Source organism: Perca flavescens, chromosome 21, assembly GCF_004354835.1.
Source record: "Perca flavescens isolate YP-PL-M2 chromosome 21, PFLA_1.0, whole genome shotgun sequence".
Lineage (NCBI taxonomy): Eukaryota > Metazoa > Chordata > Actinopteri > Perciformes > Percidae > Perca > Perca flavescens.
The window spans coordinates 20947874-21008821 of NC_041351.1; the positions used below are offsets into that span (position 1 = coordinate 20947874).

A 60948-nucleotide genomic window follows, 5' to 3' on the forward strand; every position below is an offset into this window, starting at 1 on the left:
ATTAACCAGAGACGTCCCGGGCTACAAACCGTATCCAACACACCAAAGAAAAAAAATCTTCAAAGTGAGAATAATGATCCAAAAATTATCATATCCCAATATCATTCAAAATAATCGCAATTACGTGTTTTCCTCATATCATGCAGCCCTAGTTTAAAGCTTAAAGGGGCTGTTCTTGACAAACTGGAAACAAACAAAAAAAACAGCGGGCTAGGATTGCCTCCACGCGGCTCTCGCAGACCATTCCCCAATTCATGAATTACCAAACCTTTGTTTTTTCACGGCCACATGCACTAACATTGACGCGTCTATTAAAGCAATGAACAGAGAAGCTTGCGTTACAACACACACAGAGGGAGTGTGACTTCATTCTATGCTCAGGATGCCATTACTACACTATATTTTTTTACTTAGCAAAAATTGAATGTTGAGTACATCCTCTTTAATGTTTACCGTTTGTCTTTTTCTGCCACAATTTGTTGTCAGCGAGCCAAGCCCGAGACCTACTATCCAAGATGCTGGTAATAGACGCGTCAAAGCGGATCTCGGTGGACGAGGCTCTCCAGCACCCTTATATCAACGTGTGGTACGACCCGACTGAAGTGGAGGCAGTAAGTACTCACTAAGTAATGGTTCGTTTTTTTTTGTTTTTTTTAAGGTATAATACGAACACATATGTAAACCATAAATGGTAAAACATTCCTGCATTAAAATGACTAGACCTAAACCCAAACTAACCTGCAGAAATTTTTATTTCTAAACCCAGAGGCTGGTGGGTTTGGCCATAGCGATTTCAGGGTTGTTACATGTTAAACAGAAAGTATCTCTAGGCCTATCTCTGTAGGGATCCTTTTAACAATGTTGTCAGGCACTAAGAATAATAGTCTGAGCATGTCAGTGGCAAAACTTGCACTTTTAATGGATGGAGGTGTGCAATTGCCCAATAACGTTACATTGCAGCTTGTTTCGCGGTGTTGCTTAATACCGGACCATTTTCAAAGATTGTTGTTCCCATCAGTTGGCCTGGTTGACACCAGACCCTCCTCAGAGTGGGTCTGGGCAAGCTTCATTCACAGCCCATTTCCGAAGGGGCGTGACCAACGGACGCCGCTCGAATGCCTCTGGGCGCAATAGGATAGTCCTTCAACCAATCAGACCAACGACCCGGGTGACGTAGCAGCGACAGCGGCATCAACGGGTCATTATTGAATGTAAACAAAAAAAGCTAGCGTCATCACGGTTGTGATTGGTGCCTTGATTTGGAAAAATTGGAAATGGGCTTGAACGGGCTCTTGGCCAGACGGACTTGTGGAGCAAATCTCACATTTGCCGGAAGTTTGTCAGGGTTTTCCCAGGCTACCAATCAGTCACTTCAACACAAAAACACAGGAGAATAGGGTCCAGGTTAATAAAAAAACAGCAACACAAAACAAACTCTTTAAGTTCAAAGGTAAAGCTAAAATAAAACCTCCCATCTAAGGACCCTAAACCGTAAAACTCAATTTCCTCTTCTTTGAAAATGTGTGTTTGCTCTGCAGCAAAATGTGTTGTCTGTATGTGTTTGGATGACACACTCCTTGAAAAAACACACTGACTCAGCCAGTGCAAATTGGTTTTGCCTTTGATCAGGCGCATTGGGAGATGAAGTGAATTGTTGCTTCCCTCCCTCCCCTCTCCTGTCTGGCATAAAATGGCTCTACAGAACTGACAGCCTTGAACAATGCAAATTTGTATACAGATTTTGCTCTGACACTGCCTAAATGCATCAAATCTCCATTTGACACTGGGGAGGACGGGTTAACTCTGTCCCACGGCTGGCTTCGAGCTTGTTTATTCCAGCTCTGTGCGTGCTATAAATTTTGAAGTTTGTGGTATTTTCCTGGAAAAGGTTTGTGCACTGCAGAAGCAGAAAAAAGAAAATGTCTGCATTCAGTGCGTTTTAATGTGAGCAAGGTTTAATGCAGCAGTTTTCAATCTCCATCAATTAGCTGAGTCTGTAGGTTTTCAGTTTGAGCTGGAAGCCACTGCAGCGGAGTTTCCCCTCTCCCGTTTTCTCATTCACTCTCATTCACCTGCTGTGGTGTTTATGGTAGTCAGTAGGTGTGTAAATCACACGTTTTACCACGATATTATATCGATTCTTTGAACAACAATACAATATTTACCGATATCACAAAGTCTGCCACGATACGATTTGGATTTATTCAGGGGCCTGCGACCGATACGACACGATACATGAGCCCATTTAACACGGACAATTACATTTATATTTTTTCACAAAAAGCAACTAAAATATGATTTGCCAGTTTCATTACCAAGCTCTTCCAGACATTTTTATTAAAAACAAACTACTATTTTTGATAAAAGGAATAAACATAATGTGGGAATTTCAAAATAACGTTGACGAGATGTATCGAAATTTTCACTTTGTATCGATAATATTGGATCGAGGATTGAATCGATGTATCGATCCAGATCGATGTACCGTTACGCCCCAGTAGTCAGACATACTTTCAGACTTACTGTCATTGTAACTCGAAGGCTACACGCTCTGTGAATGGCAGTATCAGTAATTAATAGCCAGTGTGGGTCACTCATCAGTCAGTTTGAGTCTGAAAATAATAAAGTATGTGGAGTTGTCGCTGATGTTTAGAATGAGCATCCAGTTTAGTTTATTTTATCTTAAAAAATAAAATTTTAAAATAACGGATAAATAAGAACAGATTCAGCACAGTCTTCCAAAATTATTGTCCATCCATCCATCCATCCATCCACAAAATTATTGTGAATGATTCAAAAAAGGATTTCTGTCAAGTACAGAAAACATGTGTGTCTGTCTTTTCCCAGCCGCCACCCGCCATCACAGACAAGCAGCTGGATGAAAGAGAGCACACAGTGGAGGAGTGGAAAGGTAGGAAAGATCCCCTGTTTCTCAAAAGTACTTAGCTTTTTTGCAGTGTTGTCGCATAAGGTTGTTCTATTTTCGTGTGTCGCTGCCTGTGAGACATTTAGGGCCCTATCTTGCACCCGGTGCAGGGCAAAGCCCAACGCAAGTGTCTTTGCTAGTTTAAGACCGACGCGGTTGTCAATTTCCCGTCCAGCGCCCGCGTTGTTTAAATAGCAAATTAAAAGTTATCTCAGCAGTGCAGCAGCAGCAGTTCAGCAACGCACAAACATGCAAAAGATTACAAATAAAGATGTTACAATGTGAAATAGTATTATGATATGATCTGCTCGGGCGCTTTCACGCCCAAGCAGATCAGTTTCTTCTCCTGAAAATATCTCCTTCCTGCTTAGCAAATCCACTATCATAATAGCAATGCGCCAAGCTACAAACGCGCCTGGCTTTTAAAGGGAATGAGAGATGACACTCTCATAGGTTTATTGCATGTTACGCCCAAAACACACCTATGAATTAATGAAGTACAACCCTTTTGACCATGCGCCCCACGCACGGACCCCAGATATGCATGTTTTCCTCTGCATGTCTGAATTCTTAATTGTACTAATGTCTGATTTACAATCCTGAATTCTGCTCTGGAAATAAGTGATGAACATGTGGCATACGTGTCCTCCTGGATTCCTACTTTCACTACCTGAAATTAGATTAGATTATCTGCATTCAAGTCCTTTTTTTTGTGTAAAATTCAAATGTATAAAGTATCAATCTGTGTTGTGTTTTTTATTGAAATACGCTAGATTGTTTATCTGTGATGAAAGAGAAGTGTACATAGAAGAAAACGGGGAAACTGAAGAAGTGATTATACAACTTAAATCAATCAAAAGACATGTCAGAATTGTAGATTACACCCAAATTGCAGGTGGCATACACGGACAGGTGGCCAGACCGTTTTTTTTTTGATGATTTATATAATTATTAGGCCTAATAAATTATCTAAAATGTCATGTTCAGTAAGATACTTAACATCTTATAAACGGGCATAATATTGGACTAGTTGTCACTGGATTTCAGTGGAACATATAGCGGAGTATCATCAGCATAACACAAATGGATGTTTTGCTTACAAATAATGTCACTTAAATGTAACATGTAAACATAAAAATGACAGCAGACCTGTGATTGACCCCTGGGTAACACCACAGAAAAAGTGAGTGGAGGGGGAAGAGGGGGCGGGGGGGGCAAAGAATTTAAACATCCTCCTCCTCAGTGCTGCCAGAGTGATAATGACAGCAGGAGATTCACACATAGAGCATTTCCTCATCCCACACTCACACTGCTGCAGGAGGTTTTATTGCATCTTTCTCTCCTCAGAGATGTTGTTAAATTGGCCAAGTGTGTGTTTCATCACGTGAGAGAAAAACAGTATTGAAGTAAGGCCAGATCACACAGTTATGGGAAAATAAAAAAAATGAAGAACAAAATGGTGATTAGTAGTACAGAGAAAAAAAAAAAAAAAAAAAAAGAAAACTATAAGGTGGTATAAGTGCATACAGCCCTCTCTCTCTTTTTCTCTGAGCTCCTTACTGCAGTAAATGATTGTGTCTTGTTTGTTGCAGAGTTGATATACAAAGAAGTGTTGGACTGGGAAGAAAGGACAAAGAATGGTGTCATCAGGGGACAGCCAGCGTCCATAGGTAAGTGGCGTTTCTTGTATGTGTGAGAGATTGCATGTACAGTATGTGTGTAATGTAAATAAATCAACAGTGCACTGTTACATTTCTGCATTGGATGTTTTAATCATTCTGAAAAGGGGTTTTCCACTCTTCAGATCATCTTTGTACTTATCAATACTAATTTTGGTATTTTTTCTACGACTGGAATCATACATACAGTATGTGGGCTGCAGGAGAGTGAGAACATTAGCACACTTATTCCTCTAGTTAGACATTTATTACATGTTCTGTTATGACCCGGCTTAGGTTTGGCGTAAATTGGCAGGATTATTAAGCAGAATAAGAACTGCAGCAATTGGCATCTATCCAGCATGATGTGGCATCAGTACTGCTCTTTTTGAACGTTATACAACGTAAGAAAGCTTTTTTGCACACCTCTTTTGTCGGGCAGGTGCGTAGGATATGATCAAAAGTAGCAGATCAAAAAGTTTAGAGAAAATCCCACACACTGACCATTACGCAAGCAATAATTTATTTAGAAGAAAAATACAACGTTTCGGTCTCAGACCTTTTCTTCTAAATAAATTATTGCTTGCATAATGGTCAGTGTGCGGGATTTTCTCTAAACTGAATGTTATACAAACAAACGCAACAAACTGTCTCTGATCTCTGTAATTGCCAAACCAGCCCTCTAAGCCTACTGTTTTCATTTCATTACTTTCTTTTGTTATGTAAAAACAGTGTAGAGAACCTGTAACTAAATGTATTTGAATAGAACATGCAATTTTTTAGCAAAAATTTAATGTCTGGTATATTGCGAGGCAGCATGCGGTCCGTGCCGTTTTTTTTTAATTCTGGCCATATTTGATATAGCTTCTCCTGCATTCCTGTACTTTTCATAGTCCAAAGACATGCAAGCAGGTTGTACTAGAGACCCAAGTCTTGCTTGCCAGACCCATCTCCACAGCGCTGCAGAGTAAGGTCTAGCCACTCCACACATACACTCCTGGATAGGAGGAAAAAAAACATTCTGGGTTGTTTGCATTTCTTTACACCTTCGTCTTTGGCGGCGTTAAGCTCCTGTTGCAGCAACGGTGGCTCTGCAAAATGGTCTCAGGAATGAACTTGTTTTGGCGGAACATTTGCACCCCGCAATAGAACAATGCCACGTACAATATTAAATGAAGTTAACCGTTCACACAATACAGTAACGTGAGCTATTTAAATTATCTGCATGTATGGTTAACCCTTATTTGCTCTTACCAGTGTATCGCCGTGTGTATTTTGTCCGTAGCAAATCCCCACCAATCCGTCCCAAATTGTCCCAGGTAGAAGTAAATGCCGTAAACATATTCTTTGTGAATCTTTACAATCGTTCCCCGAAGGAACCGAGCAGGCCTGCCTTGTTAGGCGATCCAAATTTTCCTTCTAAACTTGCCATTGTCAGCGAATAGCTTGCTATCTCGACAGTTTTTGTGGTTTGCCAAAGGAAACGAGTTTTGCCAGGCGAGGGACATTGGATGTTCCTGCGATTATCCGATGAATGAATTGTCGACGAGCCAGACTATACAGACCCTAAACTCCCCCTAAGGAGCACCATCTCCTTATCATGACTTACTGAATTTACAGGGTTCATACGTTTTGAAAAAACCTGGAAAAGTTATGGAATTTAAAAAAATGTAAATTCCAGGCCTGGAAATGTTTTGGAAACCTAAAAAGACCCAGAAAGTTTTGGAAAAGTCATGGAATTTTTTTTTTAACACCGCATAATAATGTCATTAATAAATGTATTTTCACGTTGTCTTAACCTCCCAGATTCTATTCGGGGAGCGATATTATGAATCCCACTGGTGAACCACATAAATTGTCATCCATTTGATAGTTAAACCTCTGAGGGTAAACTTTAACACAGGTTTGTATTCTTATTGTATAATGTCGACATTTACAGGAACACATAGTCATGGAAATTTGCTGAAAAGTATTGGTTAAAATGCGTATCAACCCTGAATTTAACTCCAATCATACAAAGGTGCTTCAGCAGCCCGTGCTGCGTGTTCACTTTCCACGGCTGACCCCAGGCCTTCTCCTGTGTCCCACAGCACAGGTGCAACAGTGAGCGGCAGCCACCACCAGCACCGCACCTCCACGCCCTCCCCCTTCTCCGTCAGCGACGGCTCCTCAGTGTCCCCCGACCCGACCCTGACCGCCCCAGACAGCAGCCTGGAGACGGCCAGCACCGGCGCTGCTCTGGCAGCCACCGGCCCCCTGGGCTGCTGCAGATGACTATCATCTCCACCCCCTCCTGGTCCTGGGATGGGCCTCGCCCCCTGGTCGCATCCAAGACCACTTGCCCGACACTGGCTCCTAGCCCCACCCCCTGCATCCCCTCCCCCCCCCCCCCTCTCTCTCTCTCTCTCTCTCTCTCTCTCTCTCTCTCTCTCTCTCTCTCTCTCTCTCTGTGTGCTTGTCTTCAGTAGTGTAGCGGTTAGCCATCTAGCTGGACAGATATATTTTTCTTTTCTTTTTGTATTACAGTTTTTTTTTTTTTCTTTTTCTTTTTTAAATAAGGATTTATTTTTGTTTGAGTCCTAGCTGTAATTTATTGTGGCATTTCTTTTTTCCAGAAACCTAAGATGATGATATGAGAATTTTTATGATTTCACTACGTTCCGGTTTCGTATTAACCGACCGTGAGAACTGAAAGAAATATCTGTAAAATGTTTTAATGTGATCTATTTTTTTCTGTTGGAAGTCATTTGTTAATTTGTAAGCTACTGCTTTTACAACTTGCCATATACATGTAGACTGAGTTTGTACAGATTCTACGGTAGATGTAGTTTTATCTCCGATACAGGTTTGCAGTGAGCCATTGAAACATAATTGAATTGGCAGATGTATGGTCTCAGTACTCCCCTCATCCGTTTTATCTCACGTGTTTTGGATATCGTTTTGAGTGCATACGACATATCCGTTGATTTGAACTGAGATCGTTTAGATTTGACTTGTAAAAAAGTTTTTTCCGCTTGTGAGTCACTACTACTTCCTACATTGTCAAAGAAAAAATAATAATGAGAGCTTTATAATTTACTCATTCTTCTCTTTCTGTTCGGACACAATTTTCACTCGCCATATAATTCATTTCACCTTCTGCATTTAAGCTACGGGATTGATAATGACCCACTTAGGTCCCGCAAAGGTGGGGGCTTTTTTGAAAGACTTCTGTATTTTTAAGTGCTTTTAAAGTGTCTCTTCTTGTCTGCAACAGGCTGTGACATTATGGAACTGGAGTGGTGGTATTGCTTTGGAGGACTGGATGCACGTTCTCCACTGGCTCGCTTTGACTGTGAGGTATTGCTAACAGTTCAGAATGTTTTTTGTTTTTGTTTTTTGTCGCGCTTTGGGAGGATTATCGAGACGTACACGAGTTGTGTGAGGTTGTAAAATCGGTGACGGTGTTGAGTAGAATGTGCTTCGGTCAAGTAGGGAATTGTGGGAAATGAGAATGCATGTGAACGTGTCGAAATTGGGTGTCTTGGAGGGATAGTGATTCTGCAGCCTGATGGAAGAGTGTGCAAACATGTCCTACTACCAGATCCTGTTGCTATCAATGTGCTTTTGTGAATTTGGAAATGTTCTTCTAAAGGTTGGCCAAACACTTTGCATAACAGACTTGCCTACAATTGTGGAAGAGAAAAAAAAAAAACTGAAACCTATCGGCACAAACAACCCGAGTCAAAAGAAACAAATTATTTGTGACTGTATGCAATAATAGTGCTCTTTTTTTTGAGTGTTTCTTGATTCAGATTTGAAAGGAAAAGTGCCTGTTTGTCATTCATTCCTGAGTACGGGGGAGGAAGTGGATTCATTACGTGTAGGTTTTTATGGCGTCTGGTTAACAACGACGAACCGGTAATGTATGATGGTGTTGTAGTTCTCACAAATGTATTGTATATTTTTCTACTTGTTTTTGATTTTGACCCTTCAGAGGGGAGACTGTTGTGTCTTGCAGGGTAAGAAGGTGATGGTGTATATAAGTTGAGATGCTTAAGCACATGTTTGAGTCATTTCGGAAGAAAAGGCAGTTTTATCAAGGTCTTTCATCAAAGTAAAAAGAAGTGTTTCTTTGCAATGACAGCAACCGAAATATAGGTTAATATTGAACAGGAAGTTTTCAAAATATAACTACTGGATCAAACTTAACGAGGGAACTCTGCGACTGCATTATTGTCAGTGTTTTGTGATGGTTTAGGATACTGTTCACAGGTGGAGTTGCAGACGGACACGTATCTGAGAGGCAGAGCCAAACAACCATGGCGTTTCTGGCTAATTCATTTTTTTTTTTTAAGTTTAAAGTAAAACTTGTGGTACAAACTGAAAAAAATTATCCAACCATAGTTACTTTAAACCAGCCATATTAGCTGAAAGCTATCTAGGCAAGTTGTGTAATGGTTTGTTGACTTTTTAAGATCATGAATATCACGGTCATAAATGAATAAAACAAAATGTTCTCTTCAATTTAAACCTTTTGCTCCGCTTATTGAGGTTTCGTGCAGCCATTCTGCCTGCTTGACATGTTTGCATAGCTAAACTTCCTATCTGCAAAATGCAGAGTTAGGATGTATTGTACTGCCTTGGTAAATGAGCAGGTGTTGTGGATGTTGGCATAAACATCCCTGTATTAGGATCCTCTAACGTGCAACACAGAACTGTCTCTAGAACCTCTCTAGTCTTTGATAAGGACGTTTTGCAAAGCAAAGTTTCAGGAAAGGTTGTCTTTAGGCTGTTGCATAAAATGCTGTGTGCTCTGTGCTGTGCTCTACTTGAACAAGTCATCGGCTGCCAAATATATAAGGCTAAACACAGACATAACCCAGCTATGCACCAGCTATTCGTAAATGTGTATGTGTGTGTTTTGTGTTTTAACACCTAGCTAGTTTCAAACTAATGATTTAGTTAATTTGGTTGCACCATTTAAACCTAAGGAATGTCTTATCCAGTAAAAATGTATAAGCAAAAAGCAATGGGTAAATTGGTTGCTTGAAATCATCTGATCATAATCTGTCAATAATGTAAAGTGAAAGCTAATAAAAGCTACTATAGCTACTACAAGCTGTAACATAACTCCAAAAAATGAGTTTTATTAGGGCAAACAATTAATTAAACATAACTTTGTTCTATTTATTTATGCATACATAGAGAAGTATGTATTTCAGAATCAGTATTATCCATACATTTCAGTAGAAGTGAGAAGTGTCTCAACATGTTACAGCATAACGTTTTGTAATTTGATATATTTTTGGGTAATTTTGTGTAATTTGTTTAAAATTTCAAAATCTTCCTAGTTTACATTTTTATTAAACAGCATTTTATCAAGTGTATGGTCGGAATATTGAAACGGGTAACATATTAGCAAGCATTCGCCTTTTCACTGAGCTACACAATATTTAACATTTAATATATCAGCAAGCAAACATTAGCTTTGTCACTGAGTTACACAACAGTTGACATTGGAAATATTGTCAAGCTAATGCTAGCTTTGTCAGTTAGCGACACAATTGTTAACATTTAATTTATAAGCAAGCTAACGCTAGCTTTGTCCCTGAGCTACGCAACAGTTAGCATTTGATAAATTAGCAAGCTAATGTCAGCTTTGTCACTAAGCTATGCAACAGTTAAAATATGATAAATTAGCAAGCTAATGTTAGCTTTGTCACTAAGCTACACAACGGTTAACATTTATTATATATGCAAGCTAACATTAACACTATTTAATAACTAGTTTATGTGGTGCAGCCCATTTTAATTTTGTAAATCTCCACTCTGTAAACACATACGTTAAAACTACGCTACCGTAAGTTTGAACTTATGAACGGCTGGTGCAAGTAGCTCATGCTTTTTTCAGTCACCTGAAATGAATAGGAAAGGTTTTGGCTAAAGTTGTGGCAGCAACTGCAGAGGAAGATTAGTACAGTACAAGACTAAATTCAGTCTGCAGCACGTTATTGTAGATTCCCACAGCAACAAACGAAATCGTCCGGTAGTAAATATGCAGTAGGATTTTGACAAACAATGAGTAAAAACTAGGACTTAATCAGTGTCACATCTGTAAGAAGACAGCAATAGCAGGGAGAAAATCCGTGGCATATATCCATTTGTCATATTAGCCCATTTGTCATATTAGCTAAAAATAATCGGTCAGAAAAAACACTTTGTTGTCTAAAGTGCTCTTAATTTCCTTAGCCCAACGGGGCTTTAATTGGAGTATTTTCTCATGTTTTTTTTTTTCTTCTTAGGTTGTTTGCTTTTTTTTTTAAATAATTACCGCATCTCTCCAAACAATGTCATTCTGATTTAAGTCTGCTTTGATGAACTACCTCACGCTGAATTTCTGCCAGTTCTTGCATATACTTAGTCGCCTGCAGAATTAGCTATCGAAGACGTGTGAATAACAGATTCCATTATTTATTTATTTGAAAGTGTACTATTTGTCGGTTTCAACAGACTTCTAGTTTTGTACATTATGTATACTTCACCTAGAAGTAAGAGAATTGTTATATGTCATTTTTGTTCTTTTATTTGTATTTTTTTGGTTGTTTTTAAACTAAATGTGCAATACCTTCAGCAAACTGTGCTAGTAGTGTGTGATGGGCCTAGCCTTTGTTAGCTGTCTCCTGAAGGTAAAGAAAATGTTTGGTACTGTCAATCCATGTTTTCCTTTTTTTTATTTTTATGAATAAGATCAATTTTTATTTCTGTGACTTGTTTATAGTCATGATGTTACGTAATCAGCCTCACCCACCCGAACAAATCTGTCGGCCAAGGTTTTGACGCAGAGACGGGAAGTTCTTTGAGTCACAACACGGCCAACAAGTTTTAATTTGGAATGTGGTAAGGACAATAATGTTAATAAACACAAAAAAAAGATGAGTAATGAAATAAAATACCTACAATAAATCATTATATGTATGGTGCTGGTTTGTAATGTTTGCTAGTGAATCCAGCCATGCAAGTAGTTTTAAGAATTCCTTGATCTGCGCATCCCAAAAAAACCGCAAAGTGCACTACTAGAATACATGCACTGGGATCTGATGATGCCACCTCTTTAAAAAAACAAAACAAAAAAACATGTACTGCAAATAAAAGAAATACACTTTGAATCATAGTTGTATGTCTACTTCTTTCCTGTAATTGGTGTGTGCTGGTCCAGGCTCTGTGTACCAAAAGCTTCCTCAAATTCTGTTGTGATAGGAAATAGAAAAGTAATGGTGAATCCACCAAGAAACAAGTAGCAACTGCACAATGTAGCATCTATAACGCATCAGCCAAAGACACTGTCCCACACACTAACACTTTGTTAAACCTCAGCTTCTTTAATCAACGATTTTATTAGTTAGCACAATCTTTATTTTATGTTTTTACTAAAACTTGGTTAGCCCAAAATAACAGTGCTGCTGTTCTTATCGAGGCAGCCCCACCGAACTTCCGTTTTATTAGAGTGCGACTGGAGTGTATAAGCAAGGAGGTGGGGTCGCCATTTGGTTTGATGACTCACTCCGACTCAAGCAGATATCTTATGGAAATGTTTGCTTCTGTTGAATATGTGGCTAACGTAAAACCAATTCAAATACCATCGCACAATTTTTTGCAATCGACTACAAAAAAAACTAGCCTGGTCCTACCAGACTCTGGTACATTTCATTTGTACAGAGAGTCTGGCCTCTCTCCATTGACAAGTGTTAACTTCCTTGAAGGCGGGTACTCTGTTGAAGTTTAAAACTATTGGATCCGCCCAGAGCCACTCTGGATCTGCCATAACCAATCGCTAACGTTTGGTCGTGACGTCAGCTTAGCATCGCTAGCGTTCGCCTTAGCCTTAGCCAACTCCTTCACCACTAATGGAGCGAGCTGGAAAATCTAACTTTTCCTGAACCCCGTGGGGGGAGGAGGGGCCACAACATCATGGCCACCAACACAACTCAGCAAAGATTCGTCTTGCTCGGGCTTTAACTTCTGGATATTCGGCAGCGTTGCCACAACGGACCGAATGTCTTCGCTCGCATCTTTCTCCGCCGCCATTATGGAACTACAACTCAAACTAGCGCACGACCTCAACGTCGTCGTTCTCAGCCTCTCCCTCTGTTCGCTGATTAGACCGCCAAATATTTGACCGGAGAAAACCCGCAAATATACCGCAAACCCAGACGGACTACTGTACTGAAGGAAACTGAAAATTGATTGACATTTGAAATCCTCCTGCTGCTTGATATTCTGCCAACAGGCGTTTTCAAAAGTGTTCCAAATTGTTTTGGCCTCAGATCTTCTACAAATTGTAACCACATCTGTTCTCTCGGGTGTCTTCCCACGGGCCCTGGAAACCGCAGCCATCAAGCCACTCTTTGAAAAAGAACAATCTAGACGTGTCTAATGCGGAATTATAGGCCCATATCAAACGTCCATTTTGAAGTGAAATCATTTTGAAAAGCAGTTTTTCAACAGCTTAACAGTTTCTTGTCATTAATTCAGGTTTTCGACCACACCACAGCACTGAGACTGTGTCAGTTATTAGATGACATCCGCTTAAATACAGACCGGGGGCAAGATTTCAGTCTTACTGTAGTAGTACTTGGTCTCAGTGCTGCATTTGACACGCTGAAACATAACATATTACTAGACCGATGGGGAAACACGTTTGGGCTTTCTGACATAGCACTGACCCGGTTTGAAGGGAGTTGGTGTCTTTGGTCAAGCGAGCGCTACATTCGATGGACCTTTTGGGCTGGGACTATATGCTTTTGTCCCGATTCGATTCTTTCACAGTATTCGATTTGTATTGCTATTCTAGAAGTATTGGGATTCCATAGTATTGAGTTTTCTTTTCCTTCTTATACAAAAACAAAAGTTGAATAATACACTACTAAAGACAATATACCATAAGAAATTTCTAAAAACTAATTGTTTTCTAAGAAGAATGCACATCACATGTCAGTTTTGACATTTATTTAATTTGTACATAACATGGATTTTCTGCATTTTCTGCTTTCGCTGTGTTTTGTTGGAAACGGATATGATGTAGTCGCCATCAGCGGTACCGTATAAACATATTTAGGTGAATCATTGGTAAAAGAAAAATACATAAAAAGAAAAAAAACTACTTGTCGGTGCATGTAAAAATCGGTCTACAAATGCAGAATCAATAGCAAGATTAACTGTTTTCCAGGACGTTTAAGGTTCCTTTTCATTTGGATCTTTAAGCAAGATAATGCTGTCACTTTGTCATTTCTACTGCCAAAGTTCACAGGTATACCACCATTGTTTTTCTTCTTCGTCACCTTTATTCCCATACATGTCCATTCGTTACAATAGTGGAAATCCATAATAAATAAGCACCATAGATAATCAGCAGAGCAGTAGGAAACATTTTAGCCTTAGCCGTGAGTCATACATAAAGGGAAATAAATGTCCCTGTTAGAATCAAAAGAACCTGCAATAGATTTAGAGTAGACCATCATATTGTGAACTGGAGGACAATTACCTTGTAAACCTGTGCAATTAAAGAGGGTCATGTAATAACATTGGCTTTAAGTTTCTTTATAAAATATAAAAACAAAAAAAGAAAAATACAGTCACATTGTCTAAACAAGAGCACACTTTCACTTGTAATTATACTGTTGGACGGGCCCTTAAAAGAAATAGGCATCACTACCTACTACTTCTGGGCATTCTTCTGATTCGTGATAAGATGCTAAAAAACATTTTTAACAATGTAACCACATGCAATTCTCACAAAAGAGATATCTGCAACTCTTCATTTCGGAAACGCATACATAATTAAGTGTCCAATGGACCAGAGCCATAAAACACATCACAGCTACCTGATGGGATGTAGGTACAGTCATGTGAAAAAATTAGGAAACCCATGCTGAAGTTGACTAAAAAGAGGAATAAAAAAAATTAGCTTTTGGAAATTGATCTTAATGCCTTAATTAAAAAAATGAGGAAAAATCCAACCTTTAAGGACACCAATTTTTTTTGTGAATGAATAATGTATCGTAAATGAATACATGTTCTTCTTTAAAATACAGGGGGCATAAGTAAGTACACCCCTATGTTAAATTCCCATAGAGGCAGGCAGATTTTTCTTTTTAAAGGCCAGTTATTTCATGGATCCAGGATACTATGCATCCTGATAAAGTTCCCTTGGCCTTTGGAATTAAAATAGCCAAATATAGGTTGCATTTTTCCATGGGTGTCCTATTTTTTTCACATGACTGTACGTGTGGTGCATCCCATAATTCACCACATGTCCAGCATTGCCAAGTCAAAGTAAGACGATCGGAGTCAGGGATGTGGGTTGAAGAAGTGGATGAACTGAAAACCATCAGTGATTAGAACCCCCCCTCAGATAGGCGTTTACATATTTTTTTCTTCCACAGGGCTGGTTTCATCGATAACACATTACATTCACAACAAGGATACATTCTTGGTTCAAAACTTGCATTCAATTCACAATTCACTTTCACAAGAATTGGCACCTTCTAGGGAGATTAAGTTCTTCATCTTCAGCAGTTTGTTGCCATATTTAAACAAAAAAACAATGCAGCCACTCGGTGTACTATGGGCAAATATATGCACTACATCTCTGGACAAGCAAGCAATACTACAGTTTTTCCTACTTAAAAACACTTAAAGGCACAGCCAGGAAATTCCATTGTTTCTTTGAGGGCAGTGTTCAGCTTCATGTGCCAAAATCAACATGGCTTCCAGGCAGGCCATTCTGATCTTTTAGAGAGCGAACAGCTGAGGCGGTCCAGCTTTGGTATTTACTGTGTACTGTCAATGGCCTTCGCCTTACCCGAGCCATGTGTCCCGTGTCCTAGGCAGCATGTGCTAGGTTGAAAATGCTTGAATAACTCTTTTTTTATTGTCACTGTTGTATTTATCTGTCCATTAAAGGGTATATTGACATCTGTGAGGGTCGGGGTAAACCCGAAGACTGAGGCTTCGCCATCAAATGGACGTGGACACCGTGCAGATGGTGACAAGGTGTAGAGGCACTGGTACGGCCTGAGGATACAGAAGGTACAGAGGCAGCTATTGCAGAGGTTCCACCCATTTACTGCTTCAGTTTTGCCCCAAAAGCAATGGTTTGGAAAACCTAGTTTTCTAAACCTGCCTTTGATAAACATATTTGATTCTGTAGTAAAACATCCAGATATAAATGTCTGCAGCACAAATACAGGACAGGGGGATAAATGCAAGTGGAGGAAGTTCTGCTAAAGCTACTACTGTACAGTTTAACGGTCCGTTCACTCAGATTATAAAGAACTAATTTTCTCACTTACCCCTGGTGGTGTCTAGCCGGGTCAGCCCTATGGTCCCACAGCCCAATGGTCCCACATTTCTATGATATATATTTTTTTTTTCCACTGAAAATTAGGCCCTATGTTCCCACAGCCCTATGTTCCCACATTTCTAGGACATTTTCAAAATGAGGTCTTGTTCTCTACATTACCCTTCAACTTAGACCCTATCCTCCGACAACATTTTTTTAGGGTTAGGGGGATAAAATATGATACAAATTTATGGAAAAAGGAATATAGGGCCTAATTTTGAAAAAAATATCTTAAAAATGTGGGAACATAGGGCTGAGGGAACATAGGCACACTCCCGTCTACCCATGCTAGGTTTAGGTTTAATTTGGACAGGTTTTGAGACAGCCGAGATAAAATGGAAGTGATTCAAATGTTACTGGTGCTCACAGCATTAAAAAAAACTACTTTTTCAACTCTGGATATTTCACAGAACTCTTTTGTAACGTCAAAGCCTGTTTAAAAAAAAACAAAGCAATTTTTATAACTAGCTACCACTACAGGCAAGTGAGAAAATGTTATTTTTTTTATTTGGTTGAACTGACCCTGTCTTATCAAGGAATAGCTTGATATTTTAGGAAATACATTAGTTCCTGTTGTTGCTGAGAGCAAGATAAGGAGATTGGTGCCGCTCTCAAGTCTGTAGGATAAATATGAAGCTACAGCAAGCAGCTGGTTAGCCTAGCTTAATGTACAGTTGGAACGAAAAACTCTTTGTTTTTTGTTGTAAGAATTAAATAAACAACATACATGTTATTAGTTAGCTTTAGAAGTATTGGTTAGCAAATTTTTTTTTTAAAAGGGGTGTACTAGGCTAGGCTAACTCTTTTCCCCTGTTTTCTGTCTCTATGTTAGGCTAGGCTAACCAGCTGCCGGCTTTAGCCTAATATTAATCCTACAGACATGAGAGTGGTATCAAACCTCTCAGCAAGAAGGCAAATAAGTGTATTCCCTTAAAAAAATGTAGCACTATTCCTTAAAGACAAATATCAGATAAAGATAAATATCAGTTGGCTGTCTGTCTAACATGGTCTCTAATGAGTCATACAGTTCCAGCATGAAATCCATTCATAATGTCCTTGGAAAGTAGTGGTTGAAGAAGTCAGTGCTCTCCAGTAGGCCTATAAAATTGTCAGAGAAATGACATTACGTTCCACCATCACATTCAGGCACCTGAACCGTTAAAATACTGCCTTCAAAAGACAAACCCTGGACTCATCAAGGAGTGTAACCACAAGAGCGCCATCTTTTTTTTTTATCTTACCCTTCCATTTCAAGCATGCGTGAGAAACTCAAAAACGCTCGGTGCTCAATGGAGATGATTCTGACAAGGGCCGCACAGTCAGTCCAACTTCGATATATATTTTTGTGCCCCTTCAGAATTTCCTCTCTCCATAATCCAGTTCCCTTTGAGTTTGTCCTGAATGTACACAAACATGGCCGGTTCCTTTTATTTTCTTCTTTTCTTTTTCTTTTGAAGGAACGCCCTGATACGCTAAAGGAGGACATGAGCCCTTGAAAGACGCCCACCCCACCCCCCCCCACCCCCCCCGGAAATACAAGCCTTGACACGTTTTGGCCACAGACGGATGCCGTATCAAATGTCACTAGTCCTGGCACCCAGGGCCAGATCTCCCAGCGTGGAAAAGAAATCCTCCATCTCCTTCTCCAGAAGCCGGTTGCGGTTCTCGGCGTCCTCCCGCGCCCGCTCGGAGTTCCGTAGTTTGATCTCCAGCATGCGTTGCTTCTTCCTCTCCTGCTCCATCTCTTGTTCCAAACGCTCCATTTGCGCACACAGAGCAGCACTGGACTCCTCCAGTCTGAGGGGATCACAGACAGAAAACACAGGCCATTGACATTCACCTTTACTGTTTGGCTACATTATGAAATGCTTTGGCGGTATTAGGACAAAACTTAAAGCTGCACTAGGCATGATTTTTTTCTTCACGTAGAAATGCAACCATCGTAAGGTATAATTTAAGAAAAAAAAAAAAATCACCTCTATTGGTATCTAACCATTCAGGTAGTTTTGGTTATGTCGGCTCTGGTTTGGAGATATCTGAATGGGAATTCTTTTGGGAAGTTTACAGGATTTAAAGACTACATTAAAAAAAAAAAAAAAAAAAAGTGTCTTTGTATGATATTCATTGGAGCTGCTTTCTAACTTTAAAACAATCACTACAAAAACTGTTCACCTTGAGGTTTGAGAGAGAAGGATGACATGCAGAACAGGTCCCCAAACAGAATAGAACCAGGGAAATTGTGGTTACACGGTGCCGCTCTTAGACCACCACTTTATCTAGTTTTGTAGCTTTAAACATTTTTTTTTTACTGTTTAAAGCGTCTCTGTGGGGGATTTGAAAACATTCAGCATAGGTGACTACTGCTGGTAGATGAAAAAGACACTAATGATCAATTTACTTGCCATGATGCCGAAAAAAACTGTTGTATAATATAATGTCTTCTGTTGCTCTAGAAGACCTTTCGTTAAGTTGAAGAAAATAACCCTTGATGATGTCATCCGGGCTATCTTAGCTTTGGCTTCAGAACTACAATTGTACCCAAAGCTTTGTTACAAACTGTGTTTGTGATTTTTATTTTTTTAAAGATGTGGACATTTACCAGGCAGTGAGGGTCTAATAAAAAGATATACAGCTATTTGCTGTGTTGCACTATGGGAAATGTAGGATCCAGAAGTTTTGGAGCTTTCCTCCTAGGGGACTAGCACATGATAGGGTTAGAAATCTTTATTGCCTGTGAGTGTCAATGTGTTCCTGTTATAGGACTTCATAAGAGATCATGCTTGGTAACACATCCACGTTTAACGTATGTGACAAAAAAGCTAGCCGGTTGCTATTGTAGAGCAGAGTGGTTCCAAACTGGGGACCAATTTTACTCTTATATTTACCAGCACCAAAAGAAAATCTAAACACATATAACAATGTTAAAGGTCCCATGACATGGTGCTCTTTGGATGCTTTTATATAGGCCTTAGTGGTCCCCTAATACTGTATCTGAAGTCTCTTTTATATAGACCTTAGTGGTCCCCTAATACTGTATCTGAAGTCTCTTTTATATAGACCTTAGTGGTCCCCTAATACTGTATCTGAAGTCTCTCTTATATAGACCTTAGTGGTCCCCTAATACTGTATCTGAAGTCTCTCTTATATAGACATTAGTGGTCCCCTAATACTGTATCTGAAGTCTCTTTCCCGAAATTCAGCCTTGGTGCAGAACTACAGCCACTAGAGCCAGTCCCACAATGAGCTTTCCTTAGTATGTGCCATTTCTGTGTCTATAGCTATTGAGGAGGAGAGAGGGGGGGCAAGGTGGAGAGTGGGGGTGTGGCCTTGACCAACTGCCACTTTGCTCATTTGAAACCCATGATGTCTCTCTCTCATGGGTGGGCCAAATTCTCTGGGTGGGCAAAGCAGAGAAAGGGGAGGTAACCTTGCTCCTTATGACCTCATAAGGAGAAGATTCCAGATCGGCCCATCTGACCTTTCATTTTCTCAAAGGCAGAGCAGGATACCCAGGGCTCGGTTTACACATATCGCCATTTCTAGCCACTGGGGGACCATAAGCAGGCTGGGGGAACTCATATTAATGTTAAAAAACCTCATAAAGTGATTGTTGTCATGCCATGGGACCTTTAAGGAACCCCCAGAACCCAGACTTACTTTAGAATCCTAGTCTCATATGCAGTCTTCTGCTTCCTCAACTCGTCCTTCAGTCCTTCCACCAGACTGCTCAGTGTTAGATTTGCCCCGTCTCCATCCTCGGACATGATAATGGACGGCACCCCGGCAGCCATGGCCATGTTTCCATTCTCACTGCAGGCTGCGCTGCTACTGCACAGCTCCATGGCCTCACAACTGTCCTGCTCAGAGCTCGGGTCGGTCGCCATCCCTCCGTCCCTTCCTCTGTCAATCTCCCTCTGGCTCTCCACCCGCTCCCCTTTTCCCCCACTTTCGCCCCCTACTCCGCCGTTCTGGTCGGCCAAGGGCTCACTTCCCGAGTCGGGGGCGGAGATTTCGCAGGAGGAAGTGGACCAAGGTGTGCTGGCGACACTTGGAACGCTCCCCATGCTCGAGGAAGAGGTGACATTGTCGTAGGTGGACAGTCTCTGCGAGGAGCCGGTGGAGTCGCGGTCGCGGGTGGACCGCTCGCCTGACGACGTGCGCCGGTGTCCCCTCAAGGAGGACAAACCGTTCATGAGCCAGTTACCTCCACCTCCACCTCCACCTCCACCTCCTCCCCCGCCAGAAGATGCACTAGTGATATCAGCCACAGAGCTGCCGCCGCTGCTTGGCTTGCCTTGCGGTTGTGAACGAGGCGCCGAGGAGCTTTTGAAAGAGTATTTCCAGGAAGGTATGGTCTTGGCTTGTTTACTCGGGCTGACCACCGTCTCTCCTTTCCCTGATGGGGACCCCAGTTTTGGTCCAGGGTTCAGGTTAGGGGTCTGGGTGGGAGTGACGGCCGCACACAGTTTGGCATCTAAAGACGAGGCACTGCTGTGCAGTTCTTGGTCTGGGTTAGACACGGGACAGCTCTGGAGGTCTTCCTCTGAGATCCAGGCTCCGAGGCTGCGATGCTGGAGCTGATGTCCCTGGACAGGGAGCTCTGTTTGGGGAACGGCGAGTCCCTCCTGGTCCCTCCCTGAGTACAATCGGTTGTGTTCCCTAATGAGGATTGTCATCAGGTGCTGGACCAGAGAGGTACCTATGGATCACAGTCAGACAGAATACCATAAATGTACACTGGCATTATTTTGTTTTTTATCCGCACATGCAGCAAGTTTAACATATTGTTGCTGTCGGGCAGAAAGCTTGTATCCCCAAATTACATCATTTTTTAATTTTATTTCATAAATCAATGCTATTGTTCACACTTTACATCAGTCTGTGGGTTTTACAAATATTTATGTGGACAAAGCAATTTTGTCTGAGGTAAATAGCTCAATAAAATGTTTCCAATTTAGCTTTTTGTTCATTTCCCGAAAAGCAACAGTTTTGGACATATATGTGCTAGTACTACAAGGTGTAATGTAATTTTAAATTTGTTCATTTATATTTATATATATATATATATATATATATATATATATATATATATATATATATATATATATATATATATATATTTATAGTTTATATATATATATATATATATATATATATATATATATATATATATATATATATTATATATATATATATATATTATATATAGATAGATAGATAGATAGATAGATAGATAGAAAGTGAAGCTACAGTGCCGTTACAATCATTCCCTGGCTGCAATGACGATGCAGAGACTCCGAGAGTGCAGATGCGGAAAACCCGGAAATGCTGCCCAATCAGATCAGACTTGGCTTTTTCATGAAGGGGGCTTAAAGGGACAGGCGCTAAAACGGAGCGTTTCAGACAGAGGGTGAATACAAGTGTATTCAGACAGACAGCATAAAAAAAATGTATGTGTTTTTTGAACATTAAAGCATGTAAACATGTTCTAGTAGAAACCCAAAACACAAGCATGAACCTGAAAATGAGCATGATATGGGACCTTTAAAGTAACATTGTGGTGTGTTATATTTAAAAGACTTGAGTTAGCTTGCAATGACTTTTACCATGAATTCAGTCATTACGTCAGTGAACTTCATCCGTACCTTCCATGATAGTGACTGGGTCCTCCATCTTGGGTCGAAGGATATTTGGTCCAAATACTGTGGCTAGGTTTTGGACACTCATCTTGTTCTCAATGGAGTGGGACTGCACCTCATCAAGGAATCTAAGCAAAGATAACAACAAGTTAAAAGTAGAAACAGACGTCGTCGCTAAAAACCAATGACATTATGAGATAAAATACTTACTTGCATATGTACGTGAGGAGATTGTAGTTCGGTAGAGGTAGAGTGCTAACTTGCCTTCCCAGCTCCTGGACCCCCTGATAAAAGATTGAACAATTGTTAGACACAAACACTTGCACATAAACACACACTATACGTATATACTGCACATACTTCCTCCTCATCTTTGGCCAAAAGCTGTGCACAGGTCAGAAAGTCTTCATATTTGGAGAAGGGAATGACTGGTTCAGGCAGCTCTCGCAGGTACAACTTCAGCAAGGATGCCACCGTGTGGACATCTGTATTACTGCAAGGGAGCAGAGAAAGAAATGAGTCTACTGGATGCAGGGCCGGCCCATGGCATTGGCAGTATAGGTAAATGCTAAGGGCACCGTCAGTCCAAATGAGTAAAGAAATGTTAGTAGATTTAAGAAACGCCACAAATGTTGAAAAAAGCAACAAAAAAAGCACCGTGAACATCAGAGAAATGTGACTTGAAATTGAAAAAGCAACAAAAACGTTAAAGAAAGGGACAAAAACGGCAAAGAAGCATAAAAAAACGTCAACAAAGCTACAAAAGTGCTGAAAAAATAACAACAAAAATGTTGGAAAAACGACACAAATAGCAAAGAAAGCAAGAAAACTGTTGAAAAAGGTGACAAAAACATAAAAAAGGAAGAAAAACGTCAAAAAACAACAACAAAAATGTCAAAAAAGTGACAAAAATGGTGCCAAATAAAAATAAAAAGGTCAAAATAAGCGACAAAAATTTTGATAGCGACGACAAAAACACAGAGATAGCGACAAAAACGTCCCAAAAAGCTTAAAAGACGTCGAAAGAACCACAAAAACATAGAAAAAGCCGACAAAAACTGCTGAAATCTTGCCTAGGGCACCAAATGGGTTAGGGCTGTCTCTGACTGGATGATCTATGATTTACTTGTCAAAGAGCTGGTGTAGTCTTGCAACGCTCCCCTCGGTCTACCTGTCAAACAGAGGCTTGTCGCCGCAGTCAAAGGCCTCCTGCAGCTCTTTGACCAGGTTGGCCTGTCCCGGCATCCGAAAGAGACCCTCCTCGTCCAAACCCCTCTCCCTGATGAAGTCCACACACTGCTCCACCAGCAGGGGGGCCAGCCGGGGGCCAAACTTCTTCTCATACTGCACCGTGTCCTCCAAACGCTGACCAAATATCCCTGGGGACAGATGGAGGATTCATATGTGTACTTTATTCATTCATGCTTCCCCCTTACGACTGCAACTAACCTTTTTTTTCATTGTCGATAATTTTCTCGACTAATGGGATTATTCTGTGGTCTGTAAAATGTCCCAGAATGGTGAAACATGTCCATCAGCGTAAACACAATCACATGATTCAGTCTTAATACATATAATAATAATATCAATAATAATACACTTTTGTGACTGCTAAGTTCAAGTAAAATACCAAATATTTTTCCAAAGCCCAAGATGGCGTCCTCAAATGTCTTGTTTTGTCCACAACTCAAAGATATTCAGTGTACTGTCATAGAGGAGTGAATACACAATATAAAATATTCACATTTAAGAAGCTGGAATCAGAGATTTTTTTTACTTTTTTCATAAAAAATAATTCAAACCAAACAAATTAATCTTATTATCAAAAGAGTTGGCGATTAATTTCACGAATTGAATATTCTTTTGAAGTTTGGAACAAATAGCCTGTGTTTTAGACATAGGCCTATTGTGTATGTATGAAATGTATATTGCACACGAGAGTCAATTTGTGCATGGGAAATATATTGTTGGGACATGGAACCCAAATGCATCTTGACACACAATAATAGCAAGGAGTGCAATCAGTGGTTACAGTTTAATAGTTTACATGAAAGACCCCCCAATCAAAAGATCACAGGCATCACTATTAGATACAGACCTTATCTATGGAGCGGTTAGATAATGTAGGCTATGTCATGGTGCAGCGTTTTCTCTCATCCCCTCTGTGTGTGTGTGTGTGGAGGAGGGGGGGGGAAGAGCTAATTGTAGCTCTAGCTGCAAAGATGAATTGAATAGTTGTCAACTATCACATTATTCGCCAACGATTTTTTGATAGTCAATTAAGTTTGAGTTCTCGGATTCCCGCTTCTTAAATGAGAATATGTTCTAGTTTCTTCACTCCTCTGTGCCGGCCCAGCAAACTGAATATGTTTGAGTTATGGACAAAACAAGACATTTAGGGCGTCATCGTGGGCGTTTGGAAAACACTGAATGACATTTTTCACAATTTTCTGACATTTTATAGACCGAAAAACTTATCGATTATTCGAAAAACGACTGCGAAAATGATCGTTAGTTGCGCCCCTGGATAATTGTGCCATGAAAACCTGTGACTGAATCAGCATAAGTATGCCTCACATTTGCCTAACATTTGCCAAAACAACTCTATTTTTTTATTATTTTTCCCCTTAGTATTTAACATTTTTTAGTTATTTAAGCTATAGGAATTTTTTTTCAACTCTATTTTTTATTGTATTTTTAAGTCTTTAATTATTCAAACGCTAAGAAAAAGATAGCGTCGTCAAATGAAGCGTTGTGAAAATGACGTGCGTAGCTAAACGTGGTTCGATGAGCCAATCAGCGACTGGTAATGTTACCTGTTGATTGGCTGCAGCAGTCGCAGCTGGCTGACAGCTCGCAGTAATCGTAGTAATTCACCGAGCAGGAGCTGCACAGCATCAGAGCGTGTTTCTCATACATCCCAAAGCCACATTTCACCAAGTTCATCCATTCCGGTTCAGGCATTGGACTCCACTGGTGGATTAATCCCGCATTTACAAACTCCTGCAGCCTGAAGCGGAAACGAGCTACGGTTGATGAAAATGACGGAGGCGTTCAGACGAAAGGCCGAAAGGCATGTGACGGGGGTCAGTGCGCTGTGCCCGCGGTGCTGCTGTTAACGACGGGTCTAGAACTTGGCGACACATCTATTCTGGGCCGAGAGCCGAGAGACAGACACCCCATACCGTGTGTGTGTGTGTGTGTGTGTGTGTGTGTGTGTGTGTGTGTGTGTGTGTGTGTGTGTGTGTGTGTGTGTGTGTGTGTGTGTGTGTGAGAGAGAGAGAGAGAGGGGCTGGAAATATGAGCCAGCCAGTGTGAGGTAGGCCTACATCACTAAATCCTATATATTAATGCTGCTGATTCTGAAAATTATATTTGAGTTCTGAGCTTAAAGTCAGTTTTCCTCTGTGTGCTCATATTACACTTTTTGGCTTTTCCCCTTTCCTTTATTGTGTTATATATCTTTTTTGTGCACGTTATAGTTAGTTTACAAAGTGAAAAAGCCAAAGTCCCCCCCAAAGGGACTTACCATCTCCAACAGAAAACACTGTTCACCAACTGCTCCAAACAGCTCTATTCCTTTACTTCAGAGACCAATGTGCTTCACTTTGTAAAACACGTTATAATGCTCACCTAGCTGCTAGCGTGGCACGCCCTCATACTCTGCTTCTGACTGGCTAGCAGTCCTTACCTAGCTACTACTGTGAAAAGAGGAGCTGCAGCAATGTGCAATACAACAAAAATATGGTGTTTTTTGAAAATTCATACAATTATGAACCTGAAAATCAGCAGAATATGAGCACTTTAGGTAACAAAAAGAGTCACAATTTGACTTTGAGTTTTAAGTCAGAATTCTGACTTTTTTCCTCAGAATTCTGACTTTAAATTTAAATAAATTTTTTTTCTACATGTGGCCCTAATCCTCTTCTGTACTGATGCGTCCCCTTCCCCTTCTGAGAGGGAAAATGTGACACATCTGTGACAGGGGTTAGCTAGAAGGTTTGCCCATATCATTATGTATGACACAAGAAAAACGATAAACCATGTTTGAAAATGTATAATAAAAAGTGACAAATTTTGGTCCTCATCATACAAACAAGCAAGGACACATCATGTTATTTCTGGCTACCATCTTTGATTGGAAACAGGTTAAAAACATTTTTATGGTGCAACGGACCAAATATTTTTACACCAAAATGGTTAGAATTTGTGAAATGCCTTCTAGGCTGAACAACCTTGTAGGCTTTTGAAAGATTGCTGGGTATTTATATTGAGCAAATGGGATGGTTAGCTCCGTGAATGTAATAGTAATACATAAGAGGCACAAAGTGGTGCTACGGCTAACCATACAGTAAACGTGCCATAAAACCAAACAGTTAGAAAACTACAGAGTTGGACGATAATTCTTGGGTTCAGCAGTATAACTGTCCTTTGATTCAGTGTTCACAACAACAAAATAAATAGTATAATTATTAATATTCTTTTCTAACTGCTTATTTCTAGTGAAATACCAAATACTTTTATTGTACACCTTCTCACCTATGAGAATTTAGAGCCTTTTTTCTGTTTTATGTAACTGTCAGACAAGTTTGGCCTAATGAAGTTTGAAATTGGCAGAATTGAATACATTTATTGATAAAACTAACGATGAAATACAAATGATCATGAAGTGTAGCCTTGGTAGTTGGCACCCGTTCAAACACGGCTGATTAAAAATGAAGTTTTGTGATGCCGTACAGTATGTCACTGGAGTGTTATTCTACATTCATCCCCCTATTAATATACTGCTTCTTTGTAACCCAACACCATGCTGTTCAGCTGCTCCTTAGGTCCCAGTTCACACCCAGACAGACAGGCCTGGTTGTATTTCTGGCCCCCCGTCAAGTAGCCTACATTAGTTGGACAGCCCGACCACAGCAGACAGGGTGAGAATTAACCACAGGCTCCCTGCTTGCATGGAGACGGGAAATAGACTCTGTAGGAGTCAAAACACACACACAAAACTGCATTCAGGACATCTACGCTCAGCTGATTAGGGCTGCACTGCACGATACGAGGAAAATATCGAATTGTGATTATTTTGGCTCGATGGTGTTTTAAGCCCCCACCGTCGACTTCAAGGCACCTAACCCTAACCTTAACCCCAACCCTCTGCGTTTTAACCCAACCCTAGTGCCTTCCATACAGCTCTGCCTGGAAGACGACGTTGGGGGCTTAAAACACCAAACGCCATTATGCTCGACTGAAATTGCAATTATGGTTAACGATATTGGAGGGAATGATAATTTTTGCATCGCTCTCATTTTCTTGGAATTAAAACAAATAATTATATATAGTTATTATAATGTGAGTTTTGCGAGGATCTGTACCAAACAAAGATGTTTTTCTTCAGTCTGTAGGATACGATTTGGAGGCCGGGACGTCTCTGCAGCTCCACAATACTTCATTCCGAATAGTTTGACACATCTTTTTGCCTTTAACAAATATTGTGCTCCCCTGCGATTTGGACATTGTACACGTCCATATTGCAATTTTGATACAATTGCGATTCATTGTGCAGCCCTACTGCTGATCCTTATTACTCAACAAGCTCAAAACAAACAGCACCCAATAGAAGCACCCTGTATAGTAGTTGGACACCAGGAATAGAGACTTCAGGGTGAGGATTAACGGCAGGCTAATGAAATGAGACACAGTACGGGTGGGTGATACTTTTCTTGGCCTGGCTCAAGTTTGTAACTCATACTAAAGCATAATATGGAGACCACCACCAGAGAGGTTTCCAATTTCAGCAATACTGTATATCTTATTTCAAGAAGTGGAAAGGAAATGAAGACTTCCTGTCTTAGGATGGTGCTTCCTCTTAAGATTATTGGCTTTGTAAGAGATTTGAAATTTTTTTTATGATGAACAGAATCGTTACTCTCTCTGAACAAGCAATATTCTGTGCCTTCTGTAGCTGGACGTAATCGGTCTTGCTTGTATGATTTGGTGTCTTGTTCATTAAGGCTTCTTGCAGCCTCAAATGTTGCATTAGAACTACTATCGGAAATTACTATACCAATACCAGTACCCTTAAAGTGATACCGATACCAATAGAGTACTTTATTTGATACCTTTTTTTTTTTTTCCCCTACCTTCATTCGATACCCATCATGTGAATGGAAGCGTGAACTGCTACCACCACTGCTCCCCATTCATACAGTTCAAAGAATCCAAGAACGCTTGCGGTAATTGGCTGCCACGACCATACAAATTGTCACTTTTTTCTACATCTGGGTATAAAAGGTATGGAATGCAGGTATCGTTTTAACTGGAGAAGTTTTGATATTACATGGTACTAGGGCTGGGTTAAAATATTTATTCTCCAATTCAAATCAGTCTTTTTTTTTTTTTTTTTTTAGCGATCTGATCCTGTAATCGATCTTTTAATATATGCCTTTTCACCATGGGTGTATAATCCACCACTCACTTTTTAGGGGTCATTTTTTAATGTAGACATTAATAACCTGCTGCATTATGAACAAATATCTGAGGGTTGCTTCTTGCTTGTACATAGGCCTTTAACAATTATAACATAATTGTCTAATCGCACTATTTTTACGTAATCGCGGTTCCTTTGTTTAACCCCAATGAATTGCTAAATTAGCTAAGCTCCTATATAAGGGGTATGGCTGTTGATGTTAATTGTTGATTTTGTTTGGATATGCCAAGTTGTAATTGTAGAAGTGATTATTGGTTGCTATTGGTATTATTACTGTTGAGCTAAAGCTATGCTTTTTGTTAGTTGTTGGCACTTGTCCATATACACTTTCATAGCAACAAAAATTACACGAGGGGATACAGTTAGAAAAAACTTTAGTACAGATGCAGTGCTGACTATTTTGCCACATCGTTTTTTATTTTTATTGTACTAATTTAATTGAATTTGTTTTTTGTTAAAGATCAGTGCTTTGCTTTTTATTGATGAGGATAAATGTTCTATTGTCAATTTTATGTTCATTTAAGAAAAGAAATACAATGTTTAACGATAATAAAGAGGCGTAGCTTACTTCATAGGCTGTAACAGTGATCTGACAAAAATACGTTAACTGGAATTTGAAAAAGTCAAATAAATAAATAATTTTTTTTTTTTTTAAATATGGCTAAAAGAGACCATTATATTGTTAATTGCAATTATACCTGAGACAATTAATTGTACAGGAACATTTTTAATTGTTATAGCTCTACATGTACAATTCACAGCATACGTTCTCTGAGAATCTCTTATGTCCAAGCAAAATCGGTATTGGAACTGAAATGTCCCCAATCTACTTTATGCAGTATCGGAAATGTAATCGAATCGAGACCTTGTAAGTCGGAATCAAATCAATGTAAGAAATCATTGCCCACCCTGCTTGGTGCTGGGTTATTTCGGTAGGTATTGAGTACCGATATCCAGCCGTAATTAGAACAGCCTTGAGTTTTAATTGTCCCCCATTCCTATGAGGTCAGACGAGCTCGAGGATGAAAGTCTGTCTGTGTTTTTAAAACTGATCGCGTTTCAGTTCAAAGGTTTGGCCTCACCTCCTCCAAACGGCGCCCAGATGACCCGCCGTATGGCCTTGACCCAGTCATCCATGTCAGTCTGGGAGTTTGCCATGAGCAGGAAGGACTCATGGCTGATCGGGGCCCGGTCCTTCTCTCCTGTCCCACCTGGACAGACAAACGATGGGGAGGAAGGAGACAGGAGGTAGGGTTGAGTACACCAGTGATTGCAAATATGTATTTGCCAGAACACTGGCATTTCTTATAGAACTAAACCAGTGGTATGTTGATGAGCGTCTGCTAAACTAAACCAGTGGTATGTTGATGAGCTGACATATATTGTATCTTTTCCATACATTATGTCCCAACCTTTTTTTTTTTCTTTTTTTTTTTTTTTGCTGACAATATGGCAATGATCGCATAAAGGTCAGGAGGTGTCGGGCCCTGGGGTTGATAATCCATTCATGTGTTTTTAATACAGTTTGCTACTTTGCTTATTGGTGGTGGTTAACCTAACAGTCCTATTGGACACTCTAGACAACAGTTAAAATGGTGTTGGCAAGATAATAACATCCAAACAAGATGTAAATCTTGCATCCTCATCATCATCAAATTGAAATACAGCACCGCACAATATTTAAATTCAGAAATTGATGCCTGAATTTAGTTCAACAATGTTCTTTTTAATAACTTTGTTTAAAGACTTTTTTGGGGGGCTTTTGGCCTTTTAGTCAAGAGGACAGATGAAGACAGGAAAGTGAGAAGAGAGGTGGGGGGATGACATATTTGAAAAGGTGTACACTAACAATATTTGGTATTTTACCTTGAAATTAGCAGTTACAAAAGAATATTAATATTTTTGTTGTATTAACACTGAATTAAGTGAATTTTATACTGCTGAACACAAGAATTATCATCCAAGTCTGTACCTGTACTGTAGCTGATTCTTTTTTGGGCTTTTTAAAAACTTTTATTTGAAAGGATAGATGAAGACAGGAAAGGGGGGGAAGAGAAGGGGAGAAGGAACATGCAGCAAAAGGCCAGGGGCCGGACTCGAACCTGGGCCGCTGCAGTAAGGACTGAGCCTTAGTACACCAAAAATCAAATAGGGTTGATTCAGATTAAAACCAATGTGCTGTAAAGGTTTCTCACCACTAGATGGCACAATTGTCCTGTTAGGCATTCTCTGCGTTTGTACTTACTGTAATTACTGTATGGCATCAGTTTACATTTCATTCAGTGCATTAAGCTGCTTGGCACTGTGATCCAGAGCAGCTTTCAGTGAGTGCACAAGTCGAGGTAGCCTAAACTTTTTAAATTTTCACACATGCCTCACTAAACACTGTGAAACACGATCGACCGCTACATAAAAACCCCATTAACACCATAGAGCGCAAATATATCGTATTATCTTGAACCCATCACCTTCGCGCATTGACTGTTTTCTTCTGCTTGCACGTTTAAATAATCTGGGACATAATGTCATCTGTTTCCCTGAGCCATTTGTGTCGGATGGTGTTGTTGCCACAGTCCCAGTCATTGTTGTCCCAGTCATTTAGCTGCGAGGAGGGAATCCAAATATAAACAGCGGTGCCATAAAGCTAAGTGCCATTGTCACCCAGCTTTGCAAATTCACACTGTCATGACGAACAACGCTGTGGTCTGTCTTCAGATGTGCCCCAGCGCGGTGGAAATAGTGAACTGAAGATATAGCCTTATTTGATATTTTGCCCTCATTAATGCATAGAGTCTGCGTATGAGAATATGCACAATATTATCTAAATGACTGCTCCAGTTTTCCCTCAGGAAAAGAAGTAAATTAAAAGGGTCATTTGAAGGAAAAAAGGAGAGGTCACTTAGACATTAAGGAGCCTTGGCACATCGAACACTTCCTTTATAATCAGTCAGGCCCTGATAACACACAGACATGCGCGGCGCACACACACACACACAGACACACACACGTACACGCACAGAGCCACTTAAAATCAATCCCGACATAGCCGACAGACAATAAAAGTATTGGAACATCCAAGCCTGGCTGGATGAGGAGTACAAAGTTCCTATTTGGAGCCAATTAAGATAACACTGACTGCAGGCAAATGTTAAACTGAGTTTTCCTCCCAAAGTCTCAGGATCAATTTGATTTCCACGCGATGATCATCAGACAGGCGTTGACATTTTAGCCAAGCTTAAGCCTGTTGAGTCTCTGACATTTAAGAACTGAAGCTATAATTCTTTACAATTATAGCTCCCTAAAATGTCTGACTGCTCGTAGACGCTGCTGAATGGGAGATGTGGACAGGAAAGAAGGCAGGAAAAAGAACCGGTAATTCTGAAAAGTGCTGAAATCCTTTCTGATGTCACGATGGGAGCTTTTTTAATTGCTAACATGAAGAGAGAGAGGGCCGTTCTGAGTATGAGAAGAAGAGATGTAATGCATCTTTTGATGTTTGATCGCCCTCAGTGGTCCTCAGTTCTTAAGCATCAATCGTCTTGCAGCAAAAGCATCAAACCTTGTTATTTCAACAAAGATGGAACTATTATTTTGTTAGCATCAGGGCTGCAACTAACGATTATTTTTACTCTTGATTAATCTGTAGATTTTTTTTCTCGATTAATCGCTGAGTTGTTTGATCTGTAAAATGTCAGAAAATGGTGAAAAATGTTGATCAGTGTAAGCCCAAGATGACATCCTCAAATGTCTTGCGTTGTCCAAAAAGTCCAAAAAGTTTTAAAAACACATTCAGTTTACTGGCATAAAGGAGTAAAGAAACTAGACAATATTCACATTTAAGAAATTTCATAGAAAATGACTCGATTGCAGTTAATCGATTCTCAAAATAGTTGGCGATTAATTTAAAAGTTGAAAACTATTCGATTAATCTTTGCAGCTCTAGTTAGAATTCAACAGCCATAAATTTTTGATATTGTCCCAAGTTACTTGAAAATTGTAATTAACTACTCTACTCATTGAAAAAGTATAATAAAATAACTCAACAGCAAAAATAATTAATGACATTACTTGTACATTACTTTTATTAGCAACCAGGAGCATGTGTTTACTGACCATCAACAGCTAGCTTAACGTTAGCCCCGCTAACTGCACGAAGCAGTACCGTCCGATCCTCACAAGATGCGAAGGTTATACACCCTCCACCCCTGAACAAAACTAGATTCCTGAACGTAGGTTTACTTAGCGTTAGCAAGCCAGCTAAGAACACTCAACATGTACAAGGAATTGGCGAACTGTAGAGTGAACTTCTTTTGGTAGAAGATGCCACTGCGTCAAGCTAACAGTCTCTAACGCTACTGAACGCACATAATTGATATCAATCCTACTGAAAAACAGAAAACAAGCAGATACATCAAAGTACCAAGTTTACTAAAAAAGCGGTATCAATTTTTACATGTAAGTATAAATGTTGTTACACTACTTTTTTGTATTAGTAAGCTTTTAGTGCTAGTGAAACTTTTTTTTTTACCGTCAAGCTGCCTCCCCCTGTTTCCAGTGCATGCGTATGCTAAAGCTAATTGTGTCCTTGCTGTAGTTTCCTTTCTAGCGCACAGATGGTCTTCTCATCTAACTCTTGGCATATTTCCCAAAATGCCAAACAATTCTTTTAAAACATTTCATTTTAGTTTAGTGTTTTTTTTTTAGAGGTTCTTCAAGTTGTTGAGGTTACAGTGTTAAAGACAGATGTTTTTTTTCTTACAGTTTAGCATTTAGCAGCAGCTGTCTTTAACCACTCTTCACGCGGATCACGCAGTTTATACACCGTTTGGTGTGTCGGTGTGTCTCATGTCCTTCAGGCCAAGTGCTCTATTAATAATGCGACTGATGGTTGGGCGCTATGAATTGTGTGGGGATCAACTTTATATGACCTCTGTGCTGCTTATTATTAGGAGAGAGAAAGAGAGAGAGAGAAGCCAATAGCATTCTAGCTTGTGCGTCTGAGAGAATTCAAACATTGTTGCTACTTTTGTATTGTTAGTTGATAGACAATCAGCATTTCAGGATTTCTGCTCAGCTTGTTGAACCCTTCACTGGCATAACAATTTCACATTACGAGGTTTTTTAACATTAATATGAGTTCCCCCAACCTTTTCTATGGTCCCCCAGTGGCTAGAAATGGTGATAGGTGTAAACCGTGCCCTGGGTATCCTGCTGAAAATGAAAGCTCAGATGGGCCGTTTTGGAATCTGCTTGTTATGAGGTCATAACAAGCAAGATTACCTCCCCTTTCTCTGCTTTGCCCGCCCAGAGAATTTGGCCAACCCATGAGAGAGAGACATCATGGCTTTCAAACGAGAAAATTGGCAGTTGGTCAAGGCCACACCCCCACCCTCCACCTTGCCCCTCCCACTCTCCTCCTCAATAGCATCAGACAGAAATGACACATACTAAGGAAAGCTCATTGTGGGACTGACTCTAGTGGCTGTAATTCTGCACCAAGGCTGAATTTCAGGAAAGAGACTTCAGATACAGTATTAGGGGACCACTAAGGTCTATATAAAAGAGACTTCAGATACAGTATTAGGGGACCACTAAGGTCTATATAAAAGAGACTTCAGATACAGTATTAGGGGACCACTAAGGTCTATATAAAAGAGACTTCAGATACAGTATTAGGGGACCACTAAGGTCTATATAAAAGAGACTTCAGATACAGTATTAGGGGACCACTAAGGTCTATATAAAAGAGACTTCAGATACAGTATTAGGGGACCACTAAGGTCTATATAAAAGAGACTTCAGATACAGTATTAAGGGACCACTAAGGTCTATATAAAAGAGACTTCAGATACAGTATTAGGGGACCACTAAGGTCTATATAAAAGCATCCAAAGAGCACCATGTCATGGGACCTTTAAGACTGTTTTCACGAGTAGTATGACAAGCCATTTTGGAACTTAACTACTCAAGCTTACAAACCACTTTTTACACTTATCTTAACTAAATGTAATATTCTAGAAAGGATACATTTTGCAGGACGGTGATGGTAACTTGATTATAGTGAAAAAAGCTGTGCAAGAAACAATAAAAAAGGGAGGGAAAGAGTACAAAATCGAAAAAATACTTATAAAAAAAGCAATGCAAATACACAAACTTTATTGGCCAGACTAAAGATACTCATGGATAACCTCCCAGTGAATACTAAACCACAACCAAAGACCCCTGGCCTTACAGCTGCTCTTCAGATCTGACCTCATGTTTTTCATCCAGCTGTGGACACAACAAGCTCCCACCACAATATAATACTGCGTGTGATACAGTATGCGTACAGTAGACACGGAACCAGACATACTGTATTAGTAACTGTGTGCAGCAGACCCATCAATCCTGCAGCTACAGTATCTGTAAATAAAAGTAATCATTAGCTGCTAAGAAAGATTTTGTAAGTCACCAGATGATAACAATTTTCATATCAGGGTACTTCCTGCCTTGCTAAATAGATACCAAGATCAAAGTTGCAATACATCTTAAAAAAAGAAGAAAAAAGAATATGCTGAAGAAAAAAGAATATGTCTGAACCTAAAGTACGTTGCTGGATTGGAATTATTGAACCAAATACTTCACTTTTTTATGTTTAGTGACAATTCATCCACTTCTGCAGAAGTACATGTAAGTGGGTTACCGCAAAACTGTACATACAAAGCCAGTCTGCTGTCTATCTGTGTCTTGTTTATTCATAGAAAATTGAAAATAAATCATCCTTTTAAGAATAGATTTAGTTTGAAAAAGCCATAAAGAAGAGGTTGCATATCTGAGCTCCCATCAATCTCAAAGGTACTCACGCGCTCCACTCCAGCCTCTACAACACGAGTTCAAAATCCCCAGCATCTGTTTCCCGTTACCTTGGAGATGTTTTTTCTTCAGTCTGTCCGGCTTGCAGCACACCGGCCCCATGTCTGAGTGAGCCGCAGCTGGGACTAACTCCGGCTCTGGCTCCGGCTCTGGCTCCGGTTCTGGCTCCGGCTCTGGCTCCGGCTCTGGCCTAAAGCTGCAGCATGAAGCGGCTTCTCCGTCAGCGCTTTGCCCGCTTGGAAGCAGATCAGTACGCAGGTAGCACTGACGGCCAGAACCTGCCAGTGAGGCATGCTCGATTGCCAGCCGAGACAAAACTCGTCAAACGAGTCCCCCTTCTTACCCGTCACTCATTTGTTGCGTCCATTCATTCGCTCTTTTCTTCCTGTTTCTTTCATTCAACAGTGTGGGCAGCAGGTTCGTTCCCTCAGCCCCCCTGGGGAGAAGCAAATCCCTGAGGAGGAGTGGAACAAGGCTCTTTCTCTCTCATTCTGCCTCTCCCTCTCTCTCTCTCTCTCTCTCTGTGTGTGTGTGTGTGTGTGGGTGTGTGTGGTAGCAGAGAGATGGGCTGTCCTCCAATCTTTGCCAAACAAACTTGTATACACACACAGACACACAAAACAGACAATAGCCATCAATGTCTGTGAGATGAAGGCAGAAGTGTAGACTTCGGATTCTTCCCATTTGTTCCACGATCATACAGAACCGTATGAATGGAATATTCTCTTTGCACTTTTGCCACTTTCTATCAATGATTACTATAACCCAAAATTGACCCTGCTGTTCACAGGAAGTCTGAGTGTGGCTCTGTCTATTTCTTGAAAATGCCACTTAGCCTAAGCTTATAAAGTGCGTGTAGGTGATGCGTGCTTCAATACAATTCTGTAGTCCTCATTCTCCATTTTATCTGTTTATGAAGAGAATTTTTTCTTAAAAAAAATACTAGCTGAGACACGCTAACAAAACATTCGACATGGTTAAAGAAAGCACATTCTCCAGGCTCTATATCTTCATCTAAACTAATTAAGCAAAGACATGCCTTTTTAAATATTAACCAAACAGAGATAGAACCTGTCTGAGGTTGTTTTTTTTGGTTCTTGTCAAAATAATCTGCAATTGAAATATATTGTGGACCTAGTTATTCTTAGCAAATGTTTTGGCCACCACCATACCTGGACTGCCTGTTCCAATTATTAACATTTTTATTCAAACAAGATAGAAGAAAAGCCATGACGGCACTGCCTTCTCTGTTTTGATTAATCCTCACAGCAACAAAGATGGAGGCTAAATTAAATACTGTACAGAACAGCAATCTCACACAATATGAACCATTATAATACATTAAAGATATATTAAGCATCTCTTGTTAAGTTTCAGTGCGACCACAACATTCTTGAAATTGTTTGTATTTACAGTAATGTATGTTTATTATCCCACTGACCCACATTTACAGTGTAATATTGGTACCTATGGGGGGTTAAAGCGTGACTGTCGGTGTTTGTATATACACTGCAAAAAGTCTTAAGTCATGTAGTCTAATATCAGCCACCAGGAGTAACCAGTATTTTCATGCACAGTTACAAAACGTAAAGCAGAAAGTAGTGCAGCTTTAAGATAAGATCTTAAAAGTAATAGTTTGACATTTGCGGGACATTGGTGCATTTGATTTCTTGCTAAGAGTTAGATCAGTGGATTGACACCACTCTCACATCTATACTGTGAGAAAATTTGCGTTTTTAGGATGGAGAAGGTATGACCCGCCCTACTCCGCCTCTGATTGGCTAGTACTCGTTGCCTTAGTTGGTTGGATTGGTTAGGTTTAGGCATGAAGAGTGAGATTGGTAAAGGTTAGGGCAAGAATATCAGGGTAAGCCAATCGGAGGCGGAGTAAGGCAGAGTGGGGCGGGACATGCCTTAGCCGTCCTAGGAAACGCAAATTTGTGTACAGCCAACAAGCTTAATTTAGCACAAAGACTGGAAGCAGGGAGAAACAGCTAGCCTGGCTCTGGCCAATGTTTTCCACCACCTCGAAGTCTACTTATTAACACATTATATCTTGTTTAATTCATACACAACCTGAAATGTAAGCTACTGCTAGCTGTTTATCCCTGTGTTCAGTTTTTACGCTAGTTTAAGCTAATCCCCTGCTTGCTCTAGCTTGGTATTTTAGCGTACAGACATGAGAGTAGTATCAATTTTCTCATCTAACTATCAGCAAGAAAGTGAATAAGTGTATTTTACAAATTGTTGAACTATGTCCTTTTTAATAGAACAAGAAAAAAGTCACTCTCCCCTTGGATGCATCTAAAATCAGAATATCCGAGAATCTTAATGTGACATTTTTCTTTAAACCTCGCTATTTGTCCATATATGCGTCTTGCAATGCTTTTTAAATGGCTATGGTTCAAAACCTGGCTACAAACAGACCCAATGAGGATTACCATAATAGCCAACATGTAGTTGTGTTAATATTACAGATGACAGTGGGCAAGGGTAACAGTAACCGTGTGAACTCGGACGTGGGCTTGTTGTTGCTCATCGGTACAATAGCAATTTCTAAAACGCAGAAAAATCCTGCGTGTGTTTGTGAATGCATGGACAGTGTGTGGACTGCCTAAATGGCTAGTCCACCATAATGAATTAGCAGAATCTGTCACGTTTGCACAGGCACAAGTGTGTTTTGTGTGTGTGGGCTGTTTTCCAGATGGCTTAATTGCTTCACACTAACCACAAACGGAGGGCTTATAGCCTTGAGTCAGACATTAAATACAAAGAATATTTTAGAATACCCGGTTATTTGCCCATTTCCTTCATGCCTACAGGCTTCGAGACAAGCTCAGTTCAGACTGTCTTTGTTTGGGTGCACTGCTCGCTCTGTCTGGACTACAGATAAAAAAAAAAAAAAAAAAAAAAAAAGCACGGTGGGAGTCCCAATTTTTAATTGCTTGCATGTTATTTCACTCAAATGCCAAGAGGAAATTACGAGGAGCAGTGGGGTTGAGTTTTGGGCTTCTTTTGCTTCCACTGAGCAACATTTAGAACTGACTGCCAGGAGAACGGTTATTGTGGTGAATGTGTTGTGGAGATTTTTATTCTGGATATGACCCTGAAATTGTGTTTCCATGACACATTATGAATGCTAACTACTAAATGATGATTTCACATTTTTTTCTACATTTATTCAATCAGTTAGGATGCTGTTCTTTTTCCCATCCCTCAATCTGCTTCATAGACAAGGCCTGTAGGTAAAGCCATAGCCGTGGAAATAGAAGTGCACTGGAGACGGTTTAACACAACATGACGTGTGTGTGTGTGTGTGTGTGTGTGTGTGTGTGTGTGTTACCTGTTTTACTACATTCGTGGGGTCCAAAAACCGGGGACTACAGTATCCTTGTGGGGTCTGCACAGCCTCGTGGGGACCAAAATGCTGGTCCCCACGAGTTTAAAGGGCTGTTTGAGGGTTAAGACTTGGTTTTAGGATTAGGGTTAGAATTAGGTTATGGTTAGGGTAAGGGTTAAGGTTAAGCATTTAGTTGTGATGGTTAAGTTTAGGGTAAGGGGCTAGGCAACGCATTATGTCAATGATATGTCCCCACAAAGATTGTGATACAGACTTGTGTGTGTGTGTGTGTGTGTGTGTGTGTGTGTGTGTGTGTGTGTGTGTGTGTGTGTGTGTGTGTCAGGGGTTCAGCATCTTGCTATCTGTCTTGTATCTACCTTTTGCAACAGGGCTGGGTACTCCAGAATAACACGCACGTCTAACAAAAGCAAAGCCCATCAGTCAATGACATGGCCCAGATGAACAGCCGAGGTCTCTGGACGCCTTTTGAAGGGCAGGGCTACAATTACAGTCGACAAAAGAGTGCTGAAAGTGAGAGAAACCCAGCAGCTTCATTTCTGCGCTGGTCTGACCTCAAATCGATGGTTTATCATCAGTCTGGGAGTCTATAATCTGTTAGCAGTATTGCCTCTTAGATGTGTGGTTTCCTACTACTTGGTTTCAAAGGCGCAGCTACTGTACTACCGCTATTGCCAGGCATTTATTGTGCGCTAAAGTGCATTTGTCCAGTCTCCTTAAGCATAACATTCACTAAGTTATCTGTAGTTCTATAATTGTTATTAAGGGCCTGTATGGAAAGAATTAGAAAACGATGAAGAAAAGAGGGAATGCTTTGCATTTTTTTTCTTCTCCTGAAGGGAGGGTAGTGTAACAATTTTGTTTACAGGGCAGGGGAGGTTCTTTGTCATTTGTTTTTTTATTTCCACCTCCCCTTAGAATGAATACATTTAAACTCTGTGCTTCTGCTCCTCCTCTACATATTTGTCTTTAAAAACATAAATAAGTCCTTATGTATCCACCAGAGACATGTCAAAAATGTCCCTTAAACAGTCCCTATGTCTTTAAACAAACACAAGCAGAATACATGCAGACACACTTTTATACCTTTCTGTGGACACATTTGTTTCTAAGACCTTCTAGCAAGAACTGACAATTTAAGCTACTGTAATATGACGAGGAGCTGGGGATCATATCACCAACGCTGTGAGATCCTGTTTTTTATTAAACCATTAAGAGTTAAGGATTCATGTACAAGGACTTATCGAAGAACCCTTAACCCTTAACCACTCTTCTCCTTCATCAATGATGGCTGAGATGTCCGTGAGTGGCTGTTTTTTCATTGGCCAACAGTAAAGACTCTTTGCTTTCCTATTAGAAGTGAATAGCATATAAGAGCGGATGGCATTTGTGTAAAAGAGCTTCGGTGCTTGTTGCTGATTAGGGTTTCCAATAAGCTGCCGTCTCCCTGTTTTTTTTTTTTTACGTCTTTTTTTTCTCTCATTACGGTGGTATCACCAAGACGGTGCCAATGGTGGTCGCCAGCGTGATTCGATGATCATTGTTTTGACTTTGTTTTTGTTGTAAATTCAGTTTTCTGCTGCCATTCCCTAAGTACTTTCACCGTAATGAGTCCATGAACATCAGGGCAACAACACCAGCGCACTAAATTCCCACTTTTCTGGCATCTTCCGTGGATTTATTGGACATTTTTATCAAAAGAGCGTTAACTGTGGCCCGTGCAGTGAATGGCAGGAGAAGGAGACAAGGTAAAAGGGCCGGTGTGCTATTTGTGCTCTCTGCCCTTTCCTTCCCTCCCATCTTGCCTCTCAGCATGCTAGCTCTGTCCGTAGAAACTCAGCGGGCTTCTCACCCCTCTGCTATGTTTACTTTGCTATAAACCGAACACACACAGACTCACAACCCTGTCGACCATTCCAAACACAGGCAGAGACCTACCGAGCAAACAGTCCTCTAATGAGAGTGATAAAGAGAGCCAGGAGATTGTACTACGCTACCAGTGAGCTCAGCTGCCGGTTTGAAGGGGTGCAAATCGCAAGTTTTAATCACGGTACATTATTCTATTCTATGGATTCTTTGGACAACGATACGATATTTGCTGACATCACCAAGTCTGCCACGATACGAATTTGATGCAATTCACGGGCCCGTGTTCGAAATGAGACAATATGTGCCCATTTCACACAATCGGTTCCACTTATATCAACTCACAAAAAGCAACTAAAAAAAGGATTTGACACTTTTATTTCTGAACTCCTCCAGCCATTTCAATGAAAAACGTATTTTTTTGAATAAAAAAACAGTAAATATAAAGTGGGAATTTCAAAATAAAGGTACATCTTAAAGATATGTACTCGGGGCCCTTTGCTGCATGTCAACCCCTTTCTCTCTTCCCTTTGCTGTCTATCTGCACTATCTAATGAAAATAAATAAATAATACAATCGATATTCTTTTACTTTGCGCCAATGATACTGAGCCGTTGCTCATTGAATCGACATATCGATCCAGATGGATGTAGCGTTGCACTCCTGCTGTGTTGCAGTTTGGATTGCCCATTTGGACTTGATTTTGAGAATAAACTAGTAGTTTTATAGAGGTGTCATGGTTACAGCCCCTCAAAGGCTTCCACTACGGTGGCCGACAGGGGCAAACGCACTGCAACGTAAAAAAAAAAAAAACCACAAGCAATCATCAAGCATCTTCATTAATTTGACAACACATGCGGCGCATTTAGCGAAAACGCTGCAAATACACAAACGATGCAAAATGAAAAGCACACAAACCCCGAAAACAAATGCAACAGAAAATCGCTGCGGTGGCCGAACCCAAACTTAGCTCTTAGTATCTCCATCGTTCTAGCCACTCCAATATTATCTTTGGTCTTGTTGCTTTGTCTGTCGCGTTGTCGTTTTAATTCTCTTTTTTTGCTTCTCTGGCGAGTAATCTCCCGGATGGCATTCGTCACAGTGCCACTGAGTGTAAAAGGGCGAAAGGCGGAGGTATGTCCCTCTTTGGCCAATGTATTTTAAAGATGGAGGCGCTACATGCCGGCCGTCACTCGAGCAACTCGCCCATATGTATTCTGAATGATTCTAAATGGCAGATTTGAGAATTACGAGAATACTTATATTAGTTGGTGGAAGTGATTACACGTGAATAAGCACATATTTGTCAAAGAACAAATTTTTTTTATTGAAGAAGAAGAAGAATCAACTAAAAAAATGACACAATGTAGGTTTAAGTTGTGTTTTTGCCCCTTTCAGGCCACCGTGTTCCACTGATGACTTTTTCTTTTCTTTTTCTTTATATGCCTCAACGTGAGTCAACACGGTCAAGAGTCAAAACATCACACGTACGAACACACTTCAAGACACGTACAAGCAAGTGCTGTATTGAGTCAAAACTTGAAGGGCTGCATGAGGTCAGTCGAACCAGATTGTTCAGCCGCAGGCAAAGCCTCTATATGTTAGCTGTGAGTGTAACACGTGGAGCTCGACGGCCCACTAACAATCCTGAGATCTCCAGTCGCAGAGCAGCTCCCACATGATGGAGTGCCTATTTTATTTTCTATTTATTTGTTGGTACTTCTCTTGCAGAAATTGGCTTTCGCAGCTAGAGGTGGAACACTGGTACGTGACATGTCAGCAGCTCTGCCAAGGTAAGGAGATTGGCCACCACAGCGACAATTCCTTAGCTAATAGTGCTCTCTGCTGTCTGAATACAGAATAGCCACCGGAGGATACCTTTAATTATACTGTCTGTTTAAAACAGGATGGATGTTTTTAAAGCAGTACAGATAAGAACCAGTTTCCTTTCAGATCATGATCACAAATCCAAGAACACAGCATACACAATGTGTCTCTTATTATGTTTCTCAACTGTGGTTCCATCTTTATATTCGCTTGTATGTGTTTTTTTAGACACTTTCAATAAGGAAATATTGCAGTGTTGGGTAACACTTTACTTGAAGGTATCTACATAAGAATGACATGTCATGGTCACTTGACACTGTCATGACACATTAACCATAACTATAACTTGTCATGACAAAAACCAGATGACACTTACTAAAAGAAGCGTTATGTCATAAAGGTTAATGACTTGTTTATAATGTTTATTAAACGTTCATGACAGTGTCATGTCACTCTTATGTAGATACCTTCAAGTAAAGTGTAACCCGAGTGTTGTTGCTTCATGCATCACTTAAAAATCACATTTTTGGGAAATGCCTCCTCTATACCAGCTAGGGTACCTCTCCATAGGTGTTCTTCTACTGTTTATGGTGTAAAGATTCTTTCTATCTTCAACTCGTTTTAATGTTCTTTGTAATGTGCTGTGTTAGGCTGTTCTCATGAACCATTGGTACAAATAGCTACGAAAAGTGATGTACTGCAATTGGTATGTATTCCACGTATTTATTGCTGTATGCACCGCCACCACATTGACTGCTGCTGTATAAGAGCACCCTGGTCTGCATAGGGAGGAAGTCAGGGTGGATGGGTGCCTCATAAAACACAAGGCTTTCAAGCGGGGGAGCGGAGTTGTGTCCGGGGGTTGGGGGGGGAACAAAAGACTTTCACCCAGGAAAGGTGTGTTCATTTCCCGGGAGTTCTACTTAAGGGGGCCGGTGTTTTTTAATACAAACCACAATCTTCTGTCTAATCTTAACTAGTCTTTTTGATGCCTAAACGTAACTGTTGCCGCCGCATGACGCTCACCTTTTGTCGGCCGTTGCAGTTGAGTTACCTTTTCTCAGCTAAAGTTAACTGTTAAGACCGCTAAAGTTTTAACTGTCATGTGACCGGTCGTCATGTGACCAGCGCAGGCTATTATACTTGTTCATGAGAATGCGTTGGCTGCATGATGACTGTTGACAATGTTGGCAGGTCTTTGATTTAACTCTCATTTGACCTGCATTTATAACCACCACTTCCACATTGATATTCCAAATAAGATCTGAAAGTTATTAAATTTGCATTGTGCCTGGATTATTCATAATCTAAGATAAAGCGTACACAGTGAGAATACAAGATATGTGGTAAGACTTGAAGGTATCTTAATAAGAGTGACATGACAGTGTCATGAACACATGACACTGTCATGACACATGAACCCTAACCCTAACTTGTCATGACAAAAACCTAATGACACTTAATGACAGAAGCGTCATAAACGGTTATGCCTTGTTTATGTTTATGGCACGTTCATGACAGTGTCATGTCACTCTTATGTAGATACCTTCAAGTAAAGTGTAACCAGATATGTTGAAAGATGAAGATGAAGTCAAATGTACACTATAGCAACTTTTATAGATGTTAAGCCGAATCAAGGGTAAGAAGTGAAGATGGTGGAGGAAGAGGAGGAACACGAGGCGCTAGTGGGTCTTACCGGGTACAATCTCAAACAGGTGTCTTCCTGGTTCGTCCGGGTTCGCTGTGAGCTCGTTGACCTGGCATCCCTGCAGAGGTATACAGCCCTGAAATACACAGAGAGAGAGAGAGAGAGAGAGAGAGGCATTCAAATAACTATATAAATATATTATTACCATATATGTCTTTTTAGCTTCACAGCTTTTTTCCTCTTTAAATTACTTCAATGGAAGATGTTTTTTAGGGGGCAATATACAGTCACCTGATGTTTGTGTTCTCTCAGTTTAAAGGTCTCTAAGAAGGTTTCTTACCATCCGGCGAGTTTGTGTATATAATTGATCTGTATCAAGATGAACAGATCTGGGACAAAAAAGTTGGGAGTTCCGTATATATACTTTTGTAGATACAATAATCTTTTAATATCATGGAGACCACATTTGCAGACCCAGTAGTTTAATTAATAGAAAATAATCACAATTATTTAATCAGATATTTTGTGTTCAGCCCTGACTTAGTTTCCTCCGTACGTGCCTTGTGGCCTTTCTTTCTTCCTCCCTCCCTCCTCCTTCCTTCCTTCCTTCCTTCCTTCCTATCGCTCCCCTCTTAACCCCTCTAAAATTGTAAGCGGCCACTCCTGTGATTGAACAGGGACCCAGACAGATTATCAGAATACATTATCCAGATCAATACCCATTACGCCCGGAGAACGGAGGCCAAGTGAGCTGTGAAGAGATGCCAGCATCTGTGGGTCTGCCCCCGTTAATCTGCACACTGGCATCCTCCATCAAACTGGGAGGAGAGTCTTCCAAAGCGCTTCAACCAGAGGGCCCGGCTGTCGCCAACATTAGTCGCCATGGCAACAAATGGAAGGGGTTGGGAGCTGTGGATGGATGGCGAACAGGGGCAGGGCAGGAACCAATGTGGGGGGGGGGAGCTCCCAAGGGGGTTATGTGCTCGGAATAACACGAGTAAGCTGGCCGAGGATGAATGAATAAGGAGGCAAGACGTCACCCGAGAACACAAATCACAGGGGCAAGCAGTGTTAGCTGGAAATGTAGGATAGTTTGTCCTTTTCTACGCCTTAGTTTGGGGACCGAGTGAGTTTAGAGCACACATTTTGTTGCAATTCATTTGAAACTACATGCATGAGCCTTTAACAAGCCCCAAACAGATGTGGACACGCCCAGTTTAACCTGGTTTGCACATAAATGCCAATCATCATCCCGGGCCAGAGCACCAGCCTGGACCTCTGATGACTCGTTCTCTCTTTGGCAGCGCCCTCCCCCAGTACCGAAGCACACAAGTATCACACCCTGCTATTGACTGGTACCGTGTGTGTAAAGGCCTTAAATTGAGGCACATAAACCACCTCAGATACTGCTTTTTTTAACACATGCCACAAACCTCCGGCCAAGTCTTTCAACAGCTGTCCTCCTCACATATAAACTAGGGCTGAACGATTTTGGGGGGAACTAATTGCGATTTTCCTGCCAGATATTGTGATTACGATTCAATTTGCGATTTCGTTTTTTAGCTTACATATTGCACCTTTTACGATCATGTTAAATAAAGTCATAAAAAATAAATTAAAGATCCACTGAAAATAGGACATTTCTGTGTGGGATGTGGGGACATAGGGCTGACCCCTACTTTTTAATGAACCAGCAATGTGCTGTTCTTCTCACAGAACTTTATTTTAAATTGTAGTCAACATCCCATTTTTTCTGAAAAATGTACAGTGCCGTATGTTCAGACTGAATTTGTCTAAAATCTAAAGCGTAATAAAAGTCTAAAACACATAGAAGTCAGGGACCGAGTCGGAATTGTCATCCCATGGATTCAACATGCTTTTTAGATCAATTTATAAATCCTATACATATTTTGGTTTAGCAATTAGCAGCCTAAGATACCAAGTCTTGGGTTTACATTGTTTACTCAAAATGTATACATCCTACCACATTTTTACCAACCATTAAAAAAAAACCTACCAATCAGAGCAGACTGGGCTTTTCTGGAGGGGAGGGGGGTGTTAAAGAGACAGGTGCTAAAACGGAGCATTTCAGAGACAGAGGGCGAATACAGACATGAGAAAAATAATGTGTTTGTTTTAACATTAAAGCATGAAAACATGTTCTTGTAGAACACCAAAATACAAGTATGAACCTGAAAAATGAGCATGATATGTCTCCTTTAATCTTTTTTCTTGTTTTTGGTGTCATTTCAGTGTTGACTTTAGGGTTCTTGTGCTGCATTTGTCATTGAAAAAATTATGAGCTGTATACAGTTTACCATATAAAAGAGCCATCTTTCAAAAGAGGTAGACAAAAAAATCATTTTCCTTTTAAATTCTTATAATTAGACTGATCCCATGGTTCCACATCTGCTATACAGGAAGTATCCAGTTTCTTTTATATTCATAAAGAAAGAACTGCGTAAGTCACATAGCTGAACAAGAACAGTGCGCCACTGAACTGAACCTCCATCGACTGATAATTGAAGAGAAAAGACGCCATAGTTGATTGACAGGCGGTCTCTAAATCCAAACATGACATTAACAGCATTTAGCAGGCAAAACAAGATGTCTCACCACTTTAAAAGTTGCATTTTATTTTTGTTTTTAATTGCAGCTGAAGACTCATTATGTATTTCAAGCACTAATGATCCCATGTGTTTTTCTGTTGCCTGAAATAGAAATCGATTGCCCAGTAAGTGAAGTCCATTTGTTCTGCAGTGGATTCACCCCCTACATGATGAAAAGAAAAAGAAACATGTATAGATCCTGCGTCGGTGTCGCCTTCCCTTCGACCAATTATCACATCTTTTCATCTCTGTAGGGGGGGGTGGTCTTGTTCTGTTGCGGCGATTTGCCTACATACCCTCCCTCCCTCCCACAAAAAAATCCCCTCCACTCCCAGCCTCGTATTTCCTATCGATTAGAAAGATGAGAGGGAGGAAAAAGGGCAGAATGACACCTTCTCACACATCCGGGGGTGTGTGTGTGTGTGTGTGTGTGTGTGTGTGTGTGTGTGTGTGTGTGACTTGAATCCACTGGGAATTGAAAATCAATACAGGCTGGATGGGTATTGACAAGCTCTGATTAAAGACAGTCTGTCAAAGCCTTCAGTCAGTTTTTCCCCCACAGAATGGAGACTGCGAGAGCGGAAAACGGTGTGTGTGTGTGTGTGTGTGTGTGTGTGTGTGTGTGTGTGTGTGTGTGTGTGTGTGTGTGTGTGTGTGTGTGTGTGTGTGTGTGTGTGTGTGCGCTGACTAAAAGACTGATAGCAGACAGCTGCTGCCTACATTAAACCAACAGCAGTCACGCAGAGTGAAGAAATCAATAAAAGTGTCGGGATTTTAGCCAGGAATGTAAAGAGATGATTATTATTATGCTCCAAAGGGTGTGTGTGTGTGTGTGTGTGTGTGTGTGTGTGTGTGTGTGTAGCCCTGCCTCTTCTGTCTTTTGTTGTTGGATTACACCATCGCCTCATGTTACGACTTTGTAAGCCTGTCAGCTGCGTTGACTGTCCACCCCGTCACCTTTTATATGACTGGGAGGTCAGTCCAGGCCAGCTACCGTATTGCCTGTGGACTTCAATCAGAATCATGATGGGGAAAATGTGAGTCAGCACCTGGTTACAAAAGACGTTCACCATGAAAGAAGCAATGGGATCGATTAGAGATTCTACTCTGTAATTATTTTAATGACGGTGAACTAATGGAGGAGGAAACCCGGCTGTTTGTGCTAATGCACCAAGATGTCTTGTGAGAGTGTTGAGTCATCGTCACCACTCTGTATTTCCATCTGATCTCAGAAATGAAAAAAAAAAGAAAACGTACAATAGTATTGTTGGAAGAGCACTTACTGGTGTTATTAGTTAGTCTGTTTACTCCATGCCATTTTTTATCCTTGTGGCCCTGATGTCTTCAGCTACTGTACATGGAGAACTGCAGATGTAGGATATGGAGTTTAGGCTTGGATTACTGTCCCTTTACCTGGCTGCAGTTTGTTGCATTGTGCTATGGCCACTAGCAAGGTAGCCCACTTAAAGGTCCCATGACATGCTGCTTTTTGGATGCTTTTATATAGACCTTAGTGGTCCCCTAATACTGTATCTGAAGTCTCTTTCCCGAAATTCAGCCTTGGTGTAGAATTACAGCCACTAGAGCCAGTCCCACAATGAGCTTTCCTTAGGGTGTGTCATTTCTGTGTCTGTAGTTATTGAGGAGGAGAGAGGGGGGGCAAGGTGGAGAGTGGAGGTGTGGCCTTGACCAACTGCCATTTTTCTCGTTTGAAAGCCATGATGTCTCTCTCTCTTATGGGTGGGCCAAATTCTCTGGGCGGGCAAAGCAGAGAAAGGGGAGGTAACCTTGCTCCTTATGACCTCATAAGGAGAAGATTCCAGATCGGCCCATCTGAGCTTTCATTTTCTCAAAGGCAGAGCAGGATACCCAGGGCTCGGTTTACACCTATTGCCATTTCTAGCCACTGGGAGACCATAGGCAGGCTGGGGGAACGCATATTAATGTTAAAAAACCTCATAAAGTGAAATTTTCATGCAATGGGACCTTTAAAACAACACTAAAGCACTTTTCCGCTTCGGTCCCCCTACAGGTTGGAAGCGGGAATTGTCCATTGCCGCTGTCGTAATGTCTCATTATGTCTCATTCGAACTACACATCCGCTTCCTGATCAGGCAAACTTGCATAGTGCGGTTATTGCCGATAGAGGGCTGCAAAGCGAATGCAGAAGTGCCGTTCATCCTGTTATGAGTTGATGAACCGCTTAAATGATTTTGGAAACATTATTTCAAGGTACATTTTACAAGGTACACAAGTTTGCCAGATCGTGTAGCGGATCTGTAGTTTGAATGAGACATAAGAATAACGGTAATGGTAACAGTAATGGACAATTCTGCTTCCAACCTGTAGGGGGACGGAAGTGGAAAAGTGCTTTAGTGTTGCTTTAAGGCCCCGATCAGATAAATTGTGTTTTAGCAGCCTGCGGTGGATTTTGTAATTGTTTCGTTTAAGATTTTGCGTTGCTGAGCACCTCACATTTTTTTGCCTGAGTGCCCTGAACGCCTCGAGGGTAAAAAAAAAACTTCAACTCAGAGCCGATTTCGAAAAATCTGTGGCATTCCCTTTAAATGTAATATTGAGCTCCAGATATTTAGGAGAAAATAAATATAATTATGCTGCTTATTATGATTGATAATCAGATACAATCATTCTTCAAATTTCCATTGCAGCCTCTCTCAACGCTCTCCGACTCGTTGTACTGCAAAAATCCATCAGTCCTCCAGAGAGCGGGAAGCTGCACCACAGGGGCCAAGATAAAACACTTCCATTTGAATTGTGTAAATGTAATCACACAAGCCAAAGAACGGGGACTCAGCCAGGTTTGACTTTCACCACCCTGTCAGTGTATTCCACTGTGACCGCACATGGCTGACGTATTACCTGTGGTTTGGTTTCTTCCTCGTCTTTGTAGAAGAAGAGCTGATCCGAGCGCAGCACAAACCAGCGCAGCTGCCAGTTCTTCATGATGCTGCGCTGCTTCTTCAGCCAGCCAGCTTTCAGCGCGCCTTCCTGGAGGCTGGGGGATGCAGACCGGCATGGTCCCTGCGACACCTCGCCCATCACCATGCTCTTGGACCTGGCTGCAAACACACACACACACACACACACACACACACACACACACACACACACACACACACAAATTAAGCATTTTTATTCTACACAAGCAGGCAGAAAGTGAGGGGCTGGGTGGGTTTAAAAGGGGATGGAATTGGTTGCTTTACTTGATATATTTGGTCTCGTGTCTTTTCATTTTCTCCCTGATAGAAGCTTGTGTTATCCCTCATTGTGTATGCTGTATGCACACATGCTCTGCGAGGCTCTTTGGTTCGTGAACACACACACAACACAACCTTCTGCCCCCAGGCACCGACGCCTTTAGATGAAAGGGGGAGTGGGACTGAAGAGAGGCAGCAGGCACAAATAATAACAGAAAGCAGACACACACATACACACACACATACACACACACATACACACAAATAGGCATAGCCTTAGGTGACAGTAATTCCCCCCTCCTTCCATTTCAGAGGTCCTTGGGAGAGACTTATTGTGTGTTGCCACAGACCAACACAACAGCAGCTCTTTCAGCATAGATAATAAGACCACATGGGACTGGCTGGCTGACTGAACCCTTCTCAACAAACGTGTGTAACCTGAGCTAGGTCAAGGACAGGTTTAAAAGAGAGGGGGTGTCTGGCTGCTATATAGCCGTGTATCAGCGTGACATCAGGTTTGTCCCCAATGGGCTACTCATATTGTCCTTGTATGACATAAGCTGTGGAGAAAAAAAATTGATTTAAGATTGTGGGGTGTATCTTGTTTGACAATACAATAATAATATTGCATCAGTTGACTTTTTTAGGATGCATCAATGTAAATTGTGTATTTTTAAGCATGGTCCATCAGTTGAGGATACATTACATCACTTAGAAAACTGGTTGAAGAGTTCAAGGTCCTATACAGCGATCAAAAGACCACAGAGCTACGACCATAGACTGTAAAAAAAAAAAGTGGACGTAGCAGCAATGACGTCACCCATCGGTTTGTGGACTGCCATTTTGAAGCCTCGAGTTTGGCCATTTTGCTGTCACCATCTTGGCTTTTTGAAAGCGGACGTGACCATGTTTGATTAGACGGTGATGCTGGGGAGGATGACGCGACCGGGCCAGTTTTGTTTATGGTTGCAATGGCTAAGCTAAAAGCTAAAGAGGGAGCGTTTCCGATTTTCAACTCTTCTGAAGCAAATCATCAAGCGGAGATTTACAGGCGGGTAAACGCGGACCTCCGGTACTGCCGCCATTCATCTGCATGTTCGGCAGCACAGAAAATTTTCGCCTAAAGTTACCCGCTAACGCTAGCAATAGCTAGCTACCTAGTTGGCAGCACGCTTAACAAGACATTTTAGCTTTGACGAAGTGAAAACCCACAATGAGAGAGTCAAAGTTTAAGACGAAAATACGGACAACACCCAAAAACAAGTTCACGGGTTATTTTGATATACCCAGTGCTAGGTTAGCATTGCTAAGCCTCTGTCCTGATTGACAGGTTGGCGTGTAGCCACGCCGTAAAGCATCCCCTACTTTATCATCTATTTAAAAATGAATGGGACAATAATTTACCAAATGAACATTGTGCTGTATTGAAAAAGACTTACAGTAAGAGTAGCGATTGAGGCCATAAACTAAATATAAAAACGTTTACTAAGGTAATAAATCAAGTGAGAAGTAGGGTCATTTTCCCTTAGACTTTTATAGACCAGTGGTGGCGCCCCCTTGCTTAAGGCACTTCCGCATTGGCGTCACTTTTCAGACCCGGAATCTATTATTTTATATGTCTATGGCTAAGACGAGAGCCAAATTCTGGTCAGGCAAACAAGGCAAAGCTATTTGATGATAATGTATAATTTATGAGAAATCAATTGTGCAGACATCCTCCCTGCTGCTGTGCATTTAGTGGCATACTCACGCACACACACACACACACGCACACACACACACACACATACACGCACATGCACCCACGTGCGCACACACACACACACACACACACACACACACACAGAAATGATCAATGTTCAGATGTCAGAGGGAAGAAGGGGATGGATGAATTGGAAGGGGGAAGAAAATCAATGTGTATTCTTTTTTATTGCCTCATCTTTCTCTCTACAGCAAACATATAGCCTAAAGGACAGGGCTCACGTCATTTGGATTTCACGTCACAGTCTTTCCTGGCAGCCTTTAAAGCCTGTTGATCCTCAGAGATGTGCTGAATGATGGATGGAAGGATTATTTCTAAAGAAAAGGTCTACATTATTTTGAGCATATTTCCAAAGTGGAAAGTTGTATGTTCATCACCAGCATGGAAATTCAAAGCATTGTTTTGTGTAGGATCTTCACGTGTGAAACTACTTTATGTATTATTTACATATTAATCATCATACACATTTCAATTTGCCAAGTGAAAACTGTCACCTTGTATTTAATTAAATAAAGGAAACCGTAAAAGTAACATACTGTAAATGTTATTTTACTATGTATCCCTTGGACGGTGTGGATCTCGTCAGATATAAAAGGTTATTAAATAAACCAGCAATTACAGCAGCAGCTTTAATTAACCTGATATTAGCTAATTTGCCAATTTGTTAGCCAATGGCTAATTATTTAGTTGACCAAATATATCACTTCAAAGCAACATATATTTATTCTCTCTTCTTTTAGCTCTATTTTGGTCTCCGCCAACTCCTGAGAAAAAATATATCTGGCTCTTTAGCTGCTAAATGCTTCACTATGTTCACACACTAGTTGCTAACTTAAGCTATCTGCTGTTCGGTGCTGGGCCGGTAGTGTATAGTGTATATCAGAGCTTTTTGCTGCTACCTGCTGCGACTGGAAACACGATGGACGCGGTGAGACTCAACCAAAACAGTAAATGTGTCCAAAACAATGACCTTAATGATGCTAAAATGCTCTGTAGAGCTGAATCGGGTGATATCTTGGTTCTCCACTATGAGCAATACCTTTCACATTACACATAGCAATTTAAGAAATTGTTGACATAAAAATATTGATTCAAAGTGTCAACCTAAATCTCCCCAGATCCAGTGGTCTAATACGTTCATCGAGGAATCTCTTTTCTAAGATTATTTTTGGGGCTTTTCTGCCTTTAATGGACAGAACAGCAAGGTGAGAAAGGGGAGAGAGAGAGGGGGGGAAGACATGCAGGAATTCGTCACAGGTCGGACTCGAACCCAGGACCTCTGCGTCGAGGCATAAACCTGTATGTAAACACAAGGTAATTTTCGCGCGTTCATACTACTCGCTACAGCGTAAATTCACACGCAATCACAAGGTAATGTAAGTCAGCTAAAAAGCGAGTATGCGTCTTGATAGCACGCCAAAAATGGCATACGAACTGGCGTGTCATACATACGCCACATATTGAGATCAGTCTGCTCTACCATCTGCACCAACCCGGCCACATCGAGGAATCTTAAAATCAAATTCCCCAAGGTATATGTTATTTGTGACTGACTGTGTGTAATATCTGGTCTTGTTTGCTTTAATGATGATCACTGTGGTTCTATGAGTGGTTCTATGTTTAATTTATTGTGCAGGATGGTTTAATCCAGGTTTTTATCGTTTGTTGACTAAACAGACTTAATCCTCCTTTTCCAAGTAATGTTTTAAAGCTTTAGTGCGTTTTTTTTTTTAAATATTAAACGTTCAAGCCATTGCCAAATGAATTGCTACAAAGTTAATTAAGCCTATCAGCTCCACACAACTCTCTCTGTATTTCTCAGCATGGCTATGTTCAGAAGATTGTGTCGTCAGGGGACTTTCGAAGATAATTACCTCTTCTGAAGAGTCCATCATGTGTCTTTAATCCTCCATGTCCTCCTTGGCTACAAGTAACTGTGTGGAGGAGTGGTGGAGTCGTGTGCACGATTACATTGTCATGTGGATGCAACAACAGTGGTGTTGTCATTACTTAGAATTCCTCATGGGGGGGCGACAGAAACTACGTACTATGGCTTTAATAGATATTCCTCCCTTTTATTTTGTTCCCCCCACTCCTGATCTATTTCTCTATATACCCTGTCTCCTCTACATTGGTGTCTTCCATTTATCCATCTTGTAGTCTATGGTTAATGCCAGTGTTTTTACAGCTGTTATTTTCCCTGCCCTGTCTCCCTCCATTTCTCTTACTTTGACTCACTTTTATTATTCTCTCCCTCCTTACGTTCAGCACTGCTGGTCCTGTTAAATCAAAGCTCTGCTATTGCTGAGAGCACATAGGGCACACACACACACACACACACACACACACACACACAAGAGGATCCTTCGAGCCTTCTTCGTAGAATAAATTTTTTAGAACAATGTCAATAATTTATGCATTGCAAAGCAGTCTTAATTGCTTTTTGCAATTGGGTATTGCTTAACAATGGGTTTATTTCTGCCTGTATTGTATGTTTAAATTAAAAACAACATGAAAGCTCTGCATGGCACATTTTTTTTGTGTTTGTTTTACCTTCAGCAGCCTATACTGTCCATATGAGCTATCAATATTACTAGTATTCACACTAAGATCATACATATGGATTCTTAAAATGTATCACATACTATCATGCATTTGCAGATAGCCTCTTCTCAATTAACTGTCACAATAAAATACTTGGGTTTTCTTATGGCTTTTAAACTCCTTCATCTTTAAATTAGCTTTTTTTTTAATTTAGGATTTAAACATTGTACTTGTGTGATCACCATGAAGATCTTAGTCCCAATGCCACGCTCTCTGTTTCTTCCCAGAGTGAGGACATTAACCGATCACAGATTTATTCCATAGTTAAAACATCAAGGATGCAAAGTGTCTCACAAAAGTGAAACTTAAAACCCTGACTGGTTGTCTTACTCTTTCCCATATTTTGCCAGCTAAAAGTGGCACTCACCTACCGCTTCCTCCTTCACCCTTCTGTTTTTCCTCACTACATCATGTCCCTCATGTCTTTCCATCCATCCTCACCTTGCCAGTGTTAGTGTTATTAAAGAGCTCCACTGTTTAACACATCAGCTGTTCTGGATCACAGACTGAGTGGAACATACACTGGCCGATGATTCACGCCTGAGTCACAACAACTGATTTTTGTCTGTGTGTGTGTGTGTGGGCTTGTTTAACTATATTTGTGGGGTCCAAAAACCGGGAGTCCAGTTTACTTGTGTGGTCCCACCAGCTTTGTGGGGCCAAAATTCTGGACCCCACGAGTTTAAAGGGCTGTTTGAGGGTTAAGACTGGATTTTAGGATTAGGGTTAGAATTAGGTTATGGTAAGGGTGAGGGTAAGGGTTAAGGTTAGGCATTTAGTTAAGGTAAGGGGCTAGGGAATGCATTATGTCAATGACGGGTCCCCACAAAGATAGTGCCACAAACTTGTGTGTGTGTGTGTGTGTGTGTGTGTGTGTGTGTGTGTGTGTGGCTCTGCTACCCGCTGCGCCAATTTGGACCTTCTGCTTAGAGTGATTCAGAGCTTCCTTGGCTTGGGTGGAGCTGCTCTGTGGTCACTTCTCCAACTATCAGCTACAATGCTGAAAAAGGCTGTTTAACTGTAAAAGTGCACTTTATGCATAATCACTGCAATTGACCAAAAACAGAGAGCGCAATTGTGGCTCATTCATATACAGTAGATAGCAGTTATGGAGGGGCTGAGTCAAACAATAGGGGCTCAACATCATGCCTGACTCTGTGTTCAGATGTACTGTATGCCCACATTTGTTTATCATGTCGTACCTCAATGATAATTTATGTAAATTGGTGCGTGTGTCATGCTATTTCAGGGTCGTGGCTGAATAATTGTAGGTATGGAGTTAAATATCCAGGAACACCAGATGGACTGGCCACTCAATCAGTCATGAGCTCATACATGATATCTTGAACGTGTGTTGGTTAGGAGGGGGGAGTTCAGCAGAGCGTATTCTGTACACCGTTTATCATTTCCGGGACTGTCAGGTGCCGCCGGAAATTCCGCCCGATGTCCCTCATTTTCAGCCGAATGTCTGTCACCTTCCGCTTTCTTTGTATTGGCATTCTAAACTCCGGTCAATTTATGAGCACTTTAGTTAACTGCTCCTCAGATCTTTGCAGGGTGAATCCACAGAGCTAGCTAGACTATCTGTCCAATCTGAGCTTTCTGTTGCACGACTAAAACAGCTTTTGAACGTACACGTGTTCCACCAAAACAAGTTCCTTCCCGAGGCTATTTTGCAGAGTCACCATTGCTCCGTCCAGCGCTTGGCGCCGCCCAATATGATTGTGATTGGTTCAAAGATCTGCCAATAAACCAAAGCACATTTTTCTCCTATTTTATCCTACTTTGCCCATGCACAATTCTATCTTAACACTTTGTGATGTTGTAGACAACCGTCTACTACTTGGAGAATGACCTGTTTGCTGTACCTGGCAATATTTGTTAATAAATCGTATTTGACACTGTCATTTCATTGATCTTATGGATTATGAGTAAATTTCTTACAGTTTATGTAATAAGTAGCTGTTATAAAATGTTGCTTAGTGATTCTCAATTTCCACTACTACAGCAACCCTGTTGGAATGTTCCACATACACCATGGCTGTCCCTCTAATGCCACTGCTTAAAGTCCTTAATGTGACTGACAAGCGCTAGCATGTTTCCAGCTTGCTAGTGTGTTGGCGGTTAGCTCGCCAAATACAATTGTTCAACAACTAGCCCTACTAGTCCCTGTATTCGGGTAGAAGTTGAAATATCAGATACAGTTATCTCAAGACCTGGGCAAATACAGCCCAGGGAGAATGCTTTATTTGGGTAAAGTAATCCTTCAAAAAGTCTGCATTTAGGGTTCTACAAAACCATACCACCTGGGATTCTGTAGTTTCCGTTTATTTGCCCAAATGCAATATGGTTGGCGATGTTTATGCTTTTTCGACGAATCAAATGAGAAATGTAAATACTGAAATTCAGACAGTCTTCGTAAGCACTGTGTCCATAAAAAGTATGCAAGTAATGTTACAGCATATATATGTTATAGCACTCAAACAGTCTCTAGGCCTCCATGCGCTTAATGCAGTTTGGACCTTTATCATTTATCATGATAGCAGGAAATGGATTTATGGCTCTTATGCACATCACAGAGGAGCCCATCCATTAGCGTGGCAAGGTGGGTACTCCACAATAGCAATACAATGCTACACTGATGGCTAAATCACATACAAGCACACACAGGCATGTTGGAGGAATTCAATTTCATTAATCTGGTTGTTGTGTAGTGATTTATGGCTCGTGGAAAATGGCAAAGAGAGTTACAGGTGCATCAGTGCGTGGCTTCCAGTTAGGCCATCACTGTTGATTAATGTGTTAACCAATGTGTGTGTGTGTGTGTGTGTGTGTGTTTGGCAGCCATCCTTGACAAGCTGGAGGTGTGGCCAATAATATACAGCCTGTATGTGAAAACTGCAGTGGAGCAGAACTGATCTGCAGCAGCGTGTATCTGTGCATTTCGGTGCATCTTTTTATCTCCACATGCACATTACCTAAGTGTGTCAGTGTGTGAATTTTTTATCCACGCTGCACGCTTTTCTTGCTCACAGTATCTGAGGATGTTCATTCATATGCCTAGGAAAGGCAGGATGTCAGGACTTTGATCATAAAACCATGGTAACGCTGATCAAAAAGACGCAGCAAGAGAATGAAGCAGCTGATATGTGGGCAATTAAAGCTGCTACAAGATTTCTGGTGCCAGCCAATGACAAATGCTTTAATATGTCGTTGGTTGTAGCACTTACTGAAGCATAGCAGTCAGATTTTTCTTTTATGGAGCAGATGTTGCTGATGAATTTGTTCCTAATTAGAGAAATTCTTCTACTGGCATCCTACATTAGTAGCAAATTGGGTTTTTACTTACACAAGCATTTCCAATTAAAAGTTGCTCTGAACGGAACACATAATCGTTTAATAATCTAGAGCAGGTCGAAATAATTAGTTGGGTAAAGAATGTTTTAGCAATAGTTCAACATTTTGGGAAACACGCTTACTTCCTTTCTTGGTTAGATGAGAAAATGGATACCACTATCATGTCTGTACGCTAAATATGATGCTAGAGCTAGCAGGAGATTAGTTTGGATTAGCATGAAGACAGGGACCAGGTAGAAACAGCCTAAAACAGTTAAATTATTGTACAGAATAAGCAAACAAGTTAATTAGGGAGTTGTAAAGGTGCCCCGAGCTTCTGGTCTTTATGCTAAGCTAAGGGTCTCCGGCTCTAGCTTCATATTTAGCGCATTTGAGTGTCAATCTTCTTAACAAACTCCCACCAAGAGCAGCAAATAAAGGTTTTTTCCAAAATGTCGGACTGTTCTTTTAAGCAGAGCTCAGTGAATAAAGAGGCAAGAGACAAGGAAGACGACATAGGCTAGTAAAACCTAGTTAGTGTGTCACAATGTAGCCATTTTAGCTAACCTTAGATAGAAGACAAGCTAACCTTCCAAATCCAAAGAAGACACAGTAGCCTATATGCAGTACTGCAATACTCTTTACTACAATACTGTTTATGCTCGTAAACTTGTAAATTAACCAAATTAAAACAAGACATAGCTTATACTATATAGCATGGCTATACCCAACCCTCAAGGCAGTTTGTGAAATGGTCATGTTATTTAATCCATAGACCTCAGTACACCTCAAATACATTTTTCCCAAATATAGTTTCTGTCATTCTAGGTTGTTCTTGTCACACTGGTGTTTGTTCAAGTCTTCATTGTCTGTTTGTTTTTTTATTAGTTATTTGATGCTCAAGAAAAGGGAGAAATGCCATGATTGACAGCTGGGATTGACTCATGATTGGCTGGGCGTGTGTATGCGCAGATTCTGGCTCCAAAATGACAAGATGGCAGCGCCCGTATTCGGGATATTTTGGCTTCACTTTTTTTTTCAGTGGGAGGAAGTGGAGACGCGTCGTCCATCTTCATATACAGTCTGTGATCTATACTATTTATCATAATAAATACTGGCTTTCCAAATTTAAAAGTCATGCTGTATCTTATATGTAGCATATCTAAGCTAATTAGCTCGTCACTGACCTTCCAAAGTCAAACATGGCATATTATATCTAAGCTAGTTATCTTGTCGCTGACCTTCCAGCATCATGAATGTCCCAGCCATGAATGATCAATAAAAAAAGTCAATTTGTTTTACTGATTCATATTTTGAGTGTCCTTTTCTGACATTTTGCCAGTCAGACAGGGTGCAACCATCTTAAATGTCATACGCTCACTGGTCAGTCTCTTTCTTGACCTGCTTTAACCTCAGCTGAGTATCTACTACACTACAACATCTGTCACATATCCGTTTGTTCACGGCCTCCATGCAACAAATGGGACGCTGTCAGCAGTAAGGCTCCAATTTGCAGAAGGTATGCAAAGACTGCTTCTCACGCTGAATCATAGAGTCGCTTTAATCTCTTTAATTTTCACCGTCTTAACAGAAACGCAGCAAGAACGAGTGGTATTTCCAAAACCTTAAATGTAACAAGACGGATGCCTTTTTTCATTTTATTATGTTTTGTGTATTTGGTCTTCTCTAAATGCGCATTAAACCTTATTTGTCACAACATTTACTTAATGGCACTGCTAAACCATCATGTTAAAATTAATTGACGCACCCTAAACGTGACGTTGTAATCAATTAAGTGCTTATTCACAAGATGTACACGCTTACTCATCAAGCCAGTTGAATCTGCTCTTATGCAAATACAGATTTAATCCACTTTGCTACCAATTTCATGCCGCTCCAGCGAGGAGGTTTTACACATCACGCTCCCATTCTTGGTAAGTATTCATTTCATCTTAATCAGATCCAGCTGTATAATTGCAGTGAGCGCCCAGGAAGGAAGAACACACATTTGCACACATAGTATTAATTCGTCCATCCACACAGTGTGAGGGAACACACACACACACACACAGAGCAGCAGCTGACAGCAGCCTGATAGTGCTGACCGTTGCAGTGAAGAAACTAGAGATGCTGCACGCTCCGCTTAATAGAATTCACACCGGCAGCATCGGCCAGCTGTAGTAGAATGCTAATGAACGCTGGAGCTTTCCTGCGTGGGCAGACCTGCCTCTTCATTCAGAAATGTGTGACTGCAGCAGGAAGATAGATGGAGTTCAGAAAAAGTGATTCTGCCGGCATATTCTCGTGTAAAATCTGAATTCTAAGACAAGGATCACTTATTTTTCTCAAAATGCAATATATTTGTAAAAGTGCAGGTAAAAGCATCACTGACACATCTGATCAGATGAACTACCGTAATAGTCCATGTCAGATAGAACATGATATGTCACTATGGAGTTATGGATGGACGGATGGATGGATGGATGGATGAATAAGTAGCCAATGCAGGGTGGGTAGATATGAAAGTAAACAAACCGAGTCCTACCTCTCCTGGTCTGTCTGATCTTTGGGCTCAGCATGGCTGTCATCGCTCGTCCACGCTCTCTCCTCTTGGCATGTTCGTGTACATCCGAGCACCCCACCCCTGTCTCTCCCTCTGCCGCTCCGTGTCTCTGCCTCTCTCCTCTTCTTCTCTCTCTGACCTTCTGCAGTGCGGCCGGCAGCTAAGGGGGTTGGGTGAACAGGGGAGGGGAGGAGAATGGAAAGAGAAGGGGGTGGGTGAAGGAGGAGGTGGAACTACCCCTCTTTTTTTTTCTTTTTTTTCTACGCACACGCCCAGTGGCCTCCACCCCTCCTTGTTACATTATTCATAGCGGTAGGCTACATCCGCCTGGGGTTGATGGAGGAGGAGGTTTTTGGGGTGGGTCTCCCACCGGCAGAGCATGGACCTCACCGGCTGACAGACAGATGCCTGGCTTTAAGTGTTGTTATTTTCTAGCTTTTTCATTAAGATCTGCTTGTTTGTGAAAGGGAGAAAAAGAGAATGGGACGGCCCAATGGGGTGTTCATCTGGCAGGTGTCTCCTCCTTCTGCACCTAATTAAGCTGTAGAGGTCCTCAGCTTGTCTCCACCTCCTTCCCTTAATCACTCATTTTCCCTCATCATCATTCACTCTGCTTTCTGTCAAATGTTTTCCTCTCTCAAACATTTTCTTTCTGCCTTTCTCTCTCTCTCTCTCTCTCTCATTCATTTTAGCTAACGTTAGATAGAAGACTAACCTTCCGAATTCAAACACAATGTCGTTAACTAGTATAAACGTACTGTAGCTACATGTAGCTCATGTAGCTACAATACGTTTATATTAGTAAGCTTTGTCAACTGACCTTCCAAATTCAAACAAGACATAGCTTATATACTATATAGCATTGTCTATACATTAGACTGTAAAAATAAATCAACACATCAAGTGCAACATCAAGTGTTCCAATCAACTTTGATAAAGTGAAAACACACAATAAGAGTAAGATAAGTTTAAGATGAAAGTTAAGGGCTATTTTAACGTACACAGTGCCTAGGTTAGCATTGCTAAGCCTCTGTCCTGATTGACAGGTCACAGTATAGCCACTCCCGGCCTCTCTCTATATTTTTGCTCTTGCTATCTCCCTTTAAAATTTTTGACCCGTGTGTTGTCTTCCCGTCAACCATTAAAAAAAAACACTTTTGTTGTCCCTATCTCAATGTTTCAGTTACTTTTTTCTATGTTTTGTATTTTACATTT

The 60948-nt window shown here is 40.8% G+C and overlaps 2 protein-coding genes across 3 annotated transcripts in view; one reads left to right on the forward strand and one right to left on the reverse strand.

The window, feature by feature from the left end:
• Positions 1-6937, forward strand: part of mapk8b (mitogen-activated protein kinase 8b) — a 39016-nt gene extending 32079 nt beyond the window's left edge. Inside the window, exons 9-12 of one of the 2 annotated variants that reach the window (XM_028567495.1) lie at positions 487-611; positions 2848-2911; positions 4519-4596; positions 6675-6937. In XM_028567495.1, the coding sequence (XP_028423296.1) occupies positions 487-611; positions 2848-2911; positions 4519-4596; positions 6675-6691 (284 nt within the window). In that variant the 3' untranslated portion in view covers positions 6692-6937. The remainder of the gene's footprint in view (positions 1-486; positions 612-2847; positions 2912-4518; positions 4597-6674) is intronic. The other variant, XM_028567496.1, reaches the window with a different exon arrangement.
• A 10598-nt stretch (positions 6938-17535) lies between these two features.
• arhgap22b (Rho GTPase activating protein 22b) lies at positions 17536-59758 on the reverse strand. Its single transcript, XM_028568590.1, has 10 exons — positions 59716-59758; positions 49131-49330; positions 43690-43777; positions 29173-29301; positions 22778-22985; positions 21967-22099; positions 21817-21890; positions 21613-21734; positions 19625-20666; positions 17536-17764 (listed from the first exon to the last, which is right to left on the reverse strand). Exons 1-10 carry the CDS (start codon positions 59756-59758, stop codon positions 17542-17544), a joined length of 2262 nt encoding a protein of 753 aa, XP_028424391.1. The 3' UTR covers positions 17536-17541.
• Positions 59759-60948: the final 1190 nt, after the last annotated feature.

Bases quoted from the DNA above. Each gene is read 5' to 3' on its own strand.
- arhgap22b (XM_028568590.1), bottom strand. From the start codon at position 59,758: ATGACAGCCATGCTGAGCCCAAAGATCAGACAGACCAGGAGAG. The intron at 22,100-22,777 runs GTAGACCGAGGG...GCTCCCTTGCAG, and splicing joins GACAAGCCTCTGTTTGACAG to TAATACAGATGTCCACACGG. The intron at 21,891-21,966 runs GTATGTGCAGTA...ATCTTTTATCAG, and splicing joins TGGCCAAAGATGAGGAGGAA to GGGGTCCAGGAGCTGGGAAG.